Source organism: Eretmochelys imbricata, chromosome 9 (assembly GCF_965152235.1).
Source record: "Eretmochelys imbricata isolate rEreImb1 chromosome 9, rEreImb1.hap1, whole genome shotgun sequence".
NCBI lineage: Eukaryota > Metazoa > Chordata > Testudines > Cheloniidae > Eretmochelys > Eretmochelys imbricata.
In genome coordinates this window covers 80665932-80738020 of record NC_135580.1, presented here as the reverse complement: position 1 = coordinate 80738020, position 72089 = coordinate 80665932, and the positions used below count along the sequence as shown (strand labels likewise).

The window sequence follows — 72089 nt, the reverse complement described above, 5'->3', positions numbered from 1 at the left end:
GGGGGGGGCCTGAGAACTCAGGCTGCAGCCCAAGCCCAAAGGTTAAACAGCCCCTTAGCCCAAGCCCTGGGGGCCTGAGTCAGCTGGAATGGGTCAGCTGCTGGGGTTTAACTGCAGTGTAGACATACCCTGTGAGGCCATGACCTGACCACGAGGCAAGCTGGCCATTGGACTTCCCTAATGCCCTCAGTGTAGCAGTCAAAAGGGCAGTGCAATGGGAAGTGCCCTCGCCCCACCCCAGTGCATCCTTCAGCCTCTAACCCCATCACTGTCAGCCCCAATTTGCTCTATTTTCTCCACAATGTTTCTTCACTCATCATGGGGCCATTATGCTAACCCTCCTACTTGCTGCATTGAACTGTACCATACTTGGTGAAATGGGTTTCTCTCTGGAAATGAAACTCATGGTATGTCTACACTGCAACATCAGCCCAGGTTCAATCCTCACCACGCTTGCACCCACACTGCAATTGTGCTAACCCAGAGCTCGGACCCAGGGTCCCAGGACCCTGCAGAGCTGGAGGGTCCGAGCTTGAGTTAAGTTGGAACCCAGGGTCCACGCCCTACTCCTTTGCAGTGTAGATGCAGTCCCGCTTGCCTCAGGTCCTGAGAATCATCCAGAAATATCCCACAATTCCATGGGACAACTTCCTTAGTGCACTCTATCCCAACAATCTGCAATCCACTCTACTGAAAACAGAAGCCACACACACCCCCTTTGCAAACAGAAGCAGCTCGGGTCAGCATTAACCCATTCTGTTCTGATCACCGATCTGCAAGCACACTATCAGAGAGGCTCCTGGGTTTGCAATGGAGAGCGACCCAAACCAGCCTTTTGCAAAGTGAGCTGCTTCCTGTTAACCATGCAGGGCAGGCAGTAACGTTTTCCCACAGTGCACCACGGTCCTAGGGCTACAGCTACCACATTTCAGGGGGATAGGGGCGGCAGCATGCTAGGGACCCTAGGATATGGGATATGCACATGCAGTGTGGATACCAGAGCCCTAGATTCAAGCACAGGTTAGGAAAGTCTTAACATAGGGTTAAGATACAATGTAGATGCTCAAGCCCAGGGTTCCCTAACACGGGTCAGCTGACTTGAGTCCCACTAATCTTTGGCTTACATTGCAGTGTAGACATACCCTGAGGCAGTAGGGGATAAATCATGTGCTAATTATGTCATGGTCTTGAAGCTGAAATCAACTTAATACGGGCAGATTCTGGTCCCTGCTTCAGCCACTATAGACCACTACACTAGCATACAGAAGGGCCATACAGTAGCCACAAGGGGTTGGGGGACACAACAAGTCCCGCAGCGCAGGAGTACTGAAACCTGTCATAAGTGGCCCTGTGTTGCCACCTAACACAAGCCCCAGCAAAATGACCATGCTGGGAATAGGAGGGGATATGCTGGGGCAGAAGAGGGAGTAGCTGTAGTACTCGGGGCTACAGTGGATTTTGGGATGCTGTGTAACCCAGAACTGGGGCTGCTCTAATTTACACTGGGGGCTATTTCAGCCACCGCAGCAGCCCAGAATCTGGAGAATGTAAAAGCAGCATAAAGATTTGTCCCCTTCCCCTTAGACTGACCTGTTGGTGCTATGCCTGTCAGCAGGCAAAGCACAGAATCTAACCCATAGAGTCATGCTCAAGGCCCCAAACAGTTGAGGAAAGAAGAAGATGCTAGATCAAAGACAGTGGGCCAAATTCTGCCTTGACTTACAATGAGTGCAACCCAACTAGACCCATTCCCTTGGGGTGGTCCCACCAAGCAAGCACTGATGCACGCAGGCAGCATGCGGGAAGCATATATTGTCACTGCCTATCCTGGAGCTGGAGGGTTTCTGTCTCCAGTGTGCTCAATCCAACACCTTTCAGTGGGACTAAATTTATTTCAGATCAACTGGCAGGATAAAAACATCATAATTCACACAAGCTATGGTATCTACTCAGTCTGGTCTGTGTAATATAGACACAGTGTCTGTTGTTTTCTTTCCCACCATTGAAAGCAACCAGTGAAATCCCTGTATTTATCTCACAGGATTTGCTTGCCTGAGTCCTGTTTTTTAAAAAGAAAAGGAGGACTTGTGGCACCTTATAGACTAACCAATTTATTTGAGCATGAGCTTTCGTGAGCTACAGCTCACTTCATCGGATGCATACCGTGGAAACTGCAGCAGACTTTATATACACACAGAGAATATGAAACAATACCTCCTCCCACCCCACTGTCCTGCTGGTAATAGCTTATCTAAAGTGATCATCAAGTTGGGCCATTTCCAGCACAAATCCAGGTTTTCTCACCCTCCACCCCCCCACACAAATTGACACTTTGGATGGGCTATCACCAGCAGGAGAGTGAATTTGTGTGGGGGGGTGGAGGGTGAGAAAACCTGGATTTGTGCTGGAAATGGCCCAACTTGATGATCACTTTAGATAAGCTATTACCAGCAGGACAGTGGGGTGGGAGGAGGTATTGTTTCATATTCTCTGTGTGTATATAAAGTCTGCTGCAGTTTCCACGGTATGCATCCGATGAAGTGAGCTGTAGCTCACGAAAGCTCATGCTCAAATAAATTGGTTAGTCTCTAAGGTGCCACAAGGACTCCCTTTCTTTTTGCGAATACAGACTAACACGGCTGTTACTCTGAAACCTGTTTTTTAAAGTCAGCCTTAATCACTTTTTAATCATGTTTGATGCTTTCTGGCCTTTGGCATTCCTTAATCCCAAAGATGCTGCCCATAAAGTAGCCCTGCCTTTCTTCCTTCCGAAGGGACTCTGGCATGTAGACGGCAGGTCTGAATTAATTAAGCATGCCCTTGCCATGGTTTGAATTCTCTGGCCCTTGAGATAAGAGGTAGAAGTTCATTGCTGCCATCAGCTTTGTTACTACTCAAAAGCCAAAGCAGCCAACAGAGAAGTCTTGCAGGAAAATGCAACTTGGCTCATTTCAGGCAATTAATTTCTCTCCAAGGGCTGTTTCTAGTCGACACAGTTTCTCCGAGCAGGACAACCCATATTTATTACATGAGTTTCCCCTGACAGAGAGAGCACAGAGCCATTGAGTCCCTCTTTAGTAACGAGAGAGTTTTGTGCTTGCTAATGTAATACAGCACTACACTGAATGATCCAACATGGAGTGGGATTTGACTCCACTTACAAGAGAAATAAGTCCTAAATTAGTCAGAGTGGTGGGATTCTAACAAGGCGCTATTTAAAGTCTCCACCATTAAACTGAGGACATGACACAATGATTTGACATGGCAGAAGGCATTTCTTCTTCATATCAATGTAACATTTATTGTTTTCTCATGATTATTAATGGTCTTGGATTCATAAAGTGAGCCATCACCCAGTAAAGCTGCTGCATCTGTGTAGTGGTCATGCATTACCAAGTAGAATTATCTTTGACTTTGACTCAGTGAAAGCAGGATGGAAAAGTCCCTCCTGGAAGACCTAAAACATGATGGCTGGATGATATCACCGGACACCTGTCCCTCACAGCTATCCTACCTCATAAGGGGCCAGATCTGGTTCAGAACAGAACATCACGGAGGCACATAATGCATTGGGCTGTCTCGACACTGTCCAAGCAACAGCATGAGAAGTACCCAATAACCAAGTTGACACATCACGATGCAGTGTCCCAGCCGCCCAGCGTTTGCACCCTCCTGTGTGCACCAGTGTGCCACACAACATTGTGTTGTAACATCTTGATGCAACGTCACTGAACAATGACACACAGCAAAAGCATAATCTTATGGTGTTGCAAATACAATAATGGCTGTTTAAATGCTCCGTGTGAATCTAAGCTTTGATGTGAACTGAAGACTGGTTGGCAGCTATAGGTGGTTGCCTGTAGAAAGGCTCTGAAATCCAGCAGTTCGACACTTTTACAAAGAGCTGCTGGTGACTCATAGAAAACTTTCTATTTAGACAAAATTCCAGCTTTTTATATAGAGCCAAAATCTAACCTTGTGTAAGTAGGTGGAATTTCAAGTAAATCAGTAGAATTCCTTAGGCCAGGTCTGAATCTGGCCCTTAGCTTGTCTGTTCCCCTTCCCTCATTCTTCATCACTAAAGTCATTTGCTAGACATTGGAAGACCCAGACTGGATCAGATCAGTGGTCCATCCAGTCCAGCATCCTCTTTCCAACAGTGACTGGAACCAGCTGCTTCCAGAGAAGACACCTGAAACCCCATCACAGAAAACAGGATCTTCCTTTGTTCACCTGCTGCTGTTGCTTATTTTCCACTTGATGTTACACAGGAGGAATCCAGCCCTCCAGGGGGCCCCGCTTCGTGAACACAATTGACGATAACAGAATGCAATGTAGCCTCGCAGAAAGAAACACAATAAGAACCTGGCTGTAAGTCTCAGAAGGTCACAAGAAGTAACCAAACTACAAGTAGAAAACAGACTGAGGTAAGATTAGGGGTCTCAATGTTGGGGAGCGGGGACGACAATGAAATTCACACAGCTGGGATATAAAGGTTTGAGCCAGAATAACCTCATCTGTGAAATGTGGTCATCCCAGGGCCCAGCTGGAGGCTGTGTGCTTGGTTTCCACCACAGCCATTCTCACATGCTTAGGGGAAGAGCAACAATAATTGCCTAGGAGACACCCCATTTCTTCTGTCTCCTTCCTCTGGTCTCCTGCCCAGCAGGTTGTCACTCTCTCCCATGCTTCTGCAGAGCTAAAACGGAACAACTTCAACCATTGCGGCTGCTCTCAACCTGGGCCGGAGGGGTGGGCGGGGGGAGCAGGACAGGTTCAAAGGCCCAAGTGGGAGTTAGGTGCCCTGCTCCCATTGATTTTAAGTGCAAGTTGGGCACCTTGCTGCCCTTCTTGCCTTTGAAACCCTTACTCTTTGGCTGCCCAGGGGATGCTGTGGGAAATGGGGGACCATCTAGGACCTCACTGTTCACAAGTGTATGGGACCAGATCTGTTCAGATACCTACACTTGAATACAGGGACCTTCCTTGCGCTTTATTATAAGCAATCACTGATATTCAGTGCCGCTTTTAGGGCTCACAATGTTCTCCGTTGCTCATTTCAGCATCTCCCAAAGCGGTAATACCCAGTCTGATTTGACAGGTTGGCATGTCGGTGCCATTCTCCGATTCTCCCGCAGCTGCTAAGGATCTGACATTTAGTGTCTTTCAACCCAACGGTTCCTGAAGTTCTTGTCAAACTGCCCATACACACGAAGAGCACCTCTCATACAGTGGGTTTGCCTCTGTGTAAGTGAGGCAGAATTTGACTCTCTCTCACACACACACACAATGTAGGAACCGCTTAATCTCCAACTGAATTGCAACCCTTTCCGGGGTGCACTTGGCAGACAGAGTGATATGTGAGGACTGAAAGTACAGACTCCAGTAGCCAGTTGAACTTTCACTAGAGGGGGATTTATGTGAGAAATATGTAGTTATCCAGGCTCAAAAGTTGCCATGGGACTGAGTTAATAACAACCCAGCTCTTATGAAATGTACCATTTGATCATCATGGGCCACAAGTGGGCACGACCAACACTTTACACCTCGTCCAAAAGGCACTGGCAAGCTCCCAAAGTGCCAGCAGCTGGTGAAGCCCTCTGGCTATCTGAATGTCTACAGCTGTGACAGGAGACATGCCAGCTACTGACCATTTCCCTGCTGCTGTGCTGAACAGCATAACCACCCCCAGGAGTCGAGCCCATCATCCTTCTGCTTGATGTACGGGCTGCACTTGAACCCTCTTCTTTATTTAGCTCAGAGTTACTGGAACAATTCAATTAAACTAATGAACAGGGCACAAGGGCCATGGAGGACTATTCTCTCTTGGTATTTTCCAGACAGCACTTTAGAAGAGCAATAAGTAAGAAGCAACCCTTAACCGTCCCTCCTCCCCCGCCCTATGAGCCAGGATTTATGCAGTGGGGAAAGCACATCTGAGTGTGGCTGAGTGATCTAGAGGGGTTTGCTTTAGGAAGGAGATTTTTGTCTTGCCTTATTATTCCTTAAAGACACAGAGGAGCCAGGAGAAAACCTGGCTGAGTCAGCAAGGGCTCCCCCTGCCTGTGACAGATGTAGCAGCAGCACCAACCGAGACAAGTTCAGCACAGCTTTATGGCGAGCACACAGTCCTCACAGACCCACTGGCCCCACAGCCAGTGGTGAAAGAGTTCAAATTGCTCTTCCTAGGTTTTAAAAGCCTCTTCTGACATCATCCAACTGCCTTCTCTGACCTGATCCCTCTGTCTCCTTGACTTGTCTAGCACAAGCCTCCCCTCTCTTCTCTCCCACAGCCTAGAACTGCTAAATAAATGCAAGAACCTATGTACCCAGGTATACACCAGTCACCACGGTACTTAGGTGCTGTGTGGTTCCTGTCATCTTCCCTGTATCTCACCTCAGACCCTCCATCTTGTCCTTTCTTTGCCTTTTCTCCCTGGCCTAGACTCCCTCTGTGTTCTCCCTCGGATATTCTTATTTACTTTTGTATTTGTATGTAATTGCCTTTTGAGGATACAGTTTATGTGAAAGTCAATGTAGAAGACAATAGTGTTGTATGGGACAGGCCAGTTCTTTCTGACCCACCTAGAAGAGCTGCTGTCTACAGAACTCTAGGGTCCGTCTCAAGACACATTTTGGGTTGTAAGGGTGCATGCCTTGAGCACAAAGGGAGAATAGGATGGAGAGGATGTCACTTCATCTGGTAGGCATGGCCGAACCTCACCAGCCACCCTTAGAAGGTGTCTTTACATCTACACAAAAGGGAGATGGGACCTGACATGGAGGGTGTAACGATGCTGGTTCTGGTGGGACCCAACTGACAGTGCCAATTCAGGACAAATTGCTTAGAGCAGGGCAGTTACAGCCCAAGGCTGGGGTTTTTCCACCTCTAAGGCAAACCAAACCAAACCAAACCAAACCAGATCAGACAGAGAGGACTTTGGTTTTACCCCACTGGCTAACCACAAGTCATACAAGCAATTCCCTCAGTCACTTCAGTTTCCCAATATCACCACCAATGCCACTCATTATAGGGACAAACAGTTATGAAAACCAATACCCCAGTAAAAGAAAAAAGGTTCTCCTGATCCCAAAGGACCAAGCCCCAGACCCAGGTCAATATACAAGTCAGCTCTTACCCACAAATCACGCTACTGCCAGCCCTTTAGAATCTAAAAATCTAAAGGTTTATTCATAAAAGGAAAAAGATATAGATGAGAGCTAGAATTGGTTAAATGGAATCAATTACATACAGTAATGGCAAAGTTCTTGGTTCAGGCTTGTAGCAGTGATAGAATAAACTGCAGGTTCAAATCAAGCCTCTGGAGTACATCCATAGCTGGGATGGGTCATCAGCCCTTTGTGTAGAGCTTCCGTTCGTAGCAAAGTCCCTCCGGAGGTAAGAAGCAGGATTGAAGACCAGATGGAGGAGCTGCAGCAGCTTTTTATAGTCTCTTGCCACGTGATCTCTGCTTTCTTTGTCCCAAAGACAAGCTGTCCATCCCATGGCATGGAAAAACCTCAGAGTTCTGTCCATAGGCATGTCCCTGTATACCTTGCTGAGTCACAAGGTGAATCTGCCTTCTCTCAATGGGTCAGTTGTATGATGGTCCTTAATGGGCCATCAAGCAGGCTAGGCAGAGCTGACGCCAACTTGTCTGGGGTGTCACCCAGAAGCATAGCATAAGTTTGAAATACAGACAGTATACAGCCAATACTTATAACTTTAAATACAAAAATGATACATGTATACAGATAGCATAATCATAACCAGCCAACCATAACCTTCTCTTAGACAGCTTATTTGACCCTCTTTATACAAGATTTGGTGCCACTACAGGACCTGGGTCGCAATAATGATCTATACGGGCCCAGATTATGTCAATAACTTCACAGGGGGCAAGAGGGGAGTTCAGTGTCCATAGCCATTCTGTCCTTGGCTTCTCTGCTGAAACTCCCAACAAGGGCCTATCTGCAATGGGTCTCGGTCTGCAATATGGATCCCTGCCCTCTAGGAAATGGTTAGTGACTACTAAAAAGGAGGACAATTAGTGACAGCTGAGATGGTGGGTTATGAAACATGGACTAGAATATGAACCAGGGCCAAGTGGCTAATTTCATCTAGACCACCACTTGCCCATTACATGGCAGGCACCTGCAATCCCTACAGCCCTGGGCTGGATTTGGACTTGCAGAAAATAGGCCCATTCCCAATTGGCCTCTGAAAAAAAATGATAAAAACAAGAGCAGGAGGAAATATATAAAAAGCTGGTGCCAAGGAGGCTGCAACCTCTGTCCTCTTTCCGTTCTGTTTGTTAGTACTGTCTGTCTAATGGCCTGTGATCGGATGTTAGATGGGGTGGGATCTGAGTTACCCAGGAAAGAATTTTCTGTAGTATCTGGTTGGTGAATCTTGCCCATATGCTCAGGGTTCAGTTGATTGCCATATTTGGGGTCGGGAAGGAATTTTCCTCCAGGGCAGATTGGAAGAGGCCCTGGAGGTTTTTCACCTTCCTCTGTAGCATGGGGCACGGGTCACTTGCTGGAGGATTCTCTGCTCCTTGAAGTCTTTGAACCACGATTTGAGGACTTCAATAGCTCAGACATCGGTGAGGTTTTTCGCAAGAGTGGGTGGGTGAGATTATGTGGCCTGCGTTGTGCAGGTCAGACTAGATGATCATAATGGTCCCTTCTGACCTTAGTATCTATGAATTCCCCTGGGCCTGATGAACGAAACCACTCTAGCAAAAAGCAATTGATTTGTCTGCTGATTTGGCTTCACCTTTTCCTTGTTTCCCCAACACATTATCAGATCCCCCCGCCCCAGCTACGGAAAAGGTTTCCTCTGTTTCATTTTCCTGCACTGACCTCGCTTTCAACAGCCTGTTCCTTCTAAGCCCCACCAAGGGGCTCCTCAGGGACAAAGGTGCAGTCAGGGGAATAAAACTTTGTCTTTGCACAATGTCGAGAAAAAGCCTGAATGGCTCTGCCAGCACCAGACATGGAAACACGAACAGCTTCCTCGAGCTCCATGGAAATTGTACAAAGTCCTTGGCAGAAAGGTGAGAGCAGCAAGCCACTCTGGGCTCATCTCAGTGCCCAGATGTCATTTACATTGGAAAGACTAATAGCGGGGGAGGGGTCGTCCAAAATATTCCCAGAAAAATTCCAAACCCTAGAAATTCAAGGGTCTGTATCCCCTGGAGAATTCATTAAAATTGTCCGATTTTGAAGAAAAAAAAAACCCTCCAAAACTAAAAGGAAGACAACAGCAATGACCAAACCAACCCCACCCTGAATGAGTGAAATGCTGCCGGGCTTCATTCATAAAATAGCACTAGCCAGCGAGCAAATTATTCTGTTTTCATGCACAATTTTGTTCTTGTGGAATGGATGGCACTTACAAGGGTTTCTTAAAATGCATTTAGCAAGTAATATAGCAAATAGCTCAGGTCTATGCTCACTGCCTTGATGGATCCTTCTGGGTGCGAGTTACTGAGCCAGGGAAAACCCAGTCTCTTCAGTGGTCAATGGGTTGTGTCCAGGTGTTGATAAGTGAACTCACCCACTGGTGAGCTGGCACTTTTCTTTTTTAATCTTCAAAAATGCGTTGCAGATAATCACTGAATAAACCATGGGCGAGAGAGGTATGGGTTATCCCAGTTTTACAGCTGGCGCAGGTGGTAAACGGCTTGCCTTATGCTCAAGCGGGAAGTATTAGCCGCCAGAGGGAGGATTTGAATTACCTGTCCTGTGTGCATTCCCTGGGGCAACAAACTGTTGTTGTGACCGAACCTTTGATCATTTCACAAGCTGAGGCTTTGGACGTGAGTGCTCCTTTTTCAAACCCAATGGGAGAGGACTAAGGAATTCATCCTGGTGGTGAAAGCCTTTAAATCACTAGATATAAAGGTGTTTGTGGGGGTAGGGAGGACCTCATATAATGCATCCTCTGGCACATTCTCTAACCTCCACTTATTTTGACCGACAAATAGCTCTTTAAATTGGGGCATACTTTCAGGCTTTGTCATGTTCCTCATGAGGAAATTTAATGAAACCCTTTCTCTGCTTGATCCCTTGAGAATACAGGACATTATTGCTGCTCCTGCTCTCTCTAGGCAATAGACAATACAAAACAGAGTTGTAACGCTGTATTGATTATTGATGCCCTCTGGTGGCTAAGTATTAAAATTGCCAGGATTTGGCTGACTTCCTGGGCATAGGTTTTGTCTAGAAAATACAGGTGTCAGCTTACACATCTTGAATGTCGCAGCAGGGACTCATGGTTGAAACACATATGTACTGCACTGATAATTCGCACCCTGCTGTTCTAAAATGATACCCTCTGGGTAGGTTCAGTCTGCAAACACTATTGGGAAAAATAAGCACAGGTAATCCCAGATCTGTTGGCATATTTCTATATTTGTCAGGAAATTTAGTGCTCAAAGAGAGGTAATGACAGCAGCTACTTGAGCCAAGCATAGTGTAAGCATCACCACTCAGCTCTCTCAGTGCTTCTCCAACATGACCTGGAGCACCAGCTCGTTTTTCTGCCCCAGGCCTTCCCTCTCTGCCAAATTATGTGTGGTAGTTTTGCAAAATGCTCACAGAGGGACTAGATTGAGACCTACTAATCTCATTTCATGTGTGACCTGAGCAAAGGATTGGATCCTCAGTCTCTAGAGGTGAAAAGCTAATAGGCTAACTCTCCTCCAGAGCATTCAGAAGAAATAGTCATTTACCATCCTATAAAATTCATTAGGCATGATAAAATATCCACTACTTCAGCTAGCATGGGAGCTCTGTGCTGGAAGCATATAAACAGCAATCCTCCAGGAGCCTGCAGAACAGAGGGTTCCTACTTGCTGCTCAACATCCAGCTATCCATGTGCATCAGCCTTACAAAACTGTCAAAGAAAATGTACTTGTCCACTTTTGCAATAGTGATTGATGATCTTTTACTTGCTGGTCAAAACAAATCAACAGAAAAAACATTACTTGTCCAGGGCAAGTGTGGGAATGGAATTCCACAGGACTGATTAAAAGTGTGTCATAACAGATATGATGAAATCTGAGGTCAGGCAAGCTTTTACAAGCAGATCTCTTTGCATAACATTTCAGTGACAGCGGTAACAAGATGCAAATTTATCGTCTAATAATGGTCGGTCGTTGACAGATAAATAAAACAATATCTAAAATATCAACAGTGAGAGGGGGCTGATTTTGTACAGGGTTATAGGTCATTATGGGAGCCCAGGCTCCTGTTAACTGAAGAGATGTATTAGGCACATATAGCTAGCACATCTGGGAGCACTGTTTATTAATAAGTCACGGGACTGATCAAAGCAACCCCAAGCTTTGGAGCAGTTCAGATCTGGACCTGTCTTCTGCAGCTCAGCTCCATTTCTATTTCAAAACAACAACTTCATTCAGAATGCTTACAACGGACAGCAAGAAAAGCCACTCATTCAACCAACCACCTCTAAGCCCTACAGAGAAAACCTCCTGAGCTTGGAATCATAATAAAGTATTCAACCAAAAACGTGCTATGCATTATGCTGTGAAAGCCAGCAGAGCCCTGTTTCACAGTTTAGGGCAACTGCACCTCTATTCCCCCTCTATGGTCTACCAAAAGTCCCCAACTTACAGGCTTCTGGCTCCCAGTCATCACCTTTCTCAGTTAGAAGTCACCACACAGCCCTTTCTAAGAAAGCACTACAGAGAAAACATAAAAGAACCTACATGCCTGCTAATCACCTTGTCAGACGTCACCCTAACTCCAACAAGGGCTATGGCAGGTGATCAGGCCTTCAAACCCCACCAAGGGTTTTTTCTGTGGTTGCAAGCTCAGAACAGCTCTTAGCTCAGAATAAACACCCCCATGAGCAGGTCAAGTCCTTCCAACCCTTCCCAGAAAGGATTGGGGTCCCTTGAATGGAAGGTCCTGTCCATTTGCTGGATCAGAAAAAAGGCCCCGAGTAAATTTAAATTCAGGCTATTTGTCCAAAAGTCCTTTTTTTTTTTTTTTCTGTTGGTCTCTAGAGAATCCAGTTTAAAACAGTATACAAAAGCCTCTCTAGGTGGTGGTACCTCTCAGAGGTGTTTTTACCTGAGTGAATTTACCCAATCACCCCCCACTGTGCTTAGTTCCTGGAGCCCTGTGGTCCCCCGGCCCACAATGATACACACACTTAACACAGTAAGATCTCCCAAGGAATTTCCATCTCTGATTGAAAGCCAGAGAAGATCCACAGTTCTCCACTGAACATGTCCTTTCCCCAGTTGTGGAGACTTCACATCTAGGGACTCTCACCAGGAGCATCTCAGCTGACCTTGACTGATGCGACAGTGCATAGGGAGAGAGGTTATTCTAGCTCATTCAGGGCTCTACAAAACAAAGCCATACACTAAACCACCATGTCACTGTAACAGGGTGCAGGGACATGACCTGGATCTAGCTCAGGACTGTCAGCAGAAGAGCCATATGAATGAATGTTTTGTGGACAGGTGGTGAGGACAATGTCTTTGGGAAGGTCAGGGCTCCATCCCCAGGGCCAAGGGACTGGGCTGATTTCCGTTTGCTTTCTGATTCTTTTAACTTACTTAGCTTTCTTGTTGCAAGCACTAACTCTTGGGAGAAATGAGTAGACCTTGCCGACTGCTTTTCACTGAGACATCCCATTAGCTCCTAGTCTCATTTCACCCTTTAAACCACAAGTCAAAAGTAAACACCGCAAAAGTCTTTGTCCGTCTTACAAGGAATGGTCAACTATGTGGTGTGTGTAGCTTTGAAATATCAACCCCTTTTATTTTCTGAATACTGCAGCTTTTAATTTCTAAGCACCATTTCAGTTCACCCACCATTTTGTTCTCGGGGCTCAGAGCAGACGGGCGCAGAAGTACATACTGGGCTCTTTCCTGGGAATGTTACTTGGGTTCCTTTCATTCAAAGTAAAGGTCTTTGTGACTAAATGTGCCTGGTTGTTCTGTGGTTTCCCCGTAGACAAAGGCCAAAACCCAGGTGGTATGAAACAAGAACCCCAGGACCAGAATGACAAGTGGGAAAACACCACAACAAAGCCTGTCCTCCTGGTATCAACAGGGTTCTAGCATTTCCTGCAGGGTTCTAGCCAAACATCGTCATTTGTGTAGCAGTAAAGCCTGCTGGGTGCTTTACAGCTGCAGACAAGCTTCCTGCTCCAAACAGCCTGACCCTACAATCAGCTCCACATGGGTGACCTCCCTGCTGCATGGAGTTCATAGCAGGGTCAGGACTTTAATAATAAACTGTGCATTGAGGGCTAGTGGTGGTTTGTGGTATTAATTATTATTCTGATTGTCCCTATGGGAGAGAGACCAGCCCTAGTTCTGAGCCAAACATTTACCATTTTCTCAACCCTCTTCTTCAGCAATCTTTATGGGCCCTGTGTCTTTCAATGGAGTTAAAAGGTAGGTCCCTAATTTTGACCTCAAATGTCCCCATTAATAGCTTCCCCGTGTTGGCCAGTCCTGCAGGAGACCGAACACTAGAGCAAAGGGCTCCAGGAACCAGAGAAAAAGATGATCTTTCAATCCCAAAGAGAGAAAGCCCAGGCCTCAGGCATTGGAGCCAGAGGGAGAGAGCAGGTCCCGCAAGTAGGCTGGACGAGGGACCTTTCCTAGGGGTTTTTGTTTTGTTTTGTTTTTAAACAAAATAAAAAAAACATCCTTACCACAGGATGTAAACTAATTGCTGTATTTAGCTAGAAAAACAGCCCCTCTCCCTGCATTCTGACTCACTTCCCCTTACACAACAATGAGCTGGGAAAAGCTGCCAGATCTCAGTTCTCCTCAACTTGTTCCCAGCCAAGTGGCGTCTTTACATCGATTTTCCACATCTAAAGTCTAATCTATCAGCTGCTCCCCAGCCAGGAGTGAGACGCCTCTTTCGGCTTTGTGCACTCGAGAACTTGGCCACTCGCAGGCCCACACCACTAGGAGTGAGGTCACACTGATTGTCCAAAGGAGGTGAATGGCCTGCTGCCATGTGGGAGGGGCAAGTTGGCTTGGCCTCCTTTTGTGCCAGTTCCTTTCACTGTGGTTAATGCTAAGTTCAAATGGCACCTCAGATCCCCGAGAAGGAAAGGAGAAATGAAGTACCAGTTTCCTGAGGTTGCATAGCCGGAATCTGGGAGGAGACAAGAGGTACATTACTGTGCACACAGCACAGACTAGAAGGCAAACAGATGGCAAGGTTGTAGGTTGGAATTTTCAAAGAGTCCTAGGGGAGTTAGGCGCACAACTCTCAAACCAACCTGAAATTGAATACAGTCTGGCTGTGCTGGAAACCCTGGGGAGAAACACTGAAGCTGGATCCTTTACAACCCATTACTTTTTGTAATACCATATGAATCTACACAAGTTAAGGCAAATGAATGCTCAAACCTCATGCTTCTGGGCATCAGCTGATTCTCTACAAGGGGTCAGGAAGGAATTACATCCCCCTCACCCTTTCCCATCTCGCTTCACATGCAACATTTCATGGTTGGGGCCTGACCCGGGGCTGAGCACCTGCAGCTCCCATTAAAATCAGCAAACAATTTGCACTAAAAGCTTGAAAATTCCTTTAATTCAAACAGGCATTTCCACACATCATACATACAATTCACACCTGCATTTGCAACCTGCATGCTTTCACTGTGGGTTATGCAATCATGTTCTGGTTCTGCTTCCCATGGTGATATATGCTGGCACAAATGCTAGGCTACTCTTTCCACACTCTCCAGTACCTTGAAGGCCACAGCGCAGCTGCTAACATACCCAGTGCCCCATCTCTCTGTTTTCACAAATGAAATCATTCAACTTGGACAAGTCATTTGAGACATAAGACATACAGCAAAGATGAAGGGGCAGGAGATATCTCACCAAGTTCCTAAAAATAACATTACTTGGGAAATCCAAGAAGCTGAAAAGGGTAGAATTTTTATAATAACCTAGCAATACGCCATGAAACATTCATGCTTGAGCAGAGGAGCAGCATGCAGTCTTACTCTGAAAGACTACTGGGTAAAAATTGCTCTCTCACTCAGCAGATCTTCCTGTCACAGAGTCACAGCTGCTGCCGTACTGACTAAAATTAGTTTTCACTATTATTTACTCCCCGTAGTACAGCAAACCCAGAACACTTGCAGGAGGGCGAGCTAGATTCTGTTCTGGCTAGTGCAACATCAGCAAAGCAGTGTGGTTAGCCAAGTTCTTACCTCAGGGCCAATTTCTGCCCTCAGTTACACTGGACAACCGCACTGGAGATGGGGTAACTCCACAGGCCAGAACACTGGAATTCAATGGCTTTTGTCCTGCCGGATCTACAAAGGATGACCTACTGAAATCTGACAGAGGTGGGTGTAGCCCAGGAGTTCTGTTACTGCCTCGGGCATGGCTGAAACACTAATGTTAGTACCCAGAGGTTTGGCTCCTTCTTCTGCCATTGCTGAAAAATTTCCTGGTTTGTAAAAATGAAGTTTTGGAGGCTGCCATTGTAGAACCCCACAGTATTCTTGTCAGCAAGTTAAAGTATGGGCTAGATGAATGCACTATAAGGTGGGTAGAAAGTTGGCTAGATTGTCGGGCTCAACAGGTAGTGATCAATGGTTCCATGTTTAGTTGGCAGCCGGTGTCAAGTGGAGTGCCCCAGGGGTCGGTCCTGGGGCCGGTTTTGTTCAATATCTTCATAAATGATCTGGAGGATGGTGTGGATTGCACTCTCAGCAAATTTGCGGATGATACTAAACTGGGAGGAGTGGTAGATACGCTGGAGGGCAGGGATAGGATACAGAGGGACCTAGACAAATTGGAGGATTGGGCCAAAAGAAATCTGATGAGGTTCAATAAGGATAAGTGCAGGGTCCTGCACTTAGGACGGAAGAACCCAATGCACAGCTACAGACTAGGGACCGAATGGCTACACAGCAGTTCTGCGGAAAAGGACCTAGGGGTGACAGTGGACGAGAAGCTGGATATGAGTCAGCAGTGTGCCCTTGTTGCCAAGAAGGCCAATGGCATTTTGGGATGTATAAGTAGGGGCATAGCGAGCAGATCGAGGGACGTGATCGTCCCCCTCTATTCGACATTGGTGAGGCCTCATCTGGAGTACTGTGTCCAGTTTTGGGCCCCACACTACAAGAAGGATGTGGATAAATTGGAGAGAGTCCAGCGAAGGGCAACAAAAATTATTAGGGGTCTGGAACACATGACTTATGAGGAGAGGCTGAGGGAACTGGGATTGTTTAGTCTGCAGAAGAGAAGAATGAGGAGGGATTTGATAGCTGCTTTCAACTACCTGAGAGGTGGTTCCAGAGAGGATGGTTCTAGAGTATTCTCAGTGATAGAAGAGGACAGGACAAGGAGTAATGGTCTCAAGTTGCAGTGGGGGAGGTTTAGATTGGATATTAGGAAAAATTTTTTCACTAAGAGGGTGGTGAAACACTGGAATGCGTTACCTAGGGAGGTGGTAGAATCTCCTTCCTTAGAAGTTTTTAAGGTCAGGCTTGACAAAGCCCTGGCTGGGATGATTTAATTGGGGATTGGTCCTGCTTTGAGCTGGGTGTTGGACTAGATGACCTCCTGAGATCCCTTCCAACCCTGATATTCTATGATTCTATGCCACTGTGACAGGGTTTGGCTCCACAGCACCCCCTCGTGGCCCATCAGGACGCTGTTCATCCCAGTAGTCAGCCATGCCTCTCACAAGGTGCAAGACAGTGAGCTTTAGCCCTGTAGCTGAGGCACTCTTAAGTCCCACCCACTACAGGTATTAGAGTCCAAAAATAAAGCCAAAACTCAAAATAGGGTCATCTGATGAATCTTCAGCAGTAACCCGCCCTTCTACTTCTGTATGGCCCTGTCTTCAAACAGCCCATCTCCCAGAGCCCTTAGCCCATCCACCAGGAGGCTTGTCCAACCAGCAAGCAGTGTCAGACTCCTGACCGTAACTAGCTCTTCTCCCCTTCCGGGTCAGCCCCCAACTGAGCTGTGTCTTCTTCTAACTTCCCTTTCCACACCTGACATCTGCTGCTCTGGGTCCACTGGCCCTGATTAACCCTCACCTTGCCACCGTGTGGCCTCCATCACACTCACATTACCTGGAGCGTCTGAGTATTTGGAGGGACACACACAAAAGACCAAATTCAGGCAACACAATTCCCATTAAAGTCAAGGCTGAAACCAATACATAGGGCACAGCCCCCAAAAATCAGGCGTAGTTTGTAAAATCTAACAGGACGAGAGAAGTTTTTGAGCTTAGTGTAGATTTTAGTGAAAACAGGAGAGGGTGGGGAAGAGCTAGGAGATGGGGAGACATCTTTTTGTGAGGCACTGCAACTTGGGAAGCTAACTACAACAGCACTGTGCCCAGTCCTTAAGAAACAGAGAGTGACACAGACCCGGGGAGTGAAGTGCAACAAGTAAACAAACAGCACAAGGAGCAAAAGCAACATTAGATTGCCAGTATTCTTTCCCATTTAATAAAAGTCAGGGTTTATTATTAATATTAAGGTCATTTTTAAAAGGGAGGAGTTTTAATCTTGAAAGGGTCTTTTCAAATGCCATTCCCCCCCACCACCACTCATTTTGAAATCTGTGCAGTGAGGAACATGATTCATGAAACTAGTTAATAGGGTACTCACACATTGGGAGATCACCATCTGGTCCTTCTCCTTTTGAGCCAGTTCACTGAATACTAATGAAGTGAAGATGACATGCATCCATTAGTGGCAAGAAAGGATTTTCTGTGAATCATCAGGCCAACTGCTACTAGAAAACAATAGTCACGCCTCTCCTGTGGGGTCTCTCCTCTGGGGTAGCCATGTGAAAAGGGGATGTTAAAATGTTGTGATTCTGCTCTCAGAACTGAATCTCTCAGGAGTCAGAACTTGGCAAGACATAGCACCAAGGTTTTCATCTCAAAGTTAGACCCACCCCAACATCTTAACGTTGTTATAGAATCACAGAAATTGTAGGGCTGGAAGGAGCCTTGAGAAGTCATCAAGTCCGGCCCCCTTCACTGGAGCAGGACCAAGTAAAGCTAACCCATCCCTAACAAGTGTTTGTCCAACCTGTTCTTAAAAACCTCCAGTGATGGGGATTCCACAACCTCCCTTGGAAGCCTAATCCAGAGCTTAACTACCCTTATAGTTAGGTTAAATATTAGGAAAAACTTTCTAAGTCTCCCTTGCTGCCACAAGTGATACGTAGGGGGGGCATGCAGGGTCCAGTGCCCCTCCCCCCAACTTCTGCTTGGCCTGCTGGGGGTGGGGTGGGAGAGGGACTCTGTCCTTCTCCTGCTGCACCTGCTCCCTGGCATGTTTCCAGCTCATTCCGCCCCTACTCCCGGCAGCTGAGCCCGGGTAGGGACTGGAGGGAGCAGGCTGCTGCTGCCTCCTCCCAAGCTGGACACTCTCTCAGGCAGCTGTTGCACTGCACAGAGGCAGCGACCTGGAATGGCCAGCCTCAGCCAGCGTGAGAAGCAGCTCCATCCCATTCCCTGCCTGGCCCCGGCTACCAGGGAGAGCAGCTGAGCGAGCCAGAAACATGTTGGGGGGAGATGTAGCAGGAGCAGGACATAGCCTGCTCCCACCCTCCACCCCCAGTGGGTAACTCTGGCAGGATGGGGAGAGCACAGTAGTCCCTGGACTCTGCGCAGGGTGGGCAGGTTGCTGGGGAAGGCTCCAGGACCAGGTTCCCTGGCCTCTGCTCAGCTGGAGATAGGGGCATTGCCTGCACCCTGTGCCTCTTCTGCTGAGGTGTCTGTGAGCTCTGGGGAGACACTGGTGCTGTGAGTCTCCCCGAGCCGGGGCTGGCCCAGAGGCACCTGCTCCCCGCTCCTGTGGCCCCATCTTCCAGGAGCCAGTGGGATTGACTGCCCTGGCCCAGGGAGATGGGGCTGGAAGTTTGTCCGACAAGTAGGGCAGTCACGTCCCACACCTTTACATTATTTCCCCCTGCCCATCCTGGCCTTGGTATCAGGAGGCACAAGTCATCTATGCTTGCTGCAGATTAAGCCTTCTACTTCTTGTCCTACTGTCAGTGGAATGTGGAGAACAATTGATCACCCTCCTCTTTATAGCCACCCTTAACATATTTGAAGTCTATTATCAGGTTCCCCCTCAGTCTTCTGTTCTCAAGACTAAACATACCCAGTTTTTTAATCTTTCCTCCTAGATCTTGTTTTCTGCACCTTTTCTCACTTTTGCTCTGGATTCTCCAATTTGTCCACATCTTTCTTAAAGTGTGGCATCCAGAATTGGACACAGTACTCCAATGGGGGAAATTATCTGGATTCTTAGGGTCTGATTCTTTATTCACCCTAAGTAGTTCTGGGAAATAGGATGTAGTTGGTTACTTCTTAAAGGTTCCACTTCACAACTAATGAAACGAAGGAACAATGCAAGATTAAGAAATTTTCAAAGTAAACTTAATGAAACTGAAATTCAGTGGGAGTTGGACACTGGCTATGTCCCTTAGGTTCCTTTGAAAGTGCAAGCCCACATGTTTAAACAATAATACCTTACTTGCATTACTCGCTTTATCTTGGATTATTAAAACAGAAAGGATTTTAAGTTTGTTTAATTTTTTGCATTTCACTTAGCTGGTCACTTTCACTTTTTGTTTCTAATTGGTTGCACTTCCCAGTTCTCCTGTGACGCTTCAATATTTCATTTGCTAATGCTTCATGAGAACATTATTCCTCACTCAGGGCCTGATCCAATGACTACTGAAGTCAAGGGCAGTCTTCCATTCACTTCAACGGTCTTCAGACCAGGCCCTCAGAACACATCTCAACCAACTTTGTGGAGAGGCAGGCAGGAGGAGACTATGCTTGGGCTCAGAGAAAAGGACTCATCCCCATACCGCAGACTAGAGCAGTGGGGCAGCCCTTCAATGACTGCTGCTCCAGTACCTGGGCTGGACAAGGGACAGTGAGCCCTGCACTCACACATATGTATACATAAGAGCAAATACAGTGACCAAATCCCTTCATCTCTACCAAAGACTTTCAGTCATTTGCAGTGGCCTTCACTGGGCTGGTGTGGAGCCCAGGGCATGAGTGCACAGGGGATGCAGAGCTCCTTTAAACACTCATTTCAGTCACCCACAGTGAAGCTGCCATAGTTCAGTTCTGTGGGGGCCTTTGACACATTCACCCCTGAATGAACTGTTTCTAGAGAGAATGTTTGCCAGATTTTCTCTGAAAAGCTGCAGGATCTCTGGAGAGGCCCCAGGGCTAAGGCAGAAGGGAGTTCAGTTTTAATTAAAGAAAGAACAGAAAATATCAGAGATGAAAAGCACAAGCCCCTGCTTACATCTTACACCAGCTGAAGGGTTAATGCTCCCAGTAGGACAGCCATGGTTACCACTTGGTTAGGAGTCAGACCTACTGACCCACATTCAAACCAAATCAATATATTATTTAGAGTCTGGGGCTCCAGCTCACTTCAGCTGTTAGAGGAGCGCATGTAAAAAGCTGCTTGTCACATTGAAGAACTAGACATGCGGAAAAGGAGTCCATTTTAGGGAGTCTGCAGATGAACTTACCACCTCCTTCCTTTTAAGCAATCCCCCCGGGCCACATGCAATTTGGAGTTTAACTAAATAAAACAAATCATATGAGGAGAACCATCAGGAAAGTAGTGAGACTTAATGGAAAGTCAGACTTAATGGGGTGTCTGAATGGGCCGCAGTGGAAAGTGACTGCCCAAAATTTCATGGCTGATCAAAATTCTGAGCTGAATTCTGGTCCAGTAATACCCTGGGGATTTGATTTTCTCATGTATGGGCTCCAGTATGGTATTGAAAGAAAACAAAAGACAAAGAAAGAAAGATCCTAAATCAGCCATTTAACCGGGTCAGATAAGTGATCCCAAACCACAGCCATTGAGCTGAACATCCCTGACCTTTAAAAAAAACAGACCAGACCTGGATTTGCAGATTGCTTAATCTTTAACAAGGACAGTTTCATGCCAGGAGAACACAAGCTTATTGTTTAATGTCAATATATTTGTTTGTTTGTTTTAAAGAGAAGAGTCTCATCTGTTTGACGAAGTCTGAGGAGTTTGGTACCTATATTACCTCTGAACTCCAGGGTCAACATTGAAAATTTGGAAGACACTGATCAGCTGGCATGGCAAGTGACATCAGCACTGAGTTGCAACAGTTCTGGCTCAACAGAGCAGCACTTCTAAAAACGGCAGGTTTCAGAGTAGCAGCCGTGATTCCCACATTAAGACAAAACCCAGTGGGGCAGCCATGCATCAGATCTGAGCAGTCACAACTGTGTCAGTGAGGCGCAGAAGATACATTAGACTGGTTGCCAGCTCATTTGCAGCAAATCTAAAATACTGCTTCAACATTGCAGCATAAATTAATCTAAAAGCATCAGCTTCCTCTCTCTATTTCTGCCTACATTTTGGACTGGAAACTAATTCCAACCCCCACTCCATTTCTTCCTATGTGGAAGGGTGATCTTACAACAAGCACATGGTACACTACTAGGAATCAGACAATCTGGGTTCTGAACTTCTGATCCCATCTCTGCCACAATCTTCCCGTGTGACCTTGGGCAGGTTTCTCCCCCACTCCGTGCCCTACTTTCTTGATCGGTAAAATGAGGAATCAATACTTCTGGAATCTGTAGCAGCTGAGCTGGTCTCAGCCAGAAGGTGTGTGATTTTTGCATGTTTTATGATATTTCCTGAGTACTGAGTGAAGTTGTACAACCCCTTCATTTGCAATTAAGGGCCAGTTTCTTTGTATACCCTATGACCCTGATTATTTTCCTGAATAAGACTGCCGTACCAGTCTGTCTTGGAATGGGAAGACAAATGTAAATGGCAGTCCATCTTCCATCTGCTGTTGCTGATTAGAAACAGGCTAACAAGGCGGTGTTTGAGGCTGATACAGATTTTGAGCAGTTTTAAGTCTGGGTTCAGAATTCGCATCTAATCAAGGTTTGGATTCCCATTTGGATTTGATGGTGCCAAAAGCTCAAACTGCTTGAGACATTTCAGTGTCAATAGTGAAAATTTCAGGAGATCAGATGCACTCTTGAGATTTTCACCAATCTGAACTAGATTCTGGAAACAGACCCCTTTCTGCATTTGTATCCAGCCTGGGACAAAACCCACAGGAGTAGCTGGAACCCAGTCTTCGTATCTGCACCCCCAATAGATACAGAAAGGACTCATATCTGAGGTTCCTGTTCTGGGCCATTACTGTGTCCAGTAACGGAGCGCTATTCCTTTAAAAGGGGAGCATGCAATCGGCTTTTGCAAACTTGGATCACTCACTACGTGTGCCATCTTCACAGGATTATTCACATATCAGGGTTTGATTTGAAAGGACTTCTCTACATTTTCATATTCCAGTGGTTTAATAAGTAAATTACTCTTGCAAGTCCATCGGTTTGGCATGGACCTTTTCAAACAGATCACCCTACCAAGCAGGCAGAGTAGTCATTATTTCACGAGAGCCGCAAAAGAAGTGCAGTAACTCTTATTCCCCCTTAGAGGTCACCCTAGCATAACAACTCATACAGAAACAACCACAAAGCCCCACTAACAGGAGTAACAGTTTCTCACGGAAGAGCTTACAGTGAGCACTGCTTCCATATGCAACAATTGCAGCCACAAACCCAAATGCCTGCCTAACAATTTAGATAACAGCTCTCGTTAGATCTGCAGAGAGGGCTGGGGTTTTACAGCAGTGCTTACATCTGAAACAAACCGGTACTGCAGCTGGACCACAGAGGTTTATGAGGCAGCCTTCGCCCCCATACTAACAGAGCTGGCTGGTTTTAGCACATGCAGCGGCAGGTTGTGGTTTTAGCTGTAGAGGCCTTGTGTTCAGTCCCTGCAGTGGGCAGTGGAGCACACATCTATCAAGGTATTGTTAAGGCCCCATCACTGCATGATCCTAGCACATGGCCACCTATGCTCCAGCCAGTTGCAGACTGAGATTCCTAAAAGACAAACTCTTACCTGTTCTCTCTTCACTGTCCTACTGACAGATAAAAACCCCAGCCTGTTCTGAGCTGCATGCAACAGAGTTTTAGCGTTAGCGACAGATTGACAGCCTGGGAGACGGCAGTCTCTCTCTGGCTATGGCACTGCTAGGAACAGCATGGATAGCAGGAATGCAGTCTTCCCCCACACACTGCTCCTCCACTGTGCCTCCCCCCTGACTAGGAGAAAAGGAGCGTGGGGGAAAAGGTAGCTCAGGAACCATGGCCCATTCAGTTCTTTTTGTTGCAAAATCATTCCCTCTTAGGTGGAAAATATGCAATGCGTGCAGGCTACTTTAACATAATAGGCTAGCTACTGAGCATGTGCACCAGTGTCCTCTAGTGGCTGGAGTGAAACCTGCTTCCCTGTGTGTCATAATCCCTGCATTATTAGCTACAAATAGAGTCTCCTTTAGCTCAAATCGCTTTAGAAGCAGAGGTATCTGAACTCTATCCTCACCATCACTGACATTCCAAGTGACCTCGGTGTAAAGCTGTAAAGTCCTAGATTTGTAACAGTAAGTGGGATACTTAGAAGTATATTTATAGCTCAGACATTTACTAGAACAACATACAGGGGAGACAAGAATCAGGGCCTCTTTCATCACAACAAACAATGATCGCGTCTGACAGACCTCATGTCGTCTCATTAAATCAGGCCATAAAATACTAGGGGCATGCAAAAAAATCTGTGGGGTGGGCTTGTTTCAATACAAAGCCAAACTAAAGGCCGTTAGTTCAGTTTCTATAATGAGTTCAGTTTCTCCTCTGCACAGTGACAAACTGCTGCCAAACAAACTGCTGCCCAGAAGAGTAGCTCTCCCCACCAGCCGAGTACTGCATGATAATCCCCTGAAAGGGGACGTACGGCTTTCCGACCAGGCCTATCCAGATCTGTTTGCATACTTAGCAATAGAATGTTCCCAGAGCAATTCATCTTTTCTGTTCCTGTGAAAGGTGGGGCATGAAAGGGGGAACCAGTATGGACAAGTCCAGTGGTCAGAAGGTAGAAATGAGGGGGCCCAGCAGCTATATCCTTACATGCAGACAGACCAGTTTTCCACTGTGACCATGTAGAGGACACCAGAGCTTGCTCTACTAATTCCCTGAAGCGGTGTGCCAATAAAGAACCCAGGCAAGGGACACAAGCAGAATGGAGTCTGATAAAACTGATGTGCCAGTGATAACAAATAAAACTGGGTGATACCTTACTGTCATGTTTCCTTATGGACAGAAGTGAGCTCAGGCTGTTAGTTCAGATCCATAATTGAAACTCCCCAGATGTTGGGAGGGGCTTGGATCCAGTGTTCTGGTTCAGATCCCCCCTTCCAGCGGAGGTAGGGACTATACTTGGTGTTCCAGTTTAAACCGACTCCTACTTACGGACATCATCACGACAGTCAAGGTCACGTGGTTGCACATCTACTAGTACTGATCATTGCCCTAGACACCCCTGCAGAGGGATTCATATGCTGCGCCTTGTGATAAATTCAGCATAAAGTAACACAATGTCCCAACTCTAGTGCTGAGTCACTGTCTGACATTGGGAAAGTCATTTGCTTCAGTTTCCCCATCTCCAAAACAGGGAACAATGACAACTCCTCTCCTTTGCAAAGAGCTTTGAGGTCTGCAGACAAAAAGACCTATGCAAGCGTAAAGCATTATTATTCCCAGGTGCTGTGTCTGCCAGCAGCATGCTCAAGGAACACAGCTGCCAGAGTGAGTGACTGCAGGTGTCAGGGACAGTGCAGGCCTGATATATTCATTATTCCTCACTCAGGAGTAGCTGGCCATCAGTTTGAGGGACCCAAATGGGGCTTTGCTGAACAGGCAGATGGGAGAGATGGGGAGCTTGCATGGCAATGTTTTGCCCTCCTCTGCCACAAAAAATGCTGAGACGGCAACATTATCCGTAGCTGGCCCAGACAATGGGCCTGTGGCTGCTTCTTGTCCTACACATCTGTGGGACAAATTCTACACTCCAAAGCATGCACAAGTCCCAAAGGCAATTGGAGAAGCTCTGCATGCTTATGTAAGAGTAGAATTGGGCAGGATAATAGACCACCTGCACGCACAGATATCTGCAGTGTGCTCTACTGTACATAGAGAGAATTTATTTTACTTAGAAGGAAAGACAGAGACCTGGCTAACATTTTAACGTTGTACCATAAGGGAAATTACTTCCTAACCCCAGCTGATGACCATCTCATGGCCTTCAGCCTGGATCAAGAGCCCTTGTCATTTTTAATCCTAGCCAGTGTCATTGCAGGTAGAATCTGTATTTATGGAACCCATCTAAACCTTACATGAATCATAGTAAAGTGTTTGTTTATCAGCCCACACTGCATTGATTCTTCAGATAATAGGAGACTTCAGTCTCCAGGACTGTTCACCCAGTAACTCTCATCAGAGTGAAATACACTTAAAAATACAACCTTAAAAAATAAACAAAAAGATTGACCTGTATCAGGCAAAAAAAAATAAAAAAATAAAAATACTGTTCAAAAACGTCATTGGCAGTAATAGAATCCATCATTCTGGTCAGGCATCAACTAGAGTTATTTATAGCAGCGCTCAACTCATTCTAGTTCATTTAGCTTCCAGTAACTCTTGACTTATTTTATAATTAAGTTCATCGGAAATCGCTTGCAATGAAGAAAGCAATAAGAAAAGAGGGCAGCTGGATGGAAAGGTTTCGCCCACTACGGGGATTGCTTCCCTCCGAAAGATTGAGCTGTCTCTCCCCAGTCTGACTATCAGTGTTTTGTTTCTTGATGTTTTACAGCTTTTCTCCCATTTCCTAAATGCCAACAATTGCATTAACCTGCCGTTGCATCACCTAAGGTTGCAATCTTGCAAGCTAGGCAGACATGAGCAAAGCCCTTGGTGGGATGGGCGAACCAAGACCACTGCAGTAAGTGATGCTGGAGATTCAGGCCTGGGTTACACTAGGAAATTCGGTCAGTATAACTATGTTGCTCAGGGGCACAGGCGCCAACTCTGTGGGTGCTGGGGTTGAGCACCCCGGGCAAAGGCAAAAAGCCAGCCCCTATGCTCAGGGGTGTGAAAAATCCACTCCCCTGAGCAACGTAATTACACCTGTGTAAGCCCTGGTATAGACAGAACTAGGTCGACAGGAGAATTCTCCCTTCGACCTGGCTCCTGCCTCTTGGGGAGGTGAAGTACCTCCACTGAGGGGAGGAGCCCTCCCGTCGGCGTAGGTAACGTCTTCACTGAAGCACCACAGTGGTGCTGCTTCAGCAGTACAGCTGCACCTCTGCAGCATGTTAAGTCTAGACCAGCCCCCAGCAGGTGGCAACCTTCCCTGTGAATCAGTACTAAGCTCTCTATATAGCTTAGTGTGTATGTATAACCAGCTGTTCAGTGTGTTACACAGCTCCGCTAGTGACTGGTCCACAGAGGATCTGCAGTCTACAACTGCTAAGGGCTAGGGGATAAAGGCATTTGGTTTTGGGGTTGAGACCCCCCTACACGGGGTTAACATGTAGACAAACTAGGGCTGTGGTTGTTACACACATACATACATGAGGGGCACAGTGCTATTGGAGGTGCTGTCTTTTGGCGATCCCGACTACTTATGCTCATTAAAAACACTGATAGTGTTTGCAAGAGTAGGGATGTTAAATCCAATGTGTTAATAATAGTGACCTGGTCCAATTCCAATAAAGGCAATTACATCCTGCCGCCTTAGGCTTCTCATGCACTTTCATCTGGATATAGTGTTCTCCTCCACTTCCTGTCCAAAATTGTTGCATAGCATGGCCGTGCACTCGTAAACATTTGCTATGTTACACCCCAGAGGTGAGTGCATTTCAGCAGTGGGTAGAGTCACGCTCTTTTCCTTTTCTTTTGGCCTCATTTTTCCTTCTCTTTCTCCCTCCCCCCGCTTTCCTAACAGGCAAATGGGACTTCTTAAACCACCCCCCCACCCCAAACCACCCCACCGCTTGTGCATCAGGTAAAAAGACATCCTTTTTTAAAATCTCTCCAGCATAAAACAGAACCCAGCTCCCAGCATTTTACTAAAAATAGAAATATTAAAAATAAATCATGAGAATGCAGTAATTCCTAATGAGAGGCATTTGGAGGTTTTGATTCTGTCTTCTAGATGGCTGTAGGGAATAGATTCTACTGGGCCGATAGAAACCCAGACTTTGACAGCAATGCTAGAGCATCTTAGATATTGTTGCTATAGCAATCTCAGTCCTGCACCTTTCTGCTTCTGATTTATGAAGCATACAGTTCGGATGAAACACCGCCCAGAAGAGTTCTTCTAGCTGCTGGAATGGTGAGGGAACCTAGGCTGGCTGGAACCTGAATGTAGTTAAGCCATCTGCCCGACCCCTGAGAGGTCAGGACTTTGTGTGCAATTCCCTATGGAAGCTTGAGCCTCCTCTAAGCTATTACAAAGCTACCAGAAGGGATTTCATCTCACGGTGTCCTCAGTGCTTTTCCCTGTCCAGCAAAAGATGTATACTAGTCTCTGTGTGAGATGAACGTCATCTCCATGGGAACGGAGCAGGAGGCCACAAAGCCCACAGCACTACAGAGGAAATTAAATTATCTGTCCCAGCAATATAACCCTCCAGGGTATTCAACTGTCTGGCAGGACAGTCAGGTTGAGAAGCAGATGTAGACAGGGCTATTGTCAGGGAATATTTGTTCAGATTAGCACAAAGGCCGTTTAGTACAAGTTCAGTCACATGGGCCATGCATGAGAGCTTGTTATAGTGCTCAAGGAATACCACAAATTCCATGGTGTCCTGGGCAAGCCAATTTGCTGTGTTCTCTTGTCCACACCTGAGGAGCTACTCGCTCAGTCACTCAAGAGGACCTGAAAGGGGGCAAGGCACAAGAACATTAAAAAAAAAAAAAAAGCCTACATTTGATGACTTTTAAAAATATTTGCCCTGAACATAATGGGATTATTTCAGGGGTCTGAATTTACTGATCTGACCATACTGAGCCAGAAATGATATCACTGCAAACCACTGGCAGCTGCTTTTCAGTCATTTGCTCTGCATTTTGTGTTCCTAAAATTGTGGATTTCTTTTTCTTTTTAATGCAAGAACATAAGAACGGCCATACTGGGTCTGACCAAAGGTCCATCTAGCCCAGTATCCTGTCTTCTAACAGCGGCCAATGGCAGGTGCTTCAGAGAGAATGAACAGAACAGGTAACCATCAATTAATCCATTCCCTATCACTCATTCCCAGCTTCTGGCAAAGAGGCTAGGGACACCATCCCTGCCCATCCTGGCTAATAGCCATTGATGGACCTATCCTCCATGAATTTATCTAGTTCTTTTTTGAACCCTGTTAGAGCCTTGGCCTTCACAACATCCTCTGGCAAAGAGTTCCACAGGCTGACTGTGTGTTGTGTGATGAAATACTTCATTTTGTTTGTTATAAACCTGATGTCTATTAATTTCATTTGGTGACCCCTAGTTCTTGTGTTATGAGAACGAGTAAATAACACTTCCTATTTACTTTCTCCACACCAGTCATGATTTTATAGACCTCTGTCATAATCCCCCCTTAGTCGTCTCTTTTCCAAGATGAAAAGTCCCAGTCTTATTAATTTCTCCTCATACGGAAGCCATTCTACACCCCTAATAATTTTTGTTGCCCTTTTCTTAACCTTTTCCAATTCCAATATATCTTTTTTGAGATGGGGTGACTACATCTGCATGCAGTATTCAAGATGTGGGCTTTCCATGGATTTATAATAGAGGCAATATAATATTTTCTATCCCTTTCTTAATGATTCCAAATATTCTGTTCACTTTTTTGACTGACGCTGCACATTGAGTGGATGTTTTCAGAGAACTATCCACAATGAATCCAAGATCTCTTTAGACCCCATCATTTTATATGTATAGTTGGGATTATGGTTTTCCAATTTATGTTTTTCAACTTAGTTTAAAAATTAAAATCACCCTCCGAGCTATTTTTAAGATGGACTCCGTGAACAGAGATGAGCTGGAACGTTGGCAAAGCCAACGCCGAGCCTTGCAGGCCTGGTGATCTCATGCTAAAGGGAAAGAGTCAACTGTGCTCATCTGCTCCTCTCTCTTTATTCCCATGATCCTTTTCCTCTAAAGAGAGAAGGGAAACCCCCGGAAGTTCTCCAATTCCCTCTTTAGGTTTCTCTTTTCCTTCTGAATTCTGAATAAGTCTGAACACAGAAAAAGCTGTCTGAGACTGAGCTACTGATGCACCTCTTCCCACCCCTCACAATCACCGGGAACTTGTCATGTTACGGACAGTCATCCAATCCCTGATTAGCGCTCCAGAAGAAAGTTACCCAGAAAACACCATCCTGGCCACTATGGATGTAGAGGCCCTCTATACCAACATTCCACACAAAGATGAACTACAAGCCGTCAGGAACAGTATCCCCGATAATGTCACGGCAAACCTGGTGGCTGAACTTTGTGACTTTGTCCTTACCCATAACTATTTCACATTTGGGGGCAATGTATACCTTCAAGTCAGCGGCACTGCTATGGGTACCCGCATGGCCCCACAGTATGCCAACATTTTTATGGCTGACTTAGAACAACGCTTCCTTAGCTCTCGTCCCTTAACGCCCCTAATCTACTTGCGCTACATTGATGACATCATCATCTGGACCCATGGAGAAGAAGCCCTTGAGGAATTCCACCATGATTTCAACAATTTCCATCCCACCACCAACCTCAGCCTAGACCAATGCACACAAGTGGTCCATTTGCTGGACACTACGGTGCTAATAAGCGATGGTCACCCTATACTGGAAACCTACTGACCACTATACTTACCTACATGCCTCCAGCTTCCACCCAGAGCACATCACATGATCCATTGTCTACCGCCAAGCTCTAAGATACAACCGCATTTGCTCCAATCCCTCAGACAGAGCCAAACACCTACAAGATCTCTATCAAGCATTCTTAAAACTACAATACCCACCTGCTGAAGTGAAAAAACAGATTGACAGAGCCAGAAGAGTACCCAGAAATCACCTACTACAGGACAGACCCAACAAAGAAAATAACAGAACGCCACTAGCTGTCAGCCCCCAACTAAAACCTCTTCAGCACATCATCAAAGATTTACAGCCTACCCTGAAAAATGATCCCTCACTCTCACAGATCTTGGGAGACAGACCAGTCCTCGCTTACAGACACGCCCCCCCAACCTGAAGCAAATACTCTCCAGCAACCACACACCACACAACAAAAACGCTAACTCAGGAACCTATCCTTGCAACAAAGCCGAATGCCAACTCTGTCCACATATAGATATTGTTATATTTATTCAAGTGACACCATCATAGGACCTAATCACATTAGCCACGCTATCAGGGGCTCGTTCACCTGCACATCTACCAATGTGATATATGCCATCATGTGCCAGCAATGCCCCTCTGCCCTGTAAATTGGCCAAACCAGACAGTCTCTATGCAAAAGAATAAATGGACACAAATCTGACATCAGGAATCATAACATTCAAAAACCGGTAGGAGAACACTTAACTCTTTTACTGAGTGGCCAGAGAGGTTGAAGGGTGGCAATTTTGCAACAGAAAAGCTTCAAAAACAGACTCCAAGGAGAAACTGCTGTGCTTGAATTAATATGCAAACTAGATACCATTAACTTGGGTTTCAATAGAGACTGGGAGTGGCTGGGACATTACACATATTAAATCTATTTCCCTAAATTAAGTACCCTCACACCTTGTCAACTGTCTAAATGGGCCATCTTGATTATCACTACAAAAGTGTTTTTCTCCTGCTGATAATAGCTCATCTTAATTAATTAGCCTCTTACAGTTTGTATGGCAACTTCCACTTTCTCTGTATGTATATATCTATATCTTCTTACTATATGTTCCATTCTATGCATCCGATGAAGTGGGCTGTAGCCCATGAAAGCTTATGCTCTAATAAATTTGTTAGTCCCTAAGTTGCCACAAGTACTCCTGTTCTTTTTACCCAACATAGACTCTCATCACCCAGAGACCTCGCCTCTTGACACATGCTTTCCAGGGGGGAAATTCCCTCCCAACCCCAGACTGGGTGAGAGGTCAAATTGTCAAACACCCTCACAAGGAAGTGAGGCTGCCTAGGAGATTCTGGGAGGACCATGCCACCAGCTGTCTCTCTAACCACCTCCCCCAGATATTAGAGACTTGCGGAAGCTATGCAGAGAGGAGAGGAGTTGTGGCCTCCCAGCCCAGGGGACTGGCATGATAGGCAACCCCTCGTCCCATGCCCTTTTGTTTTTATGTGCAGTAACCCATTTTAAAATACTTGTAGCAGTGCTAATAACTCAAAGTTAATAATGTAATGAATTTCACCCCTTTTCCTGATCTCAAAATGTCCATGAGCAGCTTTATAATTTTATCAAATGCATAAGTTATTCAGATACATTTGCTCAAAACTATAGGTGAAATTTTTCTGCAGCCTGCAGTGTGTCTGCAAGCAGTGTAATCGAGAGAATTTGAAATTCATCTCATGTTAGTTAGCTTTGATTAGATGCACAGATTACATGGCATTGTTTCTGTCCCCTGTTTATCAGCCTAATCCAAGGCCTACTAAAGGCAATGGGAATCTTTCCATTTACTTCAGTGGTCTTTGGTTCAGGCCCTAAATGAGCATACCTGAAAATCATGTGTGCAGTAGGAATACCCACATTTACAAGTTCAAAATTCATTCTCTGTGACCATTCTCCAGTGTTGCCAACTCTAGCAATTTCGCTGCAATATTTGGTGTTTCAGCTCCTGGAATCAAGGGATTACATAAGAATCTCAACTTTTTTTTCCCTAGCCTTCACGATTGTGAAGAAAAACTTGAATGCTACAGCTACAGCTCACGAAAGCTTATGCTCAAATAAATTGGTTAGTCTCTAAGGTGCCACAAGTACTCCTTTTCTTTTTACGGATGACCTGATGATTCTTAAAGGGCACTGACCCATCTCTCTTTTGCCTCGCCCATTTCAAAGATGAAGAATCATTTTATATTCCAAGTTGATGTTCCGAGTGGGAACATTTTCAAAGCAGTTTCAATTATTATTATTTTTCTTCATCTCTGCAAACTTCAGGGGTTTTAGGAGGATTTCTGATTTAAAAATATTTTCCTCAAGAATACTAATAATGTTAAATAGGTCTTGGTTGAATCATAAATTACTACCTTCCATGACCTTTTAGGCTTTGTACAAAGCAACCTTTGAAAATATATATTTACCTTTAATGGAGTTCATCTGTGGCTCTCTCACTCTTATTCTGTGCCTGTAACAACAAAGAATTCTGTTTAAAGCAAGGAAAGATCAGATTAAATATACAGTGAAGTTGTCAGATCAGGGCTAGTGGCAAAACCCGAATCAAAGAGAAAACACTCTAAGAGAAACAAAACTTAAAATTCTGTGGATCAACAGACTGGATGCTGATTATTGCTTCTAGCTTGCTTAAGAAATTGTGAAAGACTGTGCTTTGTTTTGTAGCCACAACCACTCATTTCTAGCTGTGATCTCATTAGCTCTCATAGCTATGGGATGCGAGACCTATGGGAAATACCTAAATGCTGGAGGGTATTTTTGTGCAGGTGGCTCTCTTTCCTCTGAATCAGTATTGAGCCACTGCCCCAACCATAATGTTGAGAGCACCGTGATACCAAAGATAATTTTTCTCAGATGAGATATAAAGCAGATGTCCTAAATATGTGTGTTGTTAAAGATCCTAAGGCACTTTTTGTAAGAATAGGGGCTTTAAATCCTAGTGTCCTGCTAAAACTCTTATTTCTGAATATGTTTTCCCTAGACTCCCTCTGCAATTTCAATGGAATAAAGTATTATTGTTCACTTCCTGTCCCAGTCTTTGATTCAGGAAAGCACTTAAGCACACGCTTAACTTTCACCAGGTGCACAAGTTCTTTCCTGAGTCTGGGCCCTAAACTGTTGTTGCATACTGTTAAAGAGTCACAGTGTGTCACCCCAAAAGTTGCTGTAAGAAGTGGGTGAAATCACTGATTTGATCCGTCACAGCATTTGGAAAATAGGGATCTGACACACAGGAATATTGGTAAGAAACTGGACTTTATTTCCTGGCCCATTAAACCTTCAGACGCTGACCTTGGTTATTTGCTGTCTTTTCACCCAGGTTATCAGACATGCAAAAGGTGAAATATATGGAAACCAAAAGGTACCACTAGAGTAAGCTTTATCATCCATAATTTGCTCATACTTTACAAAAGAAAAAGAAAAAGAAAGCTTGCTCTTGGACAGAGAACAAATCCAGAAAATTTCAGTCCAAAAGAAGAGCTATGAACATACCAAAACAAGGTTAGAACGGAAGCTGTTGTGTAACTACAACCTTGTATATGCTAGAAAAGTTGTACAGATTTAACTAAAGCTGTTTAAAAATCAGTCTAAACCCCTAATTAATGTAGATGCATTTTAACCAATGTAACCCTTGCTTATAGCGGTGTAAGTGCATGTATACTGGCGGTTTTCTGGTATAGACAAAAGCACCTTAGTGACTTAGGAGCCTAAGTCCTGTTTACAAAAGTGACTTTGGGCCAGATTTTTCAAAGCATTTATTCCTTTAAAAAGCTGGCCCCTAGATATCTTAGGCTGCTGTGAGGATCCAGGCCTAAGTCACTTTTGAAAATGTAACTTTTCAAAAGCACCCTAAATGCTTTTTTCAAAATTTTTTCAAAAGATCTATAAGTACACCAGAGACAGGAAGAGCTCCCAGTGTAATAAATTCTCAGTCTCCAAGGTGTTAAAAAGACTCTGTAGTGTACTAAGTGGCTTCCTTTTGCTGTTTAATACACTGGAACAGAACTCACCTAATCCATCCCAACAGAAAACCCATTAGAAAGAGCAATTTAATGGCCAGACTTGGGGGTTATTTTTGGAGATGATGCATCCAAGCAAAACTGACTGCTCTGTGCCTGCCCAGCTGCTACATTATCCGATTCTCTCAGAACAGATTAGAAACACCAAATTCCTCTCATATGTTTTTTTTTTTGTAAATCACTGTTAAGTGATAAAGGAAAAGTCTGACGAATGAAAAGGTCAAATTTGAACTTCAGGCCTGGAAACATATCCCTTAATTCCTCCTCAGGCCAAGCATACCGAAAGGAGCTTGCATTTTCTTTAGAAGTAGAGATTCTTCCCTGAATGATAGCTTTCAAGATGTGGTTCCAGAAGAGGTTTGTGTCCTTTTCCCCTTGTACCTGAGGGAAGGAGGAGAGGCTGTTGTCAGCGAGCCACCCAACACAATTTAGTATTTAATTCTCTCAGCTGATTATGTTTCAAACCTTGCCCTCATTTGAAATGGAAAAAAACCATAATTGTACCTCATCAGTCAATGCCAGTTGTTGCCTGCCCTCTGCTCTCTTCCTTTTATTTTTCTTCTTCTTCAATTCAATTAACCTAATTAGATCACAGCAGGGCACACATCACTTATTACGGACATTGGTCCCAAGGGATAAATATTCAGCTGATGACCTATCCCCTCCCTGCTGGCCCAAACATTTGAGTGGTGCTGAGTCCCTCTCAAGATCTGGTCTCAGGTGCCTCCTTTGTAACGTCCTTCTTTGATCCATTTGAGGGAAGGGTCATGTGAGTGAGCCTTGAAAAGCCTTGAAAGCCTCCTCATCAGAGTAATACAGCACTTTTCCTCTTCCAAGCACTTTACATAGATTACCTAATTAATCTTCACAGCTCCCCTCTGAGGTAAACAGCATCAGCCCTGTCTGAAAGGGAACCAGGCCTTGAGTAGAGAGTAACCTGCCCACCACACACAGATGGCATCAGGAGCAGAGCTGGGATTGGAACCTTCCTGACTCCCGTTCCAGTGCTCAGAACAAACCTGTCTCTGCCAAACCCTTCTCCACCTTTGGTCTTTAACCTGCACCATTTTCTTGTCTGTTCTAAGACGATAAACAAAGCCAGTAATAAATGTCTATTCTGCAGTTTGCTTAGCAAACTGTTGGCAACTGCTTCTCTTTGGCACCAGATGCACCTTCAACATAAACATTGTTTAACTGATGGCACCTCTTCCTACGTTGCTTTCACTGCTCCTTTCATAGAAGAAGATCAGGGTTGAAAGAAACCTCAGGAGGCCATCTAGTCCAACCCCCAGCTCAAAGCAGGACCACCACCAACTTGTTTTCCCTCTGGCATTAACCCAATTTATCAATATTCTCACTGAGAAGTCTTGAGAGACCAAGATGTGCAGGAAAATTCGGCATCTAAATTGCTTCAGTATCTGCAAAAGTCGTATCAGCCATAGGCATGTACTTCACATCCATAGGTTGTTCTCAGGCTCCTGCCTCTATGATACTTACCAGCTGTTTTCTCAGGCCAACCTACTAACTCTGTGGTTGAATATTAACCAGGACAGCAGTGATGTGGTGGAGTTATCAGGTGGCCCTTATTTAAATTCTCCACCAAATGGAAGGCCTCTTCCTCTGTTCAAGTTCATCCTCATTTTGGATACTGCTAGATTATTTATCCTCAGGCTTCATACACATTCTTTTGAAGTGAATGTTATGCCTTAGAAATGATCAGATTTCACAAGCATCAGGAATTCTCAAAAGACTTCCGGGAGGGGAATATTCCCAGTCATCCCTATGAGGTCTTCTACCATTCCTCCCGTTTCGAATCATACAAGTTGAACAGAAGGCTATACTAGACATACACTCACTGGATTAAATCCTGGCTCCCTAGAAGTCAAGTCAAATTCCCGTTGATTTCAATGGGGCCAGGATTTCATCCACTATGTTTATCAGCAGAAAGTGAGAGTTGTCTGCCAATTAGAACATTTCTAACCATCAGAAGAATGATGTTCTCGAACTGCCTTCTCAGGGGAGGGGCAAAACACTAACTTGTTTTAAGACTGAGCTCAGTAAGTTTATTGAGGGGATGGTATGATGAGATTCGCTACAATGGCATATGCCCCATCCATGACTGCTATTAACAAATGTATCCAGCCATCAGGGATGCAGCACTAGATGGGGAAGGACTCTGAATAATTACAGAAAATTCTTTCCTAGATGTCTGGCTGGTAGGTCTAACTGATCATCTTATTTGGGGTCTTGGGGAATTTTCCCCCAGGTCAGATTGGCAGATACCCTGTGGGGTTTTCATCTTCCTCTGCAGTGTGGGGCATGGATCACTTGCTGATTTGAACTAGAATAAATGGTGGATTCTCTGTAACTTGAAGTTTTTACATCAAGATTGGAGGACTTCAGTAACTCGGCCAGAGGTTATGGGTCTATTGCAGCAGTGGATGGGTGAGGTTCTGTGACCTGCAATGTGCAGGAGCTCAGACTAGATGATCATGATAGTCCCTTCTGGCCTTAAAATCTAGGAGTCCAAGAGATCTTGCCTCCCTCCTTGGCTGTGGAAATGAGAACACATTTTTGTTTAAATGGAAAAACGTAAGTGAGTTTAAACCGTCCTTCCCTTCTGCAGCATATGTACATGGAGTCTTTCTTATGCCAGGGGGAGAAATTCATGGAGTAGACCCTTAAAGTATTGGCAGAACATTGTCTTTCTCTGCTATGTCCATCCAAAGCTCACAGGGTGTTTGTACTGCTCTGCCCAGATTGCTCTTTAGAAGTCTATGCAAATAAGTCTAGAGCAAAGGTAAAAGCTGAGTGAGAGTCTAATGTAACTTCATATAAATGAAGAAGCCACATTCTAAATGCAGAGATTCAAAGCAGAGAACAGAGGAGAGATTAAATAAGGACTCATAAGTTTGCAATTGTTCCTGAACTCACGAGCTCATCGTTAAGAGTGTTGCTTTCCTACAGTTATCAGAATAAATGGTATTTTTAAGGACTGGTCATCCTGTTGGTATTTTCCCCACTGCCTCTCATTAAGTGTAAATATTGCTGATCTACATGAAGCTGGGAATATTTTGATTTCTATGTGCACTAAAGTTTCTAATTGGTTACAGACACCCACTCCAGGGCAACATGGCATGGACAAAGAAAGAGAACAGATGGTGGGTTAGCGGAGCATCTACTAATCTAGTACTGAGCAGTTTTACCTGTAACCAATCATTGTGCACATCTGTTGGTCCCTGATCAAAGTCAACTGCCATGATAAATCCTGTTTGCATCTTAAATAAATAAGGATCATATCTGGGCCTGACACTCATAAATCCTCTAAGGAGCAAGCTGCTCCAACCATTATGTGATTGCTAGATAAAGAGGCAAACACTATTGCAACAGGGTCCCTGGGATTGTCTTAAAGGTCCCTTGCCAATTTTGTTTGCATCTGGTGCAAATACACAAGTGAATGATTCCTTTCAGTGGAAAGCCAAAAGAGAGAAAAGATACAGGACACCCAATCTTCAACGGTTCAAGTAGTATAAAAAAAAAACAAACAATTTTCAGTGCTACAAAAAGGACATTGTTTCTTTAAGGCGCTTCTGGACAGCAAAAGAGAAGCATTATTAATAGCAGAGATTAAATGCACGCACACAGTGTAGTGACCATTCTGATCTGCAATAGATGAAGGTTGAGACTTCTCCTTAGCATAATCAATAGTCTTGACTTTCCAATGATGGTTTTCCAAGCCAGTACCCTGGGAAGCCCCGTCTCCCTTGACAACTGCTCTGGAGACACTAAATGTATCAGCTTGTCATACATTACAGATAATTATGTCTCTTTACAAATTCAGTCTCTCTCCTGTGAGATGGGGATTATTCTTTTAATTGGTTTGGTGCATTTTAAAATGATTGGGAGACTTTACAAAATCCTGTTACACAAGCAGCTTCCAAAACAGTATCTTGAGTTACTGGCAGGATCCCACACGAAATGTCCACCTGTGATTTTGGGGGCATTCTTGTACCCCTCATACTGCTGGGCCCAGTCATGCAACTACAGCTCTGTATAACTACCTCCAATCAGAGGCTGTCAGTGCAGATCAAACTCCAGACTTCCAGCATCAAAAGCTCAGGCCTCTATCATTTGAGCTAAACAAATACCTTTTTCAAGCAAAACAGTCTGTCTTGGACAAGGACTGAACATCCCCATGGCATTCTTTTTGTGGTAGTTCTGAAAGATAATTGCAGACTGTCAGCCCAATCACCTTTCCCACACACCCTACCACTGCTCACATCCATACTCCATGAGTTTTACTTTTCTCCACCTGTTCCTTGCTTAGCTCTTCCCTCAACCTCTGAGTTAGTCTTTTAACATGCTTTACTTATTGTAAAGTAAGCTATTGTCCAGCTAATAGTAAGATGGCCCCTGAACGAAATCAAGCTGATTCACATCCCCAGGGGCCTGATTCACTGTTGCCATGTGCCTTAGGTTACCATTTGCAGACTTAGAATGTTTTCCTAGTGAGCCTTCGAAACTTCACCTTCAAAACACTGGCCATGACAGCGACCAGCACCAGGCAGTAACCAGTGACCAGACAGAGCAGCGTGCAGCAGCAGCACAGCATTTCAGAACAGACGCTGTTCCTTTAAACAGCCCTTTAAAACTGGAAGACAAACATCATTAGGAGCAGAAATTGAATGGCCCCCCCATGCTACCTAACCCTTCACACACACACACACACACACAGCTTTAGCAATTTCCATTCTCAAATAAGAGTTCACGTACATGAATGTCATCACAAGACGACAATGTCAGAGGTACCATTAGCTAAAGTTCAGGATCTGATGAAATAGTCCTTCTGTCTATACCTATTGACTACTAGCTCTGGCAAGCAACAGCTTCCATCGATACCATAGAATTTTAGACACATTTAGTAGTGCACTCCTTTGCATGGAAGATGAGGGAACTCTCTAGACTTTGCAGTGTTTTGGCCACAGCCTGGGAGAGGGGGAACAACAGACATGCAGCTTTAGGACTTCTCTACTCAAGGAAATCTACCAGCATTATTACAGCAGTGTAATTATACTGATATAGGGTATTCTCATTCTGAAATAAGGTTATTAGGCAGCAAATATTTTAACCAGTGCACAACTCATGGGTCACAGGGTCCTTTTTCATACAAATTAAAGTGATTCTTTCAACCCATTTCTTCCCTATACTGTACCTTCTAATCAGCCAAGAAAAACTGTTTGCGAGATAAACATTTGTGACTGATGTGCATGTGCTAAAGGGGCAGGAGAGGAGACAAAGCGTTCATTTTGCTCCTTCTATTGCTGATAAAGCTGGTGAGCAGCTTCCCAAAATTTGCTCACTGACACTCCAGTAGTAAGAAATCACAGCACTTAAGAGCTGTTCCTATGAATCTCTGTGCTTCTACTTGGAAACAAGTGTCAGTGCCTTCCATGTATGTCCATGAAAGAGCAATTTTTCAATTATTCGGTTGATGAAATCGAGGGATATGTTCTCTTCATAAACACATGAAACTCCTGCTTATTGTTGTGCAGAGCAACAGTAGTACAGAGTACTTTAGGAAAAAAAAAAAGAAAATCTGACTTTTAGATCCAGTGCTTCCAATTATAGTTATTTTGCAGAGCTAATTTAATATGGCAGAGTAATCTGGCTGGGTACACTAAGTGTTTGAAAGTAGCCAAAGCGAGTTGGGCTCAGACCATTATTTTTTTAAAAAACACTCTTCCCAAACACTTTCCACTTTACTTTCAAAAGCCTTTTCCCCTTCAATCGTAATACCAAAGAAACACACAGATCTGATTGAGCAATAAAACAAACAAAATACACCAATGAAAATGGGTGTCCTCTAAAAACCTGAAGTTTATTCATTAGAATTCAGTGAAAGAAACATTCATCTTAAAACACAGTAAATACATTTAAAAGTTTAATAACTAGTCGTGTCAAGGACAAAAAAGAAAACATGAAACAATTGGCTATCAAGAAAGGGGTAGGGGAGATGCCAGATGCCTTCCCTTGGCTCAAGCTGTGCAGAACATATAAGGGTTCCAGTCTGTAATGTTCTGAAGTTATATGTGGAAACAGGTGACTTACTTCTGCCACATGCATGAAGGGGAGATTCTCTAGTGCCTTAAGCAGAACTGATGGAAGTTTCAAAAAGGTTGGTTTCTTTACAACTGACATGTGCCTCCCTCTATCCCTCAATTATCCTCTTTGCCCAAACATAATCTTATCCATTTGTTTTTGTTTGCTTGCCAATAGAGTGACAAAATAGGAGTGGTGGGGACCCCAGAGAAGGAGGAACAAGCAATTTTCCATCTCAATGGAATGTCTAAGGACAAGGACTCTATAGAGAATGCATCGCAGTGAACTATCCGATAGTGGCAGGGAGATGGGGTGGATAACTGAATGGGTCTTTTCCCTTTCTAACTTCTAGAATAACACGGATCTGCAGGGAAAAGTGAGCTGCACTGCCTAAATACAGCTTAGCAGACACTACAAATAACTGCATAAGATTGAATACCTTCAGAATTAAGGCAGGGCAGGGGGAATCAGGGAATGTTAAAAGCAAGTGTGGGTCAAAATGCCCCAGGAATGTTAGCAGCGCAGCCCTCCACCCAATTTGCATTTCAGTAACAGAAGCAAAACTCATAAAACAAAAACAAAAACCACACACACAATAATGAACAGGAACACTGTCAGGTTAAGAGTCATTTAATTAAAGACACAAACCCCATGCACAGCCAAGTATCTCCACCTGCGTTGCCATCACTTTCAAATTTAAAACAAAAGTCTACGTTCAGTGTTAATAATTTAACTTTCCACCACTTCATTTGCTTTTTGCTCAGCAGTGAACATAAATTTGACTATTCACTCCCTGCTCATTTCACTTTCTGGACCTCATACTCCATGCCACTGTGCTTGGGTTGCAAATCCTGCAAGGTGGGGGAAGAGGAAATCAAACTTTGAAGTCTAAAAAAAAAATCCCAAGCACATTAACAATGAAATTTCAGAACTTTGCTTACTCACAATGTTCCTTTAAACCATGACCAGCCACTAGGTAAACAATAGGGCCCTTAAAATTAGCGTCATAGTTGCCACGGGTTGTAAAGATTTCCCTGGACAATGCTGAGAAGCAGCCAGGGTTCTGGTGATTGCTGAGGAATGAAGTTGGTGGTGGTGCTGAGGAGGCAGGAGAGTTAGGAAGAGCCAGGGTGAGGCAGTTGACTAGTCCCATTCTGGCTGGAGGCCCAGTGGAGGAGCTGCTCTGTATCATGCTGGGAACAGGTAATGCTCCATGCACTGTAAGGAAGCAGGGAGCAGGGGATGTCACTCCTGCGGATGGGTTAGAATTAGTGGGGGGGCAGCACCCATTGCTCAGCCCAGCAGGAGGAACAGGGCCAGGGGGGCGCAGTTGCCTCCTTCACTGCCTGGCCCAACAGTGACAGCCTCTTCCCCTTTGAGGAAACCTAACTGTGAGCACACCCCTGTTCTCTGCCTCCCGGCTGGAGGGAAGAAGGCTGCAGAGAACAAACAGCACTACTACTGCAGACTTGGCTAAGAGCCAGGACACCCACTCTTCAGGATGAACGTTCAGCCCCAGCCCAGCCCACACTGTTGTCAGCCACAGAACAGGAGCTTTGCCTTCGTTTTCCTGACAGCTTCACTGGCCCCACCATCTCCCCTCCCAGATGGGCAGGTCCTTAAAAGTACAGAACTCCCTTCCAGAGCTTATTTAGGTATCAAAAATGGCCACTGCTGGATAAAGTCAAAAACATTAAAAAACACACACAAAACCCCCACCATTGTTTTCTAGCTTTAAAAGACAGTCAGTGATTCTTTCAGAGAGGAGACAGAGACAGTCCACAGACTGGAATTAAAAACAAAGCTAAAAACAGCACTTGACAGATGAGACATTCTGGTGTCGGAAGATCTAAGTAGTGTCCACGGAACGTGTGGATGGCAGGAAGGGGGGCGGCTTCCGAGCTTCAGAATTAGCCCTCAGCATGTAGCAGAGAAGCGAGATGGTTTCTTCATCACACAGGTGGTGGCAGCAGCGATTGCCTTTTCTTCGTCAGCACTGTAAGCCACACCACGGCATCGTGATGCACGAGTAAAAGAAGAGTCCATAAAATTTCCCTTATGAATATAAAATGTAAAACTATACAAAAATAGATAAAATTGACCTCTCTCATATGTATAAAAAAAATCCCAAATGCAATACAGAATTACTTGGTAGTCTGACCTGAATGTCAGTGGTTTAGACTGCATGTGCAATAGCCACAGTTAACCATGTAAGGGCAAGACATTTTGTGCAAATACCATGTGTACTGAAGTCCTGCTGTTTTTAATGCCTTGGCAGGACAATTGGCTGCTCCTGACAGTTAATTACGGACTCAGACACCACTTTCATTGAATACCTAGGCTAAAATTTTCCAATTTGGATGCCTAACTTCCACCAGGTAAAGAGATGATTGCTTGATCCTGTAATATGATGAGCACTAACTGAGAAGTCAGACCATCCTTAGTTAGGTGCCTAACAGGAAGAACCCAGGTTGGAAGATTTTGGCCATGGATCTTAATTGCAATTTTATTTAAAAATGCTGTAAGTCAAGCAGGGTGAAAGAGCCAAACCCCACACCTCCCCAAAATCCCCACAACCAAGAAAAGCTTTTTGTGGTGTCAGAGTGCCCCAAAACCAGCAGAGGGTGTATCATTCCTTTGGTCAATCCCAATAGTTTTGGGGTTTTTTTTAAAAATGACACAGGTGTTTAACTTTTTTTTAAAAGCAGCTACTATGCATGCTTAGTAATCAACTGACAAGCTAGGAAATTAGAAGTTAAGGATAACTCTCCATCCTTAATCTGCCCCATTTTTGTAAAGATCTATTTTTGGGGGGCCACTGGGTGGGAGGGGGGAGAGAAATAAGGTTTGTAATTGAAACAGCTGGTGTTTCTACCATCAGGTTAGAAAGGCTCCCCTTAAAATAACGGGGCAGGAGAAAGACCAGTGACCTTACCCATACCATATGCTCTGGAGCTGAATGAAATTAGTGACACGTGACTGGAGAAGTTGTAGTGGGTTCCCCGAGATCTCTGCTGAAGTAAGAACTTGCAATTCCATTGTCAATTTAATTCCTTTCCCTACCACAAAGCTCAAAATAAGCTGGAACTTGAAGTGAGCTTCTGAAACTTTTGGTTTTATTAATAAGCACTTAAGAAGTTACTTTTTGTCATTTCAAACCATCAGCTTTTTTAAATTAAAAAGTTATAGTCCAATTTTTTTAAAAGATTATTTCTACCAGAAGTTTTATCACCATGGAGGACTGGTCCTATTTTCCCCTCAATAGACAGGAGTTTTAGGAGCATTGTAGATTAAAACTCATAGTATTATGTCCCCTTCCCAGTTGTATTTTAAAAATGTAATTAGAATATTGAAAATTCTTATTTCTTAATGGGGCAGAATACTCCAATAACCCAGCAAATTAGCACTAAAATGCCTTAGAAATATATAATTTTATCAATTTTCTCTGTTGGAGTTCAAATCAAATTAAGAATTTATGAAAAAAATGGAAGAAAAACCTTTGGTATAAAGTCAGATTATCAAGTCCTAGCTGTATTGCCTTCACATTAGTTTATAGAAACAGTTTACAATAGGTCTTCCCATCACGTACCTACAGCCAAAATGCTTATTAGAGACATGCATTCGTAAGTGAACATTCTTTTTAGCACTGTCACATTTATGCTTCACCAAAACTTTGGCAAAGGCTGCACCATTTAAAAACAAAAAAGCACAAAACAAAAATCCACACCCACAAGAGGTCTTTGGTGACATACTCAGAACAAAAACAAAAATTTAGCGTAAGAGACTTGCTCAGAGCAAGAGAAAGAGTGAATGTTACAAATACTTTTCTGTGGAGTAATGTCTTGGATCACGCTGGAAACGTTTTGTTTCTGAATGGCAGTAGGTAGAAACACATCTGAGTTACGAAGTTGGGATCTGGACTCAGCCAGATCTAGTAAGTCCTAGTAGAGATTCTGATGATTAGTGCACCTAGACCTTCATTTAGGACAGTACTTAAACATATACTTATGCCCCACTGAAGTCAAAGGGACTTAAGCTCATGATAAATAGGGATTTATTCCTGAATCAGAAAAGGAGGTTCTGCCAGTGAGTTTGAAGCCAACAGGGCTCCCTTTGTCCGCTATCTCTTAGGCTTTTCATAGGATTAAGTCAGACTGACACACCAAGATCAGAAATTCAGTGCAATGATGAATAAACTCTCAATTACTGATGGCGGGGTTTCACTGTAACTAAGAGCAGAATTTGTTCTATGCAATCCTTCCTACACCCCTCTAGAGGGTTGCATGATTGCAAGGGAGAAGAATGTAGCACAACCTGCCCTACGTGGTAACATTCGCACAGTGTTACCAATGCAATAATACTGAGGAAAGGAGAGTTAATCCAGAAATGGATGTTCTGATCTTGAGTTCCTTTTTTTTTTTTTTTTTTAAAGTGAATTGCCAAACAAAAAGCAAGCATGTTTTTGCCCTTTGCTGCTCTATGTGAATGTATAAAGACAGCATCTTATATTCTCTTTTCCACTGAAGTATCAGAGCCCCGCTTCTCTTTCTTTGCTGGAGGCATCAGCATTTCACACCTTGGCAACACTGTAAATACAGTGACAGTGGAGAAACCTGGTTACAATTCAGATGTTTGCTAATCCACTTCGGAACATGACTCCAAAAGTGTATTATAGATGGGACTTTCAGCCTGGGTATACAAAACCATTAAGCTCCAGTCTACACTACAAATTGGAAACATATTTGTAATTGGGTTATGGGATAAGAGTTGTAGCCTGGTTATCTGATATGACTGGAATTTACGCACATTTCAGAATCAGTATTAGCTGGGGAGAGTATGTGAGAAAAAGATACATGTGGGACATCACTGTTTAGATCTTCCACAGATTTTGCCAAAAGGAGGCAGAAAGAGGAGGACCTGATATTTCTAGTTTAAAATTTTGCAATTTTATTTTTAAACCATTGAGAAAGTCTCTCTGCATCACAAACAAAAAAAAAAAAAAAACAAAAACCAGGAAAGGGCAATTTTTTTAGTGCACTGTAGTCCACCAGGAACCAGATTAAGTCCAAGAATATAAACCTTGACTGAGGCATGGAGAGACTCAGCAAGACCCAGTTAAGAGGAAAAGATCTATATAAGAGACTGAAATCATGTATTTAAGACTGACAAGGACAAAGGAGTTTCCTTGGGTGAAGACATGTGCTCTGCTCCAATAGCCCGAAACAGGTGCTTTCAAGATCTTTGTCAATGCAAACAGCCCTCTCTCAAGAGTAAAGTGCATCTCCGCAGCTTGCTACTTCCTCCATCTCCCCTGCAAGGTGTGGGAGCAAAAGGGTGGCACTATGTCCAGCTGTTGTTTCCTCCAGATGGGAGAAAGAGAAATTGTGAAGCCTAATTTAGGCTGCATTACATCCTGTATTCCAATTAACAGAATACTTTCCTCGTATGAATTTATGCAAAGAAAATAAAAATCCAAAACACAAAACTTCCTTTTGAAGAAAAGTATCAACATCTGCAACTTAACAGCTACAGGTGTGATCCAACTTAGCTTACATAAAAGATATTAATCATGTCCCATGTCTTAGGGAGCTGGGGCAAAGCACATAAGAAAAATATTTCATCTGAACATGATATACCATGAAGTTTCATCACTCCAAAGAAATAAGGGTATTGTTGACATTCTATTCTTAAAGGGACACCATCAACATGCAGGTTGCTTTTTTTTTTTTTTTTTTTTTTTTTTTTTGGAGAGGGGGTGTAAATAAAGTGAATTAAAAACAGAGCTGGTTAGAAAGCTCCCTTCCCACTGCTACACACAACGGAAAACATCTTTTTGACCAAAATGAAAACCTACAGGAAAGTTCTTGGTTTGGTTTGAAATGTTTCCCTTTTTGAATGATTTTTGCTTTGGTGGGGAGAAACATGATATGCACATGCCATACTTTCTCTCACTTCTCCAGTGGGAAGGTGCGGTGATGAGAGAAAGTGGAGAAAACATTCCAAAATTTGTCAAAAAGAAGCTTCACAGGAAGTAAATAGTAACAAAAAGGTTTCATTCCTTTTGAATATTGCTCTAATTGTTAAATAGTTTCAGGTACTGCACCTGTCTCAAGTCCCCTGCCAATCTGTAGTTTTACATCCACTTTTTCCTGTTTTTTCCCATGTCATGGTGTGAAAGTTCCACATAAATGGGGAGAAATGACCACACACGTGAAACCACAAATCTGAGTATGTAACAAGTGTTGCCAAATTCACAAATCAAACACACTGGGAAGATATTTATCTATCATCCCTCTTATGGTACAGCTACAGCCATTTTGTGTTAAAAACATTCAGAGTTATGATTTTTGGCAGTTGATGGTGTTCCTTTAAATAGATCAGCAGAAAACTAGCCTGAACAGGGAGTCTATTTTCAGGAGATTTTATTCCAACAGCAACTGCACTATGTATTGATACTCACTCTGCACAGTTTATTATAGTCAACAGAGTGGTGGTTCACACTGACAAACACTGGTGCCTCAAGCATTAGTCTACGCTAGGAGGTGGCCTACACAAAACCACAACAGAGCACCCACAGCAGTGCAGAACATCAGCAGCATTGTGAGTGACTACATACTGCACCCAGCTGCAACTGCAAGAAAGAAGAGTTAATCTTTGTTGGACCAATTCTAAATGAAAACCACACATATATATATCTTCCCTCTCCCGCCACCCCACCCCTCCCTGAAAGTTAACCCTTGGCTGCCCCCCCTCACCCCTCCAGTATTAGCTATTTGGCTACCATTACATTCACTGTAGTGCTTTGACAGCTAACGGGCAGCGTGTTCCCATGTACGAGTCCCCCTTTCAGCAGGTCTGTACTGGAGCTTCCATAACGTTCAGCAAAGCAATCTGAGGGTTTTAAGGTCTCAGTGCCATCGTGAAACTGGAACGTTCCTTGTGTAATGCCAGCAAGTTTGCACTTTGCTGATTTATCAGGGGACTGCGTGAAAGCGAAGCTCTGAGGTAAGTCAGCCCCTTTTTCTCCCAAAGATAGCACACAAGCCAGTTTTTTGGCCATATTTTCTCTAGGATACCTGTAGGAGCTAGACACCTCTTGGGCCTCTCTTGTATCAGTCTGCAGAGGTAAATTGGATGGTCTGACCACATGTCTAGGCGTCTGAAGCATTAGATTACTGGCCCCAGTATCCTGGGGCATCCTGTCCGGAGTCTCCCTGGCATTGCTCCATCCAAGGGACATGTAAGGGGAATCCACTTCTGACTGCTCAGATGTATCCCAGCTGCCTTTGACGACGGCAGCCCTTGCAGTCAGAGTACAGCTCCACGGTTTCTCTCCCCCTGAGGAAAGCTCGGCTTTGTACTCCACATGCTGCAACCCTGGCCAGGTAAGTACCCCATCAGCTTCTCCTCCTTCGGAAGGAGACAGCTGAATGCTCTCCTTGCTTCTGCTCACCCTGGGGACAGAGTCCTTCTTGCCACTGTCCCATTTAGACCAGAGCTGACAAGGCTTAAGGCCATTCTTGGAGAGAGGCATATCTGCAAGCTCCAACTCCAAGCTCTCTGTGTCAAGTGACCTGCTTCTTCTGTTGATAGAGAGCGGTGCTGGCAGGGAGGGGTTCAAGCCATGCAGGCGCAAATGACGGGGAAGGCTGCCAACACCCCAGTTACAGCTCTGGAAAGAGTCTTGGGGATATCCCAGGAACATTCGTTCATCACATTCGGCAAAGGACTCCTTTTGCACGTAGCTGTCATCAAAGGCCTCAAAGGATGCAGCAATGTCCTCGTCAGCGTTCATCTCCAGATGCTGCTCACATTCTCCCTCGCCTTCCTGCTCCACATCCACTATGTCAAAAGTGACCATGGTTGGAAGGACAGAAAGGTTCTGAGTGAAGGAAGAACCTGAATCAGAGCTACCAAGGCTTTCAGAGAGGCTGGAGAAGAGAGTGCCGCTGCTAGTGAACTCAACCAGCGCCTGAGAGAAGTTAACAGCCTGCTCGGGTTCACATTCACTTTCTGTCTGGGGTTCCCTGAGGCAGTTTTCCATTCTGCTGTGGTGTTCATTTTGCAAACAGCTATCGGGGTCATGTGTTCTGTAGCTGGGATAGGTCACAGTCACAGTTTTGGCTGGGACTAAGCTACGTAGTTCCCCAAACACTGCATGATCCAAATCAGAATCAAACACAGAGTTGTTTTTCATGAGCTGAATAAGGCAACTTCCTTCGGCTTTTTGGCCATTGTAATACTTTTCTGGACACAGCGTCCCTTGAAAGTCCCTCCACTCAGGATTTTCCAGTCCGGACACTGAAATCCCAGCATCTACATTTCTGCTCAAAACTGGAGAAGCAACTTGCTCACTACCAAGGCAACTCTGATTTTTGCCAATCAATTTGGCTGCTCTAGTATTACATTCAATGTATTGCTTGTCTCTGGGACATTTCTCTTTGCTGGGGACGTCCAGCTGTTTTGCAACTGGTTCCCTCTGAAGCTCCCAATACAGCAGCTGTTTCTGAATAGCAGCCAGCCTCTCTTCCTCAGTCTCCATCACTCCACTGCTCTGCCCCATCATCTGAATAAGGTTCTTTTCGGCAGGGACAGCAAAGTCTAAGAAATGGCTGAAGATCTCTGGATGAGATGCTTTGCTCTCAAATAAGGATTCGTCCCCGAGAGAGGGGCTCATCAGGGTGTCATCGGGCTCATAAAACTCATAAAGTGCATCACCACTGTAACTGTCTCTTGGGAGACGGTCCTTCTTGATTTCCCCAAGTTCATCCTCTGGCCCCGGTGTGGTAGAGTCATAATAACCCTCATCGCTATTGGGAGCAGATTCTTGCTGGTCACTGGGCGGCGTTAAGAGCTCTACATCATCCATCACACCTCCAGCGTACAGATGGGCCACCTCCTCATGCAAGCCGCAAGTCTCCAGCTTGCTATTCACTCCCTGCAGCTTGGGACTGTTTATGGGCTGAGGCAGCTTGGTTTCGTAGCGGCTGTCCACTTCGGTGGTGCCCTCCCACAGCTGCTGGAGGTACTCCTCTATCTCCTCCGGCGTGGCCATCTCCTCCCCTCCTCCCTGGTAAGTGACAAGGCATGAGCTTCTCTTGGCAGCATCTCTACTGCGCTCCATGGAAATCGTGCTCTCAGCAATACTGTCGATGTCTGGCTCAGCAATTATGTCTCCACACCCAGTGAGGGAATCAAAACTTTTAAGGGAAGTAACATCTCCAAAGATCAAGCTGAGCTGGTCTCCAGAGTGTACTGAAGGGGGGTCATTGTCTGGGTAGTCAGGATGGTGTGCTTCAGGGAGGCCACCATAGGGTGAGCTGGCACAGACAATAGTCTCTGCGTCCAATTTCACATCTAGAATATTGTCTTTGCCCACAGGCACCATTGCTGCATCTCCTTCCGAGCTACTTTGAGCAGCCACAAGCCAGTCGGTGTTTTCTCCAAGGTTGGTCGTTGTGTTCAGTGAGCAATTACCATCCAAGCTCCCTGTGCATGGTGCGGGGAAAGGGGTGCCTCCTGGACTCTCCTCCTCAGAGGCTCGCTGCGTTTCAGCCCCCGCCCCTTGAGTTTTCTTGGCTTGCTCTCCATCCCCGCAATCAGCAGCCCACTCCACTTTCTCAGACTCAGCAGCTTTGTTCTTTCTGTGGCGCCGGATGCTGTTGAAAAGCCCCTTCAGCCCTTTTTTGGGTCTAGGGAAGGACAACGATTTGTCTCCATTGGGCTTTTTCTCAAAGCCCTCGGCACTCCCCAGGGGAGAGCTCTCCTGCCTGCCAAACTCAAATTTGATGCTGGCGTCTGTTGCCAAGTGAGCGCTCTGAGAGCTTGGCAGCTGGCGAGGATGCGAGTCCATCCCTCCATTCAAGGGGCTGTCCAACTGCAACCTCCCTTTCCCATCCTCATACCCAACGTCGCTGATCCCATCGTGCGTCTTACTTTTACTGAGACCCTTTTTGGAGGCTCCCTTCCCTTGGCCTTTATTTTTTCCTCCAAAGAAGCTTGGCAGGGTGCATATGCTCCTTTTCCCCCCAAAGAGCTTGAAGGCAGTTTTCTTCAGCTTGCCAGGGGGTGCCTGCTCCACAGCCCCGACAGAAGCATCGCTCCATTCAGGCAGCCGGTCACCTACTCTGCTCTCCTCCTGCTTCTGGTCTCCTCCCTCAACTTGCCTGCAGATGACAGATGGAGAGCTGGTTCCAACGGCATCCTCTGTACAGCACGTTTCCATGGCAGCTGTTACAGCCAGGTATATTTAGCTGGAAATAAAGACTTTGGGAGCAGAGTCTTCTTCAGGGCGTGTGGACCAAAGCATCATGATTGATCTAAAAGGAAGAAAGAAAGAGACATGAGAAACCATTAACGGTTTGCTTGGAATCACTTGAGTGGGTGAAACAAGGCAAAGAGGTCAGGCACATTCATGACCACAGCTGGGACACTAACTAGTGAGACCTCTATAACTCACTCTATAGGTTAGTTCTTTTTATCATCTCTCCTCTCAATAATGACTGGGGTTTGAACTTAACGCTGGTTTCCAGACTGCTAGTTTGTTAAGCCTCCATTTTATCCTCAAGGCAGAAGTACCACTTCCTCAGTATAAACACTTCCCATATGGAGAGACAGATTTGCTTTCTCTGGCTCACTGTGGTTGTGTGAGACCACATGTGTTGTGGCCACATCTCCAGAGTACTGGACTAAGACCCACCAAACTCACTGCACTGACTTTAGTCACTACGAACTTTCCAGTATTAGTTAGCCCCCGTGATCTCAGCGCCTTTCTGCTTTTAAAGTGTCAGATACAATTCAATTCTCCGAAACATTCCCTATCAACATTTTGCACTTAACACTTAAATACAACCAATTTAAAGAACAAGCACTAAAATGACAGTAAAAAGAAAAGGAGTACTTATGGCACCTTAGAGACTAACCAATTTATTTGAGCATAAGCTTTCGTGAGCTACAGCTCACTTCATCGGATGCATACTGTGGAAAGTGTAGAAGATCTTTTTACATACACACAAAGCATGAAAAAATACCTCCTCCCACCCCACTCTCATGCTTTGTGTGTATATAAAAAGATCTTCTACACTTTCCACAGTATGCATCCGATGAAGTGAGCTGTAGCTCACGAAAGCTTATGCTCAAATAAATTGGTTAGTCTCTAAGGTGCCACAAGTACTCCTTTTCTTTTTGCGAATACAGACTAACACGGCTGTTACTCTGAAACCTAAAATGACAGTGTTTCTCTGAATAAAGAGAGAGTGATTTTTATTTGCACTAGATTTCACTTGTCTTTAAACATCTTTCAGGAAAGCTAGAATTAAAAACCAGTTCAGTACAAAAACCTCCCTGATCAGATTATCTCAGAAACACCAGAGATGGAGGCTTTAATCTGATGCTGGCTCGACGTGAACAAAATAAAAATATTTCTTTTTGGCATTGGGCAGGAACAGGCGGGGGGAGAGAAAGAATAAATCCAGTGAAAATTGTTATGCACTGCTGGGTTTTTATGCCTGTAGCTTAGATTTTTCTGGTCTGAGGCCCCCACCGAATTTAAACAAAGACCCTGTTTGAGGAAAACACACCCCCCAAATCATGGGCCTCCTAACACCCATGACTTGAGGGCAAATCCTGAAAATGAAGGATTTTTCTTGAATCTCTGGGGGACCGGGCAGTCACTGGAGGAGCAAGAAAGCAGCATTTTTATTGGCTTCTATTATTAATAAAAGCCTTGGCGTTCACCCTGCTCACTAAAATTAATGGCTAAGAAGCAGATGGGGCAGGTTGTAATTGTATTAAAGTGATGGTTACGAGAACATTGCAAAACCGAGTGATGCGCAGGTAGCGATCTGAAAACTGCATGCAGCCTCCCCTCCCCTGCTACAGACGGTTGTGCTGCAGAGACAGCGTGTCTGGTAGCTAAGCATGCACACAGAAAGAAAGCAAAGGAGGGCACTTTGCCATGCCATAACTGGCTCTGCACCATACAACTCGTGAGTTTAGTACAGTATTAGAGCTTGAGACTAGGAATTAGGAGCTATTTCTAGCTCTGCTGTTGATTTGCTGTGTGATCTCAGGCAAGTCAACCATGGTGTTCCTCAGTTTCACCCTTCCGGGGGGCAAGGAAAAAAAAATACTGACCTGCCTCACTAACTGGCTAATTTCACTGGTGTGTATAATGGCCTATTGAAGCATTCACTTGTGACATACACAGTACCCAAGTTCCATTGTAGGAGTTCCCTTGTTGCTTTGCAAACGTACTTAAGTCATTGGTAAATCTGATTAAACAACATTATTGAGATGCACAATAGTATGCTTTGGCCATCCCTCCTGTTAACTCCAACCATGCTAGGGAGCGCGCATTTACGCAAAGCAGGAAGGAGAAGGGAGGAATGAAACTTAGGGTACGCCTACAGTGGCAGAGTTATATCGCCAGCAGTTACAGCGCCGCTCAAAGAGCGCTGAAGGGAAACCGCTGTTGCGTGTTCACACTGTCAGCTGCCTGCACAATAGCGTGTTCACACTTGCAGCGGTATTCGGAACGTTGCACTCTGGGCAGCTATCCCACAGAGCACCTCTTCCTCTTCTGCCGCTAAGAGCTGTGGGAAGGCGGAGGGGGTCGCAGGGCATCCTGGCTCCTGTCCCAATGCCCCAGGATGCATTGCTTCGCATCCCAGCAATCCCTGTGCTTCTGTCCGCATTTGGCACCATCTTTCAATAGCTTTGTGTACTGCGTGCTCTGCCTCTTCGGTCTGCAGGAATGGATCCCGCACTGCTGACCAATATGCTGCTCGCTCTCACTAACACGTCACGAGTGGCAGTGGGGTTATTCCTTAAACTATAAAGGCAAGAGGAGCTTGACATTGATCTCGCCACACGTAGTAGCTACGACACGAGACTGCGTGTGGCATTTGAGGTGCTGACCACAGTGGAACGCTGCTTTTGGGCTTGGGAAACAAGCACTAAGTGGTGGGATCACATCGCGATGCACATTTGGGATGATGAGCGGTGGCTGCAGAACTTTCGCATGAGGAAAGCCACATTTCTGGGACTACGTGATGAGCTCGTCCCAGCCCTGCAGTGCAAGGACACGAGAACGAGAGCTGCTCTGTCGCTGGAGAAGCACATGGTGATTGCACTGTGGAAGCTGGCTACTCCAGATTGCTACTGATCGGTCGCTAACCAGTTCAGAGTGGGAAAGTCGACCATTGGACTTGTGTTGACAGAAGTGTACAGGGCCATTAACCGCATTCTGCTCCGAAAGACCATGACTCTGGGCAATGTGCGTGATATTGTGGATGGCTTTGCACAAATGGGCTTCCCTAACTGCGGAGGGACAATAGATGGCATGAATATTCCAATTCTGGCACCAGACCACCTAGCCACTGAGTACATTAATCGCAAGGGGTATTTCTCAATGGTTCTCCAGGTGCTTGTGGATCACCGGGGGCATTTCACAGGCATTGACACAGGCTGGTCCAGAAAGGTGCACGACGCACTCATGCTTTGGAACACTGGCCTGTTCAGAAGCTGCAAGCAGGAACTTTCTTCCTGGACCAGAAGATCACTGTAGGGGAAGTTGAAATGCCCACTGTAATCCTGGGAGACCCTGCTTACCCCTTAATGCCACGGCTTATGAAGCCATACACGGGGCATCTTGACAGCAGCAAAGAGTGGTTCAACAATAGGCTGAGCAACTGCAGAATGACTGTTGACTGTGCTTTTGGCCATTTAAAGGCCTGCTGGCGCTGCCTATATGGGAAGCTGGACCTGGCTGATGACAATATTTCTATGCTTATAGCCTTGTGCTGTACACTTCATAATATTTGTGAAGGGAAGAGCGAACCGCTGAGGCTCAGCGCCTGGAGGCTGAAATTGAACAGCCAGAGACCAGGGCTATTAGAGGGGCGCAGCGTGGGTCCATAAGGATCAGGGATGCCTTGAGGCAGCAATTTGAAGCTGAAAGCCACTAATATTTGTTGCTATGCTTGGGAGTGCAGTGCTTGTAACGCTAGGAGGTGATTGTGATTGGTGCAGACAAGGCACTGTGAAGTTTTAAGAAAAGTGCCTGTTGCTTTGCAGGGTTCTGTTTGCTTTCAATTAATGGAATAAAGATTGCTTTCAAACCAAAACCATTATTTTATTAAAAAACAACCACCAGAGGAGAGAAAGAGACGCACAAAAAACCAAAACCCATCAGCACTGTGGAGGATGGGGGAAGGGAAGGTCCCAGGAAGAGGTGGGGTCCCTGGATAGTTAAAGATTTGTGTATGTCCAGGTATCATATGCAACCTTGTCCTTTGGAGTACAGTGAAGCGGGTACTGTACTTCAGGAGGGCTTAACTGCAGAGGGATGGGTGTTGAGTGCAGTGGCTACCGGGAGTCCACAGGGCTGGACTGCGATGGGGCAGGAGTGGAACGCATAGGGTACAGACTGGAGCCAGGAGGTTGATAAGAGTGTTGGCGGTGTCTGGGGGATGTATGGGAAAGAGTTGTGACAGCGGCTGCAGGGGAGGGCAGGTGCGGAACTGCTTGGTTTGTAGTGCTAGTAGCACCTGGAGCGTGTCTGCTTGGCGCTCCATAATGTTTAAGAGCCGCTCCATGGCTTCGTTCTGGCACACTGCGTTCTCCTTTTGGTCCTTCTTCTTGCTGTCCCACCACTCCTTCAATTCTTGTTTTTCGGCCACAGAGTGCATCGTGACATCACAAAGGAAGTCCTCTTTAGTTCTTCGTGGCCTCTTACTAATTCTGCACAGCCGTTCAGCCAGAAATAACAAAGAGGGAGGCTGGGCACCCCAGGCCACATCTGTGAAGCCAAAATGCAACATTTTACAGAAGCACTATTGTTTGCAACACACAGACCACCAATTTAAAACACAGCCACTATTCACATACCTGTCACTAACTGGCTGACCCCATGAGCCACAAGACCCCCAAAATAGCAAGTAACCACAGGGGTAGGGGTAATCAGTGTCCCAGAACCGTATTGTAGTCTGGGCATGTGGCTCTTGGGGACAGCCAGCACTGTAGTGGGTGGGGAGGCTTATAATCATTACTGTCCCCACATTTTCCACAGGCTGTGTTCATTATGGAAGATCTCTCACTGCTGAGGGTGAGCAGGGAACCAAGGGAGGGTCTTCTCGAAGACTGCAGCTTCCGCCTTGGTCCTATGGGGCTCGCCTGTGTACAGCAATGGTAACCTTTCCCCTCCTCCTCCGTGACGGCAGAGTGACATGGGAAAGTTACCCTTAATGGGGCAAAAAACAAAGCAGCTCTGCGAAAGAACCTGAGGCAGTGAACTGCCCAGTATCAACATGAAAGTTTTGTGGCGATCTCTGAGGCAGATTCCCGTGAAGTGAGGGAGTCAATCAACAGCCTACTCCGCTGCTCAGACTAGGCATGTGGTGATACGCGCATCATACAGACACAAACCTGCTTTCTGCAGCCCTCCTGCCCCCAACAACTCGCTTCAGCGATTCCCAAAATCAAAGTCACTTACCAGAGGCCTCTTCTCCTGTTTGCACTTTGCCAAGCTCCGACAGCTATGAGTGGCTAGCCTCCTCCAGGGTAGAAAAGAGCTCCTGGCTGCATTCACCTCTGACCTCCGAGTTATCCTCTGCCTCTGGGTCCCCCTCCACATCATCGTCCAAGATTTCCTCCTCCTGGTTTGGTCCACTCTCGACTGGCACGCGAGCCAACAAAGTATCCACAGTTGCCTTTGCAGAACCGGCAGCTCGTGGGCACAGCACCGGAGCGGCGGTTTGCCTCCCGCGCCTTGTGGTAGGCATTCCGTAGCTCCTTCACTTTGACCCTGCAGTGCAGTGTGTCACGGTTATGGCCCCTTTCTGTCATGCATCATGACATCTGTCTGTAGGTATCCTAATACCTACAGCTGGAGCACAGCTGGGACTGGACAATCTCCTCTCCCCAAATGCAGCTCAACATTGCTCCAAGCCGGGGATCACTTGGTGCGAGGAGCAGGCCTGGTCACCTGGAAAGATGCACTGAGACCACTACACAAGTCACCGAGCAAACAGGAAGGGGACTTTCAAAATTCCCAAGGAATTTAAGGGGTGGGGCTCATGATTGGTCACCTGGGGGCAGGGCAGTAGAGTTCAAACTGACGACCAGAGAGGCGAGAAGAGGCATTGTGGGACACAGAGGCCAATCGCAGCACTGTAATCACCAGTGTTTACACTGGCACCGCGGCGCTGTAGCCCCGGCACAGAAAGCTGTATGCCTCTCGTCAGGGTAGTTTTTTTAACAGCACTGCAACTGCTTGGCAGCGTGTACACCTTGGGAGTTACAACGCAGAAAGCTGCTTTGCTGCGCAGAAACTTGACAGCGTAGACAAGGCCTCAGAGAGACTTTCCAAAGGTTGCACCTTGTCAGAACACGCTGCTTCCTCCCACGCACACTCCAAATCCCCATCACACTTAGGTGGTTGCTTTGCAATTACTTTAACAGATCTCCTAACTCCAGCAGGAGAGACAGACACTAGAGGAAGTTTTGTTCGTAGCTAAGGCAACCATGGGACATGGGCAGTCTACAAGAAATTCTCTCTCTTGGGGCCTGGGGGAGAAACACATATATAAAGCACGATCAGTGCCTAGTTTGAAGGCTCTGCTCTAAAGGTGGCAAGTGATCAAGGCTACAGGGCTATGCCTCGCCCTGTATAGCTTCTACAGGAAAGGGCCCTGCTCAGTTTCTGCTCTCCTTAACAGTTAGAGATGGGTCAACACTGGCTCTCAAATCCCAACCCATTTGATTTTCAGTTAGTGAAGCCACTTCTATAATTCTGATGCCAGGTCAGTTCCAAAGTGTAAAGGAACCTATTTTCCATGTCAGGTGGGGATGCAGTTGAAATCTCATGAAAGCCGTTTACAAGGTTACACACCATCTAATCTCAATCCAGATGCCAACTCAGTTTTACATAGGTTGTAAACCTAATCTGGATATGGATGCTTGAATGTCTTGGCAGCCCACTGCTACTAAAAGAGTGTCCACCTAAACCAGTTTTGATAATGAGTTTATCAGAAGTCTCACAACATTTAGACCTGGTCTACTAAAGGGTGAGACATAAACGGTCTTGTGTCAACCTAGCTGTGGAAGCATCTTCACTTAAATTTGGCTCCCATCCATGTAAGTGCCTCTCTATGCTGATTTAGTAACACCACCTCCCTGAGCGGCGTAGAGTCGCGGACAACGTCATTAGGTTGGTGCAGTTTCAGTGTCAACTATTACTGGCCTTCAGGAGCCATCTCAGAAGCCCCACAGATAGACAATACAATCGATACAAGTGCTGCTTGTGAGCACACGCCACTGACAAAAGAAGCCAAGTGTGAGCGCACACAGGCGATTTAATAACTATGGTGGCTGTATGCCACCATAATTAAATTAGGTTGACATAATTTTCTTCTGTCGACGTGGCCTTAGTGTTTTTCTTAAGGCCCCAGTCCCTGGATCTGCCATTATGTGAGAATCTCAGCTTTCACTTAAAATATAAATAAATAAAGAGATCCTAGACTTCATGGTTGTGAAAAAAAATCTTGAAAGATGACCCCAGTGACCCCTTCAGGCTCAAAAGGCAAATAAAAAGCACCCCCCCCTTTTTTTTAAATCTCATTATTAAGCCAATCCCATGATTATTTTTGGTTCTGTCTCTTGTTTTTTTGACCACTGCGGCCTAAAAAGATGTGTTTTCAACTTGAGTTTAGTTAACTCAAATTAACTAAAACAAAGTAAAATCCTCCTAGTGAAGACAAGGCAGTTTGTAGTTTTCACACTAATTAGCAGGTCAAGGTAAATCCCAGCCTCCCCATAGCAGGCTGAGTTAAAGATGAGCTCCATCTTCACTAGGAATTTTCTTCATGTTGAGGCTAACTCGACTGAAGAACACACTACTGAAGATGCGTCATTGGGGTTGGAAATACTGTTAGCACAAAGTTCTGGTCCCACAGAGGTGCCGGTTGTTGCAAACTGCATAGTAATGAGGGTGGGAGGGGGCAGGAGACAGGAAAAAAAATATTTTAGAGCTCACCCTGGCTCAAAATCAGCACTGACAACAATGTATACCCACTCTGTAACCACAGGACCAAACCAGAAATATGGTTGCCGTGAGCAAAAAAGTATCCATAAGGAAAGAGACCAAGGTTAGAAGCCATGGTGGGATGAGACTGCATTTCAGCTACATTAGGCTTTTTTGGGGGCCTAGATTTTGTCTGTCCTAGAATAATAATACACAATACCTATTACTAACGTAGTGCTTTTCATCAGTAGATCTCAAAGTACTCCACAATCTTTAATGTATGTAACCTGAGAACACTCCTTGAGGTAAGGAAGCTTTATTATCCCCATTTTACATATGGGGAACTGAGGCTCAGCGAGGCTAAGGGACTTGCCCAAGGTCTCCCCATGTCCTAGGCCAGAGCCCTAGCCAGCCTTCCTGCTCTCAGCAGGATAAACTCAGTCAGCATTTTAAATATGTCATCATGCTCCAACAGTATACAGTTATACAACCCAGTGGTTAGGACATCAGCAGCTGTCTGCAGCACTGTCTACAGTAGCAATACCACATTGCTAATATTGGGGAAGCTGAACTGATGGCAACAGCGTAAGAGATGGTTAAAAAAAAAAAGAGAGAGCTCCTAGTCTACATCATTATACAAGGCAGGTTCACATATCACAATGGGAGAACATCCAAGTCCTGTCTGCAGTAACTGGTGGGTACTAATTTTCCAAGTTTTTTTTCCTGTACAGACACACCCAGAATCTCCAAACAAGATCAGGGCTCCAGTCAGCAAGACTACAGTCAGAGACAGGCCCTAACCCACACTGCTTAAAAACTAAAAAGAGATATGATGCTGCAGAGTGGAGATGAATTCCAAGACTTGTGTTAGAGAATCACGTACCTGCACAACTGACAACTTCCTAGTGCTATAGCAACTTTCCTTCTTGTCTACATAGATGGGGGAAAACAGTGTTCACATTGCGTGCAGCCTGGCCTTGATTTCAGCTGCAAGATAGATCTTTCTGATCATGCTGGCAAGAGGAGAAAGATATTATACAGATGCTCCTAACTACAGCAGAGAATCTTTCTAGTCAGTGGATCTTTCCATAGAGTTACACACCTTCATCTAAGTATGGTTGCAAAATGCAAATGACTTTTGCCCAAATTATTTGCAGAGGATCATGCTGGGCCCTTAACGTTTTGACAAAAAAGTTTAAAGAAAACCCACCATTGATTCTGTTAGCCATGGCGTTTAAACGCTAACAAAAAGCTCCCCCATTCTGCATTCTACAGACTTGGGAAAATATCACCCCTGGATTTAGGGGAATTTTATTCCCTTAATAGCCACGTGTTGTAATCACCTTGTCAAGTCCCTCTGCTTCAGGTGGACTGACACCTCTTACAATAAACAGGCTGCAAGCTTTTCAATGTGTTGCATCAGAGATTGTTTTCAGTCACATACAAGAAAGCTAACCAATGGATGCACACGGTATTTATTCCAGACTACCAGTTTGTTTTACCCAGAGCTATTTCTCTGCACACAAGTTAAACTGGAGGCTAAACGCAGAGTCATTCTATGCAGTAGATTTAATAATTCTATTAAGATGTTGAAGTAAAAAGAAAAAACAGTACAGAGTTTAAGCACAGAAGTTTCTGGTTATCAGGGAATAAGGTACAGATTATCAAGGGGTGCGAAATTCGGTTTAGGATCGGGTGGCGTAAGGAATACATAATCTGCAATCTCCCCGATCGGGGGTATAAGGTTAACGGGTCAAAGTACAGACATTGAGATATGGGGGTATGTTGTTCATATAATGGCTATGTTCAGGTATGGAGTATAATGATACGATGATGAGGATGGATTTGGTGAGATTTAATGTTCAGTGAGTTTATGGTTCCAGTTCATATGGCCCAATGGAAAAAGTCTCTCAGTCCCTTTCCCATAGTTGATGCACGATGTCGTACCGGCTCACACTTCCTGGTACTGTCGGCGGCTGGTGATGTATTCGATGTAGATGTCTACACCCTTGTCTACACCACTTTAACTATATATACTGTATAGTTAAAGAGGCACAAATCCCCTACCGTACAGAAAAATAAACTGTACCAGAATAAGCACAGTTATACCAATATTATTGTGTCCACACTAGAGGTTCTACTCGTAGTTTAAAAAAAAATACACACACACACTCACAGTTTAACTATTTTGGTTAGGGCGCTATGTGTAGACGAGGCCTTATGCTGCTAAAATAAATCTCCCCAGACCCTATGCCTAATATGTAGGGCCCTACCAAATTCACAGTCTATTTTGATCAATTTCATGGTCATAGGATTTTTTAAATCATGCATTTCATGATTTCAGCTATCTGAAATTTCATGGTGTTGTAATAGTAAGGGTCCTGAGTCAATGATCCCTCTAATTTTTTTTGGTTTCTACTGATGGCGCACATCCGCACATTACCTCGATATGGTGCGGAATGAATTTGTTATGTGCACCATATCGAGGTAATGTGCGGATGTGCGCCATCAGTAGAAACCAAAAAAACTGATATAATTTTTTTTTTGAAAGTTACCATAGGGATAATTACTCCAGCCAGGATAGGTTAGGCATTTTAGAACTCACTACTCTAAGAATTAAATGTAAGTGTAAGAGAGAAATAAAAATTATGAAATGCATAGACCAGTCAAAAAAACTAAAACAACACACTTTGAAAGAACTATTATTGTTGTCACTTCTTGACACAAGTATGTGTTGGGAGGCGAGTGTGAAAGACAGTGTGTATATCTGTGACAACACAGAAGCAAGCAGCAGTGTAGAAGTATGGTTGGCATGGTGTGGTATTGCCAACCTTACTTCTGTGCTGCTGCCTGCAGAGCTGGTCCCTCAGTCAGCAGCCGCCACTCTCCAGCCACCCAGCTCTGAAGGCAGCAGCGCAGAAGTAAGGGTAGCATGGCATGGTATTCACAAAAAGAAAAGGAGTACTTGTGGCACCTTAGAGATTCACCAATTTATTTGAGCATAAGCATCCGATGAAGTGAGCTGTAGCTCACGAAAGCTTATGCTCAAATAAATTGGTTAGTCTCTAAGGTGCCACAAGTACTCCTTTTCTTTTTGCGAATACAGACTAACACAGCTGCTACTCTGAAACATGGTATGGTATTGCCACCCTTACTTCTGCGCTGCTGCTGGAGGGGTGCTGCCTTCAGAGTTGGGCACCCAACCAACAACGGCTGCTCTCCAGCCAGACAGCTCTGAAGGCAGCGTAGAAGTAAGGGTGGCAATATGGTGATCCCCCTAAAATAACTTTGTGACCCCCCCCGCAACTCCATTTTGGGTCAGGACCCCCAATTTGAGAAACGCTGGTCCCCCCCATGAAACCTGTATAGTATAAGATAAAAGCACACAAAAGACCAGATTTCACAGGGGTAGCCCAGATTTCACGGTCCATGACTTATTTTTCAAGGCCGTGAATTTGGTAGGGCCCTAGTAATATGACTATGCAGCTACAAACAGACAACTGTTGCTCCAGTTCTCATTTAAAAAAGTGTTTCTAGCTCAGATGTAATCTGATGCAATGACATCTGCTTGGGCCTGCAAACAGCCTGCACTGGTAGTTTGATGAGCCATGAACTGTTCCCATTTGGAATGTTACTCTGAAGCCTAATGAGGATACACTGAAATGTCAACATCGTAAAAAGTATCAGAGGGGTAGCCGTGTTAGTCTGTATCTACAACAACAACGAAGAGTCCAGTGGCATCTTAAAGACGAACAGATTTATTTGGGCACAAGCTTTCGTGGGTAAAAAACCCCACTTCTCCATGCATCTGAAGAAGAGGGTTTTTTACCCAGGAAAGCTTATGCCCAAATAAATCTATTAGTCTTTAAGGTGCCACTGGACTCCTCGTTGTTTTTAACATTGTAAACTATTTCACTGCTGAGCATTTTAGCAGAAACATCTGTGTTCCTCTATTGCTCTGGATGCATTGCCAAATATCTGAGTGGGACTGTTACTAGCAGTCCAGGTTTTGTGGGGGAGGTGGTGAAAATGAGGAATTAAAACCCTTTACCCAAATTTTGTTTTAAATGACCTTCACCCCACCCTAAGGGGAAAAGATCGGAAATGCACCCTCTTTTGAGAGCCAAAAGCCTCATCTCCCTCCCCCACACCCCCAACTTCTACAAGCCTGTTATGCACTTTCAGTGCAAATGCCTGCAGCACATTAGAAACACTGGGGGCATAACAAACGGGGATACTGGACTGATTGTACTACACTGGGATGTGACAAGTAGTAACAGGCGGAGGCAAAGTTGAAAAGGAGGCGTCAGTGCAATGTACTTCTGGAGTTCATGTCAAATCATTTAAACTAGTGTATTGCATAGGACAAGGGGGAGGAGGTGTGAGAGATTTAATTAGGTGCTCTACTACACAACCCTGTTGCAGAGACAAACAAAAAAAAGTCACTCCCCAGCCCCCGGAGATAAGTCACATCTACAAGTTCAATTTCACACACTATTTCGCTGACACTGCTTGCAAAGAAACAGCATTTTGTACACAACAGCACTTACCTATTCATGACATTAGTACTTTGCTTTAGAAAAAAAAATGTTGTCGTTGAGGATACTAACAGATGTGAAAATTCTAAAATACACTGCCATGGTCCCAAAATAAGCTGTCATAAATTACCTTTGTTAACAAAAACTCTGCAAGCATCACACAATTAAAGAGTGTCCTGTTGGAAAGCTGCAGTCATAGTGACCTTCCATAACAGAATATCCACCAGGAAAGTTTAAAAAGTGTCAGCACGGAGGCCTGGTCTAAACTGAAGTTTTATACCTGTATAATTATTAGTATTACTGAAATTGTTATCCCAATACAACTTCTACTGTGGACAGAACTATACCTGTATAAATGTGCCTTATACTAGTACAGCTTATTCCGCTTTCCTTACAGGAGTAAGCTATACCTGGGTAGGGCACCTTTACACTGGTATAACTAAGTCCACATTGGGGGGGCGGGGCACGGGGCGTGAGGGTGAACTTCTTTAATCTATAGTGGTACAGTTACAGCAGTACTATGATTGTAGTTAGACCTTGCTTTCCAGAATCCTAAGCATACTTTTTGTCAGTATAAAAACAAGCATTTTGATTGATAAAAATGGGATATAACAGATGTCTCAAAGAAGGTCCTAGGACTCCAAGACATCTTGTGAAGAACTAGGACTGTTCCAGTTAAAACTGAGATACGTGGTCACTTTAAGAAGGTCCACTAAACTTATGTGTACTGTTTTCCCCACTTCACAGAGTATGTTAAAAATAAATCTGCACTGGGAGAGGAAGAATGGACTGGATGGCTTAAGGAGTAGGACACAGAACCTTCCACTCTAGCTCATGGATTTAACCCAGATTTTGGTTGTGATGGAAAGTAGTTAGAACCCAGGTGTAAAAAGAAAAGGAGTACCTGTGGCACCTTAGAGACTAACAAATTTATTTGAGCATAAGCTTTCGTGAGCTACAGCTCACTTCATCTGATGTAGCATAGTGACCAATGGTGAACGTCCTGAGTTGGTGAGTTTCTGTCCAACGCCCAGGGAACAGGCATCCATATCAAAAGCCACCATCACTATCTGCACCTTTGTCTGGCACCAAGTTTAGCAGAGAGGCCAGAGATTGAATCAACATGGAAACTGAACGCCTCTCAGATCCCTGGGAGGCAGCCCTACAAGTGGGAGGCAAATCCTTGGGTGGGGTTGTAGTACAGCTTTCTTCCCATTGTGTCTAATGTATAAACACAGGAAGTCAATCAACACAGCTGTCAATCCAGCAACTTTCCAAGCTCTACATTTACTTTAGTCACCAACTTCTGTTTCTCACTTAAGAGTCTCTCCCTCCCCTTTCAGAAAAAGCCAACTATTTCATGTTTCACAGTGTCTGAGCATCAGAAAGATGGAACTGGAGCAAACTGACAATGGTGTGTAGAGGAATAAGGCGCTGGGAAGCGGGCATGGTCTGACCATCAACTACATTCCTGCTCGGGTTCTGAGCTACTCTGAAAGAGAAACACATTCAGGGGATGGAATGCAAGTTAAAACCTGGTGTGGAGGGAAAAGCAAGCTGAGCACTGACCTGGTGAAATGTTGTGCAAAGGAACTTTAACATGGAACAACTTCATTTCCTTTCAGAGGCGGCCAAAAAGCCACCGAAAATTACAACTTCTCTCTGCTTAAAGGATGCTCATCCCCACAACTGATTTTATCTATCTACCATGACACCCACCACCTGGCTGAAGGTGAAAGGAGAACATCCATGCACCAATGGAACAAAGTAGCGGAAGAATGAAAGAAACATCTGAAGAAAACAGCCCAGCCAAACCTCAAGTCAGATGTGCTGCTCACGCATGCTTAGCTCATTATGATCACAGCTACAAGAATTGATAGTAAGCAAATTACTACAGAAGTTGCACTTTAAAAAAGATGAATATTTTTGCAAGCAGGGTGTAAAAATAACAGCTGCTCCTGGAGAACTCCCAGCGCCTCCATTAGTCTGCTACAGAATTAGAAAGCAGATTCCTCCTACGAATGCATTCCTCTGCCTCTATTTGAAACCGTGTATGTACAGCTTTGTTTTTGTTCTTTGCTGTTAAGCAGGGGACCAACTTAAGTCTGACAACTGTCTCTTCTTCCCTTCATATCTGGCGAGTGTTTTACTCATTTACACAAAGAAAAAAGTCAGAAAATAATTACTACAACAACAGCAAGAAAATGGTAAGTTTCCAACCAAAACCACAGATCTAAAGACCTAACACTTTGGGGATGACTGGATCCGAAATGTGCTATTTGGTCCCCTTTAATAATAAACAGAAATTCAAACACCAATCACTTAAATATTTCAAAGCTTGCTCAGGCTAAAATGGTGACAGACAAGCTTTAAGAATACGATTAAGTCCATAACCTATCAGGTACAAAATCAGGATAAACAAGGGAAGCTGGATGCAAGATTCAGTTAATACGCAGTGGTATGCTATGCAATTTGTTTAAAATTTCTATATTCCTGTTGTTGTGGACAGTGGGTTTCTGCTGGACTGAATGCTATTTGGGTCTGAATTCAGTGAAGTACCAGTTGAGAGGTCTGATGAGGGATATGTCCCAAAGATGTTTGGTGGCAGGTTTGACTGCAACAACAAAACTTATTGCAATGTTTTTTTTCCTACCCACCAGACTTTCAGCAAGGCCTTCTGCATGCCCTAATCTTCCACCTTGGCATTAAAAGGGGAGCAATAAGAAATTTGGCTTAGGACAAGCAAAGCCATTTACAGTCAAATATCTTCAGTGCAAAAGTTGAAAGTATTGCACAAGCAGCCTTCTGTTTAAATGGGTTCTGTGAATGGCTGGGTCAGATGATGACCAGCAAAGATGTGTAGTATCTATGGGCTCAATTCAATTGGACGAAATAACAGTCCCAGGAAACCTCAAACTTAAAACTACAGCCTCAAACACAGTCTCATTTTCAGTAACAAATCAGAACAGCTCATGTGATTCTTAGAGCCCTGACAAAGTCTAAAAGACCTTCCCATCCATCCCCAGAATCCCTCTACATGCAACACCCAGGACCCAGGAATTTGGGGGGCCAAAAATATTCAAGTTATTTTAAAAAATTCAAATGCATTTTTGTTTGACGTTCACGTAAACATCTCCCTATTGGGTTTGTCAAATTTTGCTACATTATGCTAGCGCATGAGAACTAGACACATCCCTTCACATGCTCCAAGCTAAGCAAAATACAACAAACAGCATTAGCGGTGAAGGAGTTAATTTGCTTTAAGAGAGTTTTTTTTAATTAATGCCACAGGTAAAGCATTTTAATGTATTGTTTTTAGCAAGCGAGCCTCCTGAAAATAACTTCTACTCACACACACAAACAATGACAAACTGAAAGATAATCTTGTTACCATGTTAAACAGGGAGACAGATGTTTAGAGAAGCTGGAAGCCATCAGTGATTTAGGTTTCTCAGTAGCTGAAGACACAAAGCTTCTGTGTTCCACCCTTACATATCAAATACCAGCAATTTAGACTGCTCCGGGGTCAACTGGTTTGAGCCTTGCGCATGGGGAGGAGCACTGGAGAGGAGACCACAGAGGGTAGTAGATCTTGTATATAGACACCTGCTACTGTATTTTCCACTCCATGCATCTGATGAAGTGGGTTCTAGGTCACAAAACCTTATGCCTAAATAAATGTGTTAGTCTCTAAGGTGCCACAAGGACTCCTGGTTGTTTTTGCTGCTACAGACTAACTCGGCTAACCACTCTGGAAGTAAAACTCTGACCATCACTGGTTTTATTTCAATAGAAACCCTCGATAAATGCAAAGTTTACATAGCAGAGGACAATAAACCATCTCTCTGGCATTAACAGTGAGTACTCCTTATTTTGAGGACACCGGGCAGCGATCCCAGAGAGCTCTGGCTCAGTGGGGGACAGGCAGAGACCACCCACCTGTCTCCGGTGATTTCTCCCCGGGAAGAGGGGTGACGCGTGAGAGCTCAGCAGACACACGCACCCAGTTCCCCCAGCCCGTGCTGCTGCTGGTGCAGAGGCGGCAGCAGGGCAGTGAGACACCAGCTGCTCCCGCAAATCACCAACCGCAACAAAGCCGCACAGCTCCGGGCCGGGGGGCGGGAAGAGAGCCCTGCCCGCATCCCTGAGACAGCTGGCTCCGCAGCCCCTGCACAGTGGGGGCTGCTGCACAAGCAGCCTCCCGACGCCCCCGAAATGAGCCCGGCGGACAGAGCGCGGGGCCTGCGCCGGCCCAGCCCAGCCGCGCGGCTGACACAAAAGAGAACCAGCAAGCCGCTCGCTGGCTCGGACACCTGGGCTCGAGGGCCGCCGCCCCCGGCAGAGCGCCCCGGCCCCGGCCGGCTACGCGGCACGCACAGCGGGAGGGACAGACAGACTGACGGACCGACGCGGCGCTCCGCTCCACAGGCGGCCCGGCGACATGACGGCGGGAGGAAGGTACCGCGGGCGCGCCCCACTTACCGAGCGCCGGCCGAGCTCCCCCGCCTCGTCCCCCGGGCAGCGCGGCGGGCAGCTCGCAGCCTGCGCAGGGTCCGCGCGCGCGCGCTTCCCCCAGCGCCGCCCCGCCGGGGCCTCGGCCTCGCGCCCGCCCCGCCCTCCCTGCCGCCGGGGGCGGGGCCGCCGCGCAAGTGACAGGCTGGAGGGCCAGTGACGCGCGGCGAAGGCGGGGCCCGCCGAGCCGGCTCCGCTCTTGCTCCCCCTGCTGGGCGGCGGGTGGCCATGGGCCGCCGCGGCCGCCGCGAGCTCGGCGGTCCCCGGAGCGGGGAGCAAGCAAGGTAGCCGGCTAGAGGCACCGTGCTCAAAGTGCTCGGCGCTGGTGACTACAGCCTGGATGTTTCTCTCGCCCCTCGCGCGAATTAGCTGCCCTAGGCCGGCCTGTTTGCCCACTGCCCCCCACCCCCTTCCAGGGTCTAGGGCCTGAGCCGGAGCCAGAAATTACCCATGTACAGTGCCAAAGAGCCACAGTAACACGTCAAAAGGAAAGGAGTACTTGTGGCACCTTAGAGACTAACCAATTTATTTGAGCATGAGCTTTCGTGAGCTACAGCACACTTCATCAGATGAAGTGAGCTGTAGCTCACGAAAGCTCATGCTCAAATAAATTGGTTAGTCTCTAAGGTGCCACAAGTACTCCTTTTCTTTTTGCGAATACAGACTAACACGGCTGTTACTCTGAAACCAGTAACACGTCAGCAGCCCCCCCATCAGCTTCCCCCCACCCCTGCTCCCAGCCCTCCCACCCACCCACCGGCAGCCCCCCATCAGCTCCCCCCCACCCCTGCTCCCAGCCCTCCCACCCATCCACCGGCAGCCCCCCATCAGCTCCCCCCCACCCCTGCTCCCAGCGCCTCCCACTCATCCACCGGCAGCCCCCCATCAGCTTCCCCCCGCCCCTGCTCCCAGCGCCTCCCACCCACCCACCGGCAGCCCCCGCGATCAGCTCTCCCCCGCCCCTGCTCCCAGCGCCTACCACTCACCCACCCACCGGCAGACCCCCATCAGCTTCCCCCCGCCCCTGCTCCCAGCGCCTCCCACCCACCCACCCACCGGCAGCCCCCCGATCAGCTCTCCCCCGCCCCTGCTCCCAGCGCCTACCACCCACCCACCCACCGGCAGACCCCCATCAGCTTTCCCCTGCTCCCAGCACCTCCCACCCACCCACCGGCAGCCCCCCATCAGCTCCCCCCCGCCCCTGCTCCCAGCGCCTCCCTCCCACCCACCCACCGGCAGCCCCCCCGTCAGCTCCCCCCTGCCCTGCTCCCAGCGCCTCCCTCCCACCCACCCACCGGCAGCCCCCCCGTCAGCTCCCCCCGCCCCTGCTCCCAGCACCTCCCTCCCACCCACCCACCAGCAGCCCCCCCGTCAGCTCCCCCCCGCCCTGCTCCCAGCACCTCCCACCCACCCACTGGCAGCCCCCCCGTCAGCTTCCCCCCACCCCTGCTCCCAGGGCCTCCCACCCACCGGCAGCCCCGCCAATCAGTACCTCCCCCTTCCTCCCTGCACCTCCTGATCAGCTGTTTCGTGGGGTGCAAGAGGCTGGGGTGCAGGGGGAAGTGGGGTCAGGGTCTGGGGCAGAGCCAGGGGGTTCAGCAGTGAGCACCTCCCCCCACCCCGGCACATTGGAAAGTTGGCACCTGTAGCTCCAGCCCCGGAGTCGGTGCCTATCCAAGGAACCACATATTAACTTCTGAAGAGCCGCCTGTGACTCCGGAGCCACAGGTTGGCCACCCCTGCTCTAGGGGGAGAGTCAACAGTAGAACCTAGATGTCCTTACTCCATCTGTCCCTGCTCTAAAGTGCTTTTCATCTCAAAAGACCTCAAAGTGCTTCATAAACTATAGACACAGAGTACCACTGAAATACCGCTACTGCTGGGGTGGAATGCGGAGTACAACAGCTGTGTGGCTGGAGGGCGATTTTGATCAAAAGAGGAAATGGGGTGCACAAGTGACTAGTTCAGGGAAAACTGGAGTTCGAACACCTAGATTCTGTTCTTGACTGCCACAATGACATGGGATTATGGTGTGACTTTAGGCAAATCATTTAACCTCAATTGCCAGAGTATCTACCTCACGAGTGTGGTACGGTTTAATTAATTAATTTTTGTAATGTGGCTTGAATTCCTTGGATGAAGGGTGCTGTATATAAATGCACAATACTATTAGTTATTTTTAACGCAAAAGCAAGCCTTCCTCATGGGATCTTTAATATCCAAAGCCCCAATTCTGCAAACAATTTACATACACATGCTTTACTATTGATTTACTCACAGTAGTAAAGTTAAGCGTGTACATAAGTGTTTGTAGGATCATGGCTCACAACTGTATGCTCTTTAGTGTAGGGGCCATATCTTAATATACAAAACCTAGCACGATGGGGCCTTGATCTTGACTGATGCCTCCAGATACTACCAACATATAAAAAAGAAATAATAATCGAAAGCAGATAGGACCTTGGTTTTGAAGTTTCCTCTGACAGACATGCATACAGTAGACTGCATGAAGCTCCATTTATCTTCCTGGGATCAATGAACAGCTGACTTCAGGATCTGAACATATATGTCAGATTTGCTATCAAATATATAGCATGTTAGTGATGTAGAGTAGTTTGCTGTGGCTGCATCCACCTGCAGATACCTTGCTTGTCATTGGTGAGCGAACCCAGAACCTTCAGCACCAAAGGCACATGCCTCTGCCATTTGGCAAGGAGGAATAACACCTTACTTCTATACATCACCCTGATGTATAGAAGTCTGAGACTATCCACCCCAGGGAGCATGTAGTACACTCGTTTACTGCACATTACCATATCCCCCTATAATCAATCATTCACACAAGCAATTATAACAGCCTGCTACAGTTAAACATTGTAGAGGGGTTATACTTTTAATGCTGAAGGTCCTTGACAATGTGTTTAGATTAATAGATGTCGTGGATTTTTAAGGCAAAAAAAATTATGATAATCTCTTCTGAATCTTTGTGTAATGCATGCATGAAGCCCATGCTTCTGTTTGAACTAGAGCATATCTTTTAGAAAGATATTCCATCTTGATGTAAAATCTTTAAGTAATGGAGACTCCACCATGTCCCTAGGTAAGTTTTTCCAATGTTTAAATTACCACCAGTGTAAAAAACTGCCCCTTATTTCTAGCCTGAATTTGTCTGGCTTCAGCTTCCAATAAGTGGATCTTGTTATCCCTTTTTATGCAATAGTAAATAGCTGTCTACAATTAGAAATCTCTTCCTCATGTTGGTAATTGTAGACTGTGATCAAGCCACTTCTTAACCTTCTTTTGGATAGCTAAATAGATTGAAATTCTTAACTTTCTCACTGCCAGCCATGGTTCCCTGACCTTGAATCACTATTGTAACTCTTTTTTGAACCCTTCGCAATTTTTCAACATCCTTTTGGAAACGTGGACTCCAGAACTGGATACAGTATTCTAATAATGGTCTCACTGATGCCATATAAAGAGGAAATACCACCTCCCCACTGCTTGATATGCCCCTGTTTATACACATAAGGATCTGTTAGCTATCTTAGCTACAACATGGCACTGGGAGCTCATGTTCAACTGCTGATCTACCTGACCTCTGGAAGTGAGGTCTGAATTAAAATAGTTTCCCAGGGATATGTTAGCAACCTCATCCCTTGGGCTGTTTAAAACTGCACTGGAAATCTCAGGGGACAATCCAACTTGGACATTGAGGTAAGAACTTGGTGGAACCTGTCAGGCTTTTTCCATCTCCAGCTTTCGTGACTAGAGAACAATCCTCACCCTTTTTTTGCTCAATGTACTTCTTGTTCCTTATAACTTTGATGGGGCCTGTGATGCACAAGGTTCGGAGTCTTAGGACTTCAGAATCGTGATTCCTGCCTCCTTTGAAAGAGAAGATTCAAGACATGATTCTCAAGTGGTTAAACATGCATGACCAAAGCAACAGGGGGACGGAGTGCAGAATCATTCCTGTTATATGTCTATGCACCTTTTACTTGAAACCTGATTTGGGGTCATTGCAGGCACCTGAATCTCCATGCCTATGATCCACTCCTAGTTAAGTCCAGATTCTAATATAAGAGATATATTTTGTATCACTGTGATATTGAAAAGTCTTCCAAGGTGCTTTCATGCCTTTCCTTGCACAAATGTCTCAGTTTCATACAAAAAATTTTTCAGTGTTGCCAGCTCTCGTGACTTTACCAGGAGACTGGCAATATTTGGTGTTTTTCGTAAAGGCCCAGCTCCTGGATTCAAGTGATTATGTGAGACTCTCAGCTTTCATTTAAAAGAAAAAGAAGCAAAAAAGATTGTTTCTAGCTCTCATAGTTGCAAAGCAACACTTGAAAACATGAATCCTAAACCATAAAGCAAACAAAAACAAATCAAATCATATTAATTGTAAAAATATCATTATTTTGGGGGACCTGACTCAGGAGTTTGAACACTACTGCCATCTGACGGCTCTTCAGGGATGTATGTGTAATGAGTTAGTGAGTCTAAAACCAGTTCTTTGTGGACAAGTGACACACCACAATTAGAATGAGCTGTCTTCTTTGTGGACAGTCTCAGTAGAAAGGTCAAATATTGAAAGTTCCATGGACACTAAACGCCACTCCCAACCCTAGAAGTGGTCCCTTCAAGTCAAGGCTGAGGCACATTTTCAGGGCAGCGTGTGAGGATTTGGAATGGCCGCTGCTTGTGCTGTGTAGATCTTGTGGCTAGATAGGAATGAAGCCCTCTGTTTACCCACAAGAGCTATCCAGCGCAGGCAATGGGCTGCGCAACTTCTTGAATAATGTTGTTGTCCACTCCACCAGCCCAGGCCCAAATGTGAACATAACACATGAAACAGACTCAAAATGAAGGACACAGCAAATTATTTTTGCAAGAAATGTAAAATACAGTGAAACACCTTCCCTTGGTGTAAATAATGCTTTCATAACTTCAGTGTCATGGTTCTCTATTTTTGAAGTAAATCATTTTCAACAACAAAAAAATTTTATATGGAATCTAG

The 72089-nt window shown here is 45.4% G+C and overlaps 1 protein-coding gene across 3 annotated transcripts; it reads right to left on the bottom strand.

Annotated features, from left to right (window-relative positions):
* Positions 1-39752: 39752 nt before the first annotated feature.
* On the bottom strand, positions 39753-67124 carry AMER1 (APC membrane recruitment protein 1). 3 transcript variants are annotated; one of them, XM_077825777.1, is made up of 5 exons: positions 55488-55941; positions 54544-54794; positions 46782-50313; position 46730; positions 39753-42049 (listed from the first exon to the last, which is right to left on the bottom strand). In XM_077825777.1, the coding sequence occupies exons 3-5, from the start codon at positions 50217-50219 to the stop codon at positions 41985-41987; spliced, it is 3504 nt and encodes a 1167-aa protein (XP_077681903.1). In that variant the 5' UTR covers positions 50220-50313; positions 54544-54794; positions 55488-55941; the 3' UTR covers positions 39753-41984. The 3 variants fall into 3 exon arrangements, with proteins under 3 accessions (XP_077681903.1, XP_077681902.1, XP_077681901.1); XM_077825776.1 differs by lacking the exon at position 46730 and having other exon boundaries at positions 39753-41990; positions 47071-50313; XM_077825775.1 differs by lacking the exons at position 46730; positions 54544-54794; positions 55488-55941 and adding an exon at positions 67037-67124 and having other exon boundaries at positions 39753-46625; positions 47071-50313.
* Between the last annotated feature and the right edge of the window lie 4965 nt (positions 67125-72089).

Excerpts from the sequence above, each read along its gene's own strand:
- AMER1 (XM_077825777.1), bottom strand. The coding sequence starts at position 50,219 with ATGGAAACGTGCTGTACAGAGGATGCCGTTGGAACCAGCTCTCCATCT.